The sequence below is a fragment of the Bicyclus anynana genome, chromosome 15 (assembly GCF_947172395.1).
Source record: "Bicyclus anynana chromosome 15, ilBicAnyn1.1, whole genome shotgun sequence".
In the NCBI taxonomy this organism is placed as follows: domain Eukaryota; kingdom Metazoa; phylum Arthropoda; class Insecta; order Lepidoptera; family Nymphalidae; genus Bicyclus; species Bicyclus anynana.
In genome coordinates, this window is record NC_069097.1 from 1,005,956 (window position 1) to 1,078,044 (window position 72,089).

Sequence of the window (72,089 nt, forward strand, 5' to 3'; positions counted from 1 at the left end):
CACAACGAGTATGCGTTTCTAATCTGAACACCTAAAGATAACTCTTCCGTTGTCTGTGTATATAGTCAAAGTGGCAATGAAGAAGGTAATATAATTTCGAAGAATCGATGATCGTAGGGCTCTCAAGGTGTTGTAATAGTGAGACCCAGAAAACGCAGCGTTCGTTACTAGTTGGACTGACGAAATTCCCACCAGTAGGTAGACAAACTTACTCGTAGTAGTAGTAGAACTTTCTGTGCAAACTTCGGCTGGGGAAGTACGCAATACTTTTTTTGTTTCGTGTTCCGGTATGAAGGTTACATTGCCTTGACGGGCACGAGCCAGCTCTATGTAGACCGTGTTGCTTGACTTCTTTGCGAAGTGTTATACTGAAGCAATGTTGTTGTACTGTTGTAAGTACTGTTGTATGTGACGGTATTTCACTTATTATGAAAGTACCAAAACATCTGCCTGGTCCGTCAGTTATAAGTTATAACTATAAATGAAATTTCAGGAACTACAATTCCTAAACGATTTGTGAACATTTTTTTTATACTATTTAAAGCCTGGACTACACTGGACATCACTAATGACAAAGTTCAATAGGTTAAGTAAAACAGTGATAAATTCCAGAGGTCGGAGGACGTAAAAGTCCCGGTCACTTATTGATTATAAATTTACTATCTATTAGCGCGCGACAGGACGCGCTTTAAATAACGTTTCATCTCATTATAGAGCGAAAGCTTGCGAGATCCAGACATACCCTATTTTATAAAGAAAAATTTGAAAGCCGTTGCTCCTACCATAGGTAAGTAGGTACCTACGGCCAATCATGGAGTTTAAACTTGTGGTGGCTTTTGAAGTTAGCAGGTTTCAAGGATCCAGATTTTCTTATAATTACGTGCAGTGATTATGCCACTGCACGTAAATAATTAGACATTGTAGCACTCGTAACTATTATGGATATTTTCTACGGGATATCATCTCTCTAGCCGCCACACCTTTAGATTTGTAACAATCTTTCACTAGTGACCCTTCATTTTAATCTTTAATCTTTTTTTGTTAATCTTTTTTTGAAGGTTTGCCGCGAAGCTAAGTTACTGAGGACTAGGGACATGGTTGCTTATTACCCTAAGAAAAATATATAAAAAAAACGCTTTATTATTGGATGATTAAGAGTCTAGATTTAAAGCCTGCTAAAGCTACCACAATCAAAGCTCCATAAATAGCTGCCATGGTAGCTGGACATGAGCTGTAGCAGGGGCTGAAAAATCTATTAGCTTTCATAGAATGAGGTATATTTGGGTACCGCAGGCTGTATGGTCATGATATTTGTAGAGCTCTATTTATTACTTAAATACTTGAGCTATTCGAATAGATTTCCTTTGATAGAGTTAATAATGAATATTTATGTTACTGCTATATTATAATATACTAGCGGATGCCCGCGACTTCGTCCGCGTGAAACTCGATGTAAACTTTCAACTACCGCTACCCTAAAGGGCTATTTTAGGGTTTTTGGCAAAAAATTAAAGTTTATAATTAACAAATAAAAAATAGGGGTTGATCGTAGAGGGGTGAAAAATTGAAAGTATTATGAGATTTTTTATTGTAAGTCATCAAAAAATAAAAAAAAAATTTACCAAAAAAAATTATAGTTTTTAATTAACAAATAAAATATAAGGGTTAATCGTAGAGGGGTGAAAATTTAGGGTTGTATGTATTTTTGTATGCTGTGTCATAAAAAAATAAAAACAAAAAATTTTGCCTAAAAAATAAAAAAAAAAATTTAGGGGTGGACTACCCTTAACATTTAGGGGGATGAAAAATAGATGTTGGCCGATTCTCCACCCTGGCCGACAATCACGCTAAGGATCACAAAAATCGGTCGAGCCGTTTCGGAGGAGTTCAAGTTCGAACACCGCGACACGAGAATTTTATATATTAGATTTATGTTTGCTAATTCCTTAAGCAAATCTAAATATTCAAGCCGGAATGCCAACTGTATAGTCACAGCTGAATACACTACGGTTTTGGAGAAAACTTTTTAGTCAAACGAACTAACTATGGTTTAAAAACTCAAAAACATTTTTTTAAACTTATCCAGAAAAGTTTTGAAGACAGGAAAATATATTAAAATAAAATTTTAAGTATAAAAAGTAAAATTAAATTAATATCAAATACCTTATAAATCGAGCAGTTAAGTGTAAGTCGCCTTTAAGTTAGCGAATGCCGGTATTGTTCCCACACCTTCAGCGTCAATAAAATTAAGGTGTGTATACATACGTTGAAATATGAGAATATCATAATGAAATAAATAATGAAGCACGAAAAAATAAACAATTTGAATTTGCAAGTTAGCGTAGCGATTCAAATTCATTTCTGTATGTAAAAATTAACTGCTCTCTACTCTCTTTATGTATAACTAATAAAAATACGAAAATACTTATTCATATTTTATATTTTCTTTTAGCTCTTTAGTAGTACTTATGTAGCTTAGAATAAAAAGAAGCTATAAATTTTTCTTAACAACATAAGATCTAAAAAGTTTATTTTTGGTTTTTTCCATGGAATAAGCCAGAGCTTAGCTGCTATCGCATCGAAGCGAACAGCAAAACTGCGGCTTATAGTGAAATGCTCTTGCCTAGAAGGTGCCTATTCACTCTTGATTAGGGGATTATTCACGTACCTAGTAGAGGAAAAAGCGGGAGCTTTTACAGGAACAAATAGACAACTTTCTTCGTAAATTCAAGGGATTATTTACAATTCTAATTACAAGGACCACCGGGTCCACTATAGACATTATAACTGAAGGTAAAATGTACAAACCATTGTAAAATCTCCTTTAGTGAGAGCAAGTTCCGACACAAATTTGTCAAAGCGCTTAAATATTGATCTTCGAGCGATGTTTGTTGCGGGTAAAAGCCGTAACGCGCCAGTGCCAGGCCAGTGTTTAGTGTAAAAAACTCGATTAACTTAACACAATGTTGGCACAGGGAATACCGTACTATAACCGGTCAGAACGTGGCCCTATTTACGATCTATGTCGGTTTTTTCACTTTGTTTCTACCGCCAAGTAGTACTGTTTTTCGATCATCGTTAACAGCCTTTAATGTTAGTATCCTTAGATCTCTCCTAATAGGAGGGAAGATTTGCTATATATTTTGCAGGCGACGGGGGGAGGGGGAGGGGGCATAAGGAGGCACAAGGTCAGCGCAATGAAAAGAAAGAAAGAAAGAAAGAAAATATATTTATTACTACATGTATAAAGTCGCGCTCGGGGTTTTGCTGCCTCCCTCCTGGCTCGCGCGGACCATCGGAATTCGGGAGTGTTACGAACAAATTTGCCAAGCTATGCTGGTTTGAAATAGTATTACACATTTTGTAGGCGTCATTAAGAATAATTAAGGTTTGTAGAATAAATACAACCTCGAACGCGAATGCGACTTGTACAAGTTAACTTGACTACCGGAAACGAGTCAGTAATGAGACTCTTCACAAGTAACTCTATACAAGTACATTAGCCAGTAATTACTGGCGCAACCCAAATACATAACCACAAACAGAACTAACCCACTCAAATGGGAAATAATGCATACATAATTACGAGTATTTTTCCTAGAGATGGGATTTATCGATTATCTATATTCATTAAAATCGAATGATTTTAGTACGGGGATAGATTAGTTTATATTTCTATAAATGAAAAAATGGTTGGAAAAATTTCGGAGCCTATTTGAAACCAAAATAAAATTTAGTCTTTATAATATTTACTATTAATAATAAACGTGTCTCATACAGTGATGGAAAAACATCGTGAGGAAAAATGGATACCTGATTTTTTTTAATACTCTACGTGTGTGAAGTATTGGGCCAGCGTGGTGGACTATTAACCCCCCTCATTCCGAATCGAGAATCGAGCCGAATATAGGTTGTTAATGATGAATAATGATTAATAGTGGTACTGTTTGTGACAGTTTTCACAGTTTTACAAATTAGGTTTGGCTTCGGCCGTGGCTAGTTACCACCCTACCGGCAAAGACGTACCGCAAAGCGATTTAGCGATTCCGGTAGGATGTCGTGTAGAAATGGATAGAGGTGTGGATTTTAATCAACTCCTAACAAGTTAGCCCACTTCCTTTTTAGATTGAATCATCACTTATAATTAGATGCGATTGTAAATAAAGGCTAACTTGTAAAGAATAAAACGCTGGATAATACATTGTCCCCAGACGACAAAGTAATTTCGCTTAAGATGGCAGTTAAATAACCGACCGTATACCGTACTCGTAGTTATCCTAATTCGATTATCCGACTAAACCAACATCCGAGTACAGTAATCGATTCGATCGAGTGTTGAATCGATTTTAATCCTCGCATTTATCCCATCACTTTTCACTCTCATCTCAAATTACAACTTGTCAATACTCATTACAGTAACTTAAGACTAATTTATACAAAATCAACCCGTATTGCTCAATCGCAGGGTTTATTATCCTTTATCACGTTCCACATGAAAATATACATTACATAGATGTTTAATTTACAGGATATTAGCCCTTAGAGTTTGGATAATAGAGGTTATAATTTCTTGAACGTTGTGTTGTAGTAGCAAGTTGTAGATTGTCAATAAAGCCACGGTAGCTATGCGAAGTCAATATCGAGTTGTTTCTTTGCCGAGATTATGAAGTGTGTCTGTCAGTTCGTGACTCATAACTCCTTGACTACTGTTTTAAGACCTCTGGTACTGTGGGTGCTTTCCTGTAGGACGCCAGACCATAAATATTTGTGTAATTTATCTGAGAAAACGTTTGTTAGCAACTATGTATTTGTGTGAATAAGGAGATGGTCCAAAATTGTATGGAACCCAGTATCAGTTATTGTACCCTGGCGGAAGTAAAAGAAAATATATTTTTTAACTATTTTTAATTATACAAATCTACGAATTTACTTTAATTCTTTCGAAACAATATTCATACTCTCCCAAGAAATGCAACACTATTAGGAGTAATAATGGCGGATTGATGACGTTTTCAATGCAGTAGTCGATTTGATTTTTGCTGTCAATTGTCATGTCATAGTAGCTTTAGGGGCGCCATCTTGTTTTAATCGAAAACTTGGGTTTTAATTTTATTTATTTCTTTTTATTAAGTTAGATTTATTCACTTATTTGATGTTAATAAAATCCTCGTATTTTTTAAATTTTAATGATACGGGACCTCATACCAACTATTCTATAGGACCTGCCTCGCTATGTGTTACTTTTCTGTCAAAGTATATGATCAACGATCTAATGCGATTATAAAAACTGTCTCTATAGAATCGATGTTAAATAATTGTTATCGTGTTCGTTGGTTACAGAGCTCCGTAAAAATACCTTTTTGTGTAGTTGAATAGTGTAAAAAACGGTCAAAAACTTCTAGTTTAGTATAAGATAAATACTAAATCTAAGCTCGTTTTCCTCAGAAAATGACAGACAATTTTGTTTGTGACTATGAGTGCGATACAGGTCCTTCTATAATTGGTCTGAGCCTGAAATGGACCTTCTCCTTTTAATATGTGCCATATTTTTTGAATATGACCAATATTCCCACTCCCATACAACTAGTCGCAAAACACCATGATCGGAGTGAGTACGACAATAATCCAACGGGTGGTGATCGAACCACGACCGTTGAGTTATAGATGCTCAATAATAAAAAAAATATTTTTCCATTTAAATTTTCACTAGATGAACTAAAATAAAGCGCACTTGTGGCGTTTGTGAATCTGTCTGAATCTTAGAATCTCAAAACTGCTTTTAATAGACGGAGTGATTCATTAATATGTGTGAGTAGGGTGAGTAGTAGGTACTTGAGTAACTTCAGCTATAGTCTGTCCGGGTTACTACTGCTACGATACTTGGTAATGTAGCGAATCAGCATTACTCTAGTCAGAAGAAACGCACTAGTGTATCAATTAATACAGATTTACCCTCTCTCTGTAAAAATAACGTTTATTGTGAATGTTACCGGAGTAAAAACAATATCACGCTTAGTCCACCAACCCGTGTTGGAGAAACGTGGTGGGTACAAGCTCCATATCCTATCTCCTGGAAAGCCTGGTCCTGGCCGTTTAAAAATCACCTGGTTATATACCTGCCAGCTGGGCCCGTCGAACCTCATTGCAGAAGTATATATTGTGTGTATAGAATGCATACCTATTCCATTTCCTGAAAAAACCGTTGCCATGTAGTCGGCCCTTTAAAAGTAGCCTGAGAATGATGAATACCAAACTAAGTTCCTCAATTTTGTGATCACCACCTTACTCTCTCTCAATTTCTTTCTTTCACTTCTTACTAATACTAATATATAAAGCTGATGAGTTTGTTTGTTTGTTTGATTGAACGTGCTAATCTCGGTAAGTACTGGTCCGATTTGAAAAATTCTTTCAATGTTAGATAGCCCATTTATCACGGAAGGCTATATATTATCCCTGTACTCCTACGGGAACGAGAACCATGCGGGTGAAACCACGTGGCGTCAGCTAATTTCAAATAAGGAATGTTCAAGACGTATACACTTTAAAATCCATTTCGCCAACGTGAAATTAAAGCAGAGGCGTATCGTGATTTAAATCAAAACCGAATGTTCGTTTGTTAGTTCAAATTAAAAGTCGGAGCAGGCGGGGCGGGGCGCCGATAGGGCTAAACAAATATCACCGGGCCCCGAATATAATGTAATAAATATAATTTACAATGTTTATACGAGTGTAATCTACGCTACGATCTCAGACGCCCGCGATCCAGTCGGTCCGTGCTGCACAGAGTATCTACAGGTAGAGGTGCTGCTTTATAACTAAAAATATATCAGTATTAGTTTTCAACTTAATTTGCGTATTTCTTAAGGCCTATTGCAAGATTAACTATCTCTGATCCAGTAGTTACGCCATGTGGCTTGAAATCACGAAGTCCTGGGTTCAATGCCTATTTCCAGCTATAAAATACTGAGCTTTTCTTTCTTCCAAGAAATTTTTAGTGAAATTCCTCAGCCCAGAAGTTGTGAAGTGCCCAGAGGAAGTTACTTCACACTACTACACCCACAGGCCTCGGAGATTACTATAAGCCGTCGATCCCGGCCATTATATATAACATCTAATATTAATCATTCATTAGTAATCACTTCAGGCCCGCCGACTCGCATTGGAGAGATGGTTCATCCCTCTCCTATAAAGCTAGAGACCCGCTGAAGACATTTTGACGAATTTCAGTACGTAAATATGGTTTGGTTAATATAAGTTATTTTTAGTGTTTCCGTCTGTTGGTGTAATTCTGGAAAACTATTTAATCAATTTTTAAAGTGGCTGGTGTATTTCATGCTGGTAGATAAAACACAAGCGCAAAATACAAATTAGAAGTATAACTTATATTTTATTTAATTGATTTTATTGAAAAAAATTATAAAAAAATAAATTTAGATACTCTAGATGTTTAGCGTCTGTGCAAATTATAAAAGAAATAAAATCGTTAGCGTTACATATGACCTGGGCAGTCCCAGTCAGGTTGTTCAAATATATCTTACCTTGTACTTAAAGAAATTAATAATTAAATACGCTAATTTATGGCCGGGGGTTGCAACCAGCCCTGGGACAGGCGCCCAGCTAATACACATACATCAGTAAATATTATCATCGGATTGAGTTTCTCGGAAACTGTTCCTATTAAAGTGTAACATTTCGGTAATAACTTCATCGAGAGATTGTATCGGTTAATATTGGTTGTTTTGTGGTTTACATAAGGAATAACCACTTGATTGTTGTTGTTTATTTCGAATAATATTGGTTTAATTAGAGTTTGGTTATTTTATCTAAAACTTTGGCAGAATACATATTTTTTTGTTTAATTGAGGAATTCTATCGAGGTCAAATAACATGCTATGACCATTTCAATTTCATTTGACATTATCAATGAAAAATGTGGCAAAACGGGAAAAAATATTACCTACTTTTTTAAAGCTTGGCCAAGAGAAGAATGAGAAGTAGACGATTTATTTTTATTTCTATTTACTTCGTTATTTAAATGACAAAACGAAATTTTCTTACTATAATGCCAATGTAACGGGCATGCACCTTCAACTTTTCAGTTGTGGGCATTTTAAGAAATTAAATATCATGTGTCTCAAACGGTGAAATAAAACATCGTGAGGAAACCCATGTACCAGAGAATTTTCTTAATTCTCTACGTGTGTGAAGTCTGCCTATCTCCATTGGGTCAAAGTGGTGGACTATTAACCTAACCCTTCATTCTGAGAGGATATCCGTGCTCTACAGTAAGCCGAATATGATGAATAACAATGTTATTGGGTGTGTGAGGACTAAAAGTCAGTCAATGGTCCTCTAGTTATCGTAGTCACTTAGCCCATTTTGGAATTCCTCGAAGTACTACCTTCAATAATAATAATTAATTAAACGGTAATACTAATTGTAACCCATTAATTACAGTCATAATGATTGTAATCGACTGCAGTACCCTTTTAAGTATTCTGTTTACGTACATTATGAAACTCGGTGACACGAGACGCAGTTTGTACAAATTTCTCGATCGTTATCCAATTATATTGCTTGTAATCGCGGCCATTAAATTGATTTTTTATCCATTCAATTGTAGATCAAGTACGTGAGGAGGTTGTTTTGGTATTTTTAAGGCTTTATTTTTACGCGTATTAAGTTACAAGAATGTAAATTGTAAACATAACTTTTTGGTACAGAGTTCCTTTTTTATAAGTTATTTTAATATGGAAGTGACCAATATTTTGTTTTTAATAATATTTAGTAGATATAGATTTAAAACAATGTACAAAATTTTACCTGTTTTTTGAAAATCTCGGAAAACCATGGATTTTTTCGGGACAATGAGTACCCTATGTGTTCCACAGTGAATCCACAGTAAAATCTATTTTCATTCCAAATTTCAGCCAGTTTAGTAGTAGCGGCGTTAAAGAGTAACAAACATCCAAACAAACTTTCGCGTTTATAATATTAGTAGTAGGATAACTATTAATTAGTAATCTTTTATATTATGACTTTTTTTGCAAAAAATATAAAATTAAGAAAACGCATCCTTTTTTCGCCGGAGTACATAAATTTTAGTAAAAGATATATTTTGTTCAAATATTATTAGGTATGTAACCAATATTTTGTTTTTGAATATTTATTAGAAATAGATTTAAAACAATGTACAAAGTTTTACCAGTTTTCACATAGTTCATCATCACCATCATTACGAACTCAATATCGCCTAACTGATGAGCACGAGACTCTTTTCAAAATGAGAGTGGTTAAAGCCTTATTCTACCACGCTGGCCCAATGCGGATAGACTTTAAACAAGTAGAGAATTCTCAGGTAGGCAAGTTTCCTCACGATGGTTTTCCTTCACTGTTTATTCTTAAAATGCACACAACTTAAAAGTTGGAGGTACAAGCCCCGGACTAGATTCGAATCTAGGCCCTTGAATCGAAGGCAGAGGTCATATCCACTAGGCTATCACATCACTCACATAGTTACCTTTACTGAAATAAACTTAACTTTTTCGACAATATATTATTATCTATTTATATGACATAACTATTAATTGAAAAATAAAAAATGAAGAAACGCATCCTCTTTTCGCCGCAATACATAAATTTTAATAAAAGAAATATTTATTCAAATATCATTAGGTATGTGTCTAACATAAAAAACTTAAAACTACCAAACTACTCGATTCATTTAAAGAAATAACGATAACATTGACCCGGCAAATTGAATCATAAGGTCGAACGGATCAAATGCAAATCAATAGGTCAGATTAATACATCCATCTGGATGAAAATAAAAAACATTTAACAAATTTATTTTTAACAAAGTATATTTGAATAGACTTCTTAGAATGAAGAGGCGTAAGTTTTGGAGTTTACTTCTTAAGAAACAATTTTTATAGAAACCATTTAGCATATAGATAGTTGCCAATCCGTATTGGAGCTGTAGAGGGAACCCTTGCCCTTAGTTGAGCCGTTAAATAGGCTGATTATCATCATCATCATCATATCAGCCTTTTGTAGGGACTTCCGAACATCACGATACTGAGCCGCCTGCATCCAGCGAATCCCTGCGACTCGCTTGGCGGTACGTCTTTGCCGGTAGGGTGTTAAGAAGCCTCCCACCAGCCAGATCTGGACTAAACAAGAAGACCTCAATCGTCCTAGCCGGGGAACAAACTCAGGAAATCCGTCTTGTAAGTTCACCACGCACACCGCTGCGCCACGGAGGCCGTAAAAATTTAATAGATACATTAACATTATATATATTCTTATATCTATCAGGAAAATCATGAAAATTCTTACTGGGAAAATTAAAGTATTAGTAAGTTTATTTTTAAATAATATTTGCCAAAATAATTATGTTAAGATGTAATATGATTAATATTCCCCTTTTTCATCTAATTTATTGGCAAAACTGTAATACTAGTGGGTACGACAATAACAGCGGGTGGGGGTCCGAACCCGTGATCTCTCGGCGTGAGTCCAGTCCCTTTACTGTTGAGCTATTGAGACTTTTGATGTAATAAGAACCCTATAAATAAATGAACAGAATCGGGTGTTTCAGGGTGTACTTACAAGTACACGCCCTATAAGCTTAATTTGCCAATTTTTACATTAACATGCAATTTCACAAGTGCAGGTTCGATTCTCAGGGCGGCAAACGTGTCAGAGGTCAGCGATTAAAAACGTCCGCCGCGACACCCGCGCGGCATCGACGCGTGCGGCCGCATAAGTGGACGGCGTTATGCAGCCGTGCGCTAGTTGCACATTATTGCTATTCATTTACATCACAATCATGAATAACGCCCTCCCAAGCGAGTTATGGTTCCACATACATAGCTATAGAAACAAAATTTTATCTAGCTTAAGTTAACCTATTTATGAGCCGTGATAGCCCAGTGATATGACTTCTGTCTCCGATTACGGAGGGTGTGGGTTCAAATCCAGTCAAGGGCATGCTCCTCCAACTTTTCAGTTGTGCGCATTTTAAGAGATTAAATATCAAGCGTCTCAAACGGTGAAGGAAAAACATCGTGAGAAAACCTGCATACCAGATAATTTTCTTAATTCTCTGCGTGTGTGAAGTCTGCCAATCCGTATTGGGGCCAGCGTAATGGACTATTGGCCTAACCCCTCTCATTCTGAGAGGAGAATCGAGCTCAGCAGTGGCTTACTGCTGAGCTGAGAATATGGGTTGATAATGATAATAATTAACCTATTTATATGCAGGGCCTATGACATTAAGTTCATAAGAAAGGAGCCGAAGGATGCAAGCACAATCTTAAATTGAACTATAAATATGAAACGACCGTATGAAAATATGTTCCCATCCAATCCAAATCCATAAATTATCAGACAGAGAAAATAGACAAATAGGCAGACAGATAGACTGTAAATATGTGACAAAAATAAAAAAAAAATCAAAGTATTTTTTTTTCAATGCAAGCTCCAATGCAAGTTGGCAGATTTATTCATCGTATATTCTTCTGCACTTCTACTCTCTTATTCAAGGATTTTGTTTAGGAGTGTTAGTTCTGGCATGTCTCGTCCCAGGTGTAAAGGCGATATGCTAAGCTCGCGACAAATGCTGCCTGCGCGCGCGACATATATCAGCGTGGAGCTAACATCCTGCGAGGGTTAGGCTTAGTGCACACCGTTGTGTTATTTATACCTAGCAGTTGCCACGCGGTTTCATCCGCGTAGTTCCCGTTCCCGTTATCATACAGGGATAAAATATAGCCTATAACACAAATAACGTGGCTTTGATAAAAAATTCAATTCACAAAATTTACCTAAAACTTTGCAAACTTAAAATAAAAATAAATTCAGTAGTACCCTCTACAAACTTTCCCTCTATGTAATATTACAATAGGAATAGATACGGGTTATTTATTTTGCTATTCTCCGCAAAAATCTATGAATTGCAAAGTTACTTAGCAATCAAATATTGTAGAGTAAAATTCTAATTACACTAGTGAACACAGGCCCTCAGACACAGCAATCCTTCTTAGAGGCTGAAATAAGTGAGGCGGTTTTTTTTTCATGAGTTCTATTTTGATTGGTACATCATCTTAGATAGGTGTACCTAACGGTGATAACTGATAACTCACCAGGGGACGTTGCAGCAAAAAAAATGTTTATGCAAAATCCAAACTACTAGTCTATTTTTGATGTGGTTGTTTCCCTTTACAATACTGTTAGAAATGTCGTGGGCTTATGAAATTTTGCTTTTTAAATTACTCAGTATGTTCGCACCTTAACAGTGTTACTGCGATTCCCAACAGTGACATATCGGTGAGCGGCGCTGATAAATGGTATCAGTGTGTGATAGCGCAGATGAGCGATACTCGCAGATACAATTACTGACTAATTGCTCCACCATTCTTTGTTTTACTCGTGTTTTTAAGACTAGTTGTAACCCGCGGGTTTATTTTGATTGTACATGTTACTGGAAGTAAAATTTAAAATGGTTTTTGGTGTACAAGCAATTTTCAATCGTCAAGTTTGACTATTTGTATTTTGTAGAGACTACCACTGGTTCGGATGGCAGGTTCTGCTAATGGCAGACGTCCACTGATCTGTACGTATCGCATCGAACAGATTTTATCTACCGTAAAATTAAAAATCCAGCGGCTCCTTGCAACCCGCTTGATATCCTCGGTCCACCTGATGGGGACACTGCGCTTTCCGGTGCGGGGTCGCCATTCCAGCACCTTGGGACCCCAACGTTCATCAGCTCTTCGATATAAGTGGCCTGGAATTGGCAATAAGGATTAATTATTTTATGTAAAATAAATAGTTCTACTCCTTGTGTAAAAGTCGGTCCAAGTGAATCCAAGCTTTCTTTTCGTACTATATTTTGTCATTAGCAAAATTAATAGTTTAATAAACAATTAATTTGTAATAAACATTTTTTAACTTTTTTTCTTGGGAATCTCATCGAGGAAGACAAGATTTCATGACGAAAAAATATATAAAAAATACTTTTTATTTGGGTACCATATTTACCTGTGTTAAGTAAAATAACGAAGGTATGGTCAGAAAGTGTAAAATCTACGTCAAAATTTAATTTTGTTAGGTAATATTAGCTCAACTATAACCGATGAGGCGACCTTGATACCGACCCTGGCCAAATTAATATCAATTATTCAAAGAGTATCCAATACCTCATTACTTAACTCTTTTTAATATGTAATGATACATTACGTCTGACAGCGAACAATGAGCGAAATACCCTTCACCCGGTTATGCTAATTCGTTACTCATATATTGAAATGGATTTACTGCTCAAATACGGCGCAGCGAGCGAGCACGGCGTAGGTTAAAGTTGAATTATTGATTGTGAGTTGTTTATTGCCAGGACCAAATAATGCAAGTAGGCATTTATATAATTCACTTCTAATTGTTATTGTAGAAGAAAAATTAACCCCATAATCATCATTATCATCATCATCATAACTGCAAATGGACGTCCACTGCAGGACATAATATTTTATTTTTTATTTTTATTTCTTAGGGATAGTTAACATTTCCATATTATTTCTTAAATCTAAAATAAACGTAAAAATAGTTTAAACATGTAAACAACGATACTATCCACGAATACACATACGAAAATAATGGCGTCACAAAATACTCAAACATAAATCAATCAAAAAAAAACAAACATAAATCTTTATAAAAAAAAATAGAGAGAATTATAACAATAATAATTAAAAATACAACAAATACAAATAAGTAAGTAAGTAAGAAAAAAAATTTTATAATAATTAAGAGATTTAATAATAAGAATTAAGACTATTACTATTCAGGTACAGGGATATTTAATTTTTGAAGAGTGTTTGAGATGGCCTTTTTATATTAAGGTTCGTATAGGCTTTTGTTTAGGTTTAGTAACACCACCATCTTCCCAACTCTGGGATATAATTTGTCCTGAAATTTTCTCATGAAAATTAAAAGCTCAGTAGGTATTTCATACCGAAATAGAATCTAGGACCTTGTCTTTCGAAGCCACATAGGCTAACTACTGGAACAACAAGGAACTGTCTGTTTCAGAACAATCAACTGAGAAATGAGATTTTGACATTTTAATTATTTTATTATTATTTTGTAAATTATTTTAGATTGTAGGTTAAATCTTTTACTTTAAGTTTTTAACCGGACTCTGCAGTGCTGTGAATGCCTGTAAAAGATGGCTGCAGTAGTTCAAGAATTTTGTAACTCACTTATATATAATGTTTTCTGCTGTCATTGTTGGCGTTACAAATAAATAAATAAAAAAAAATGTTTTCTACCTACTGTTGATATTCAGGAAGGGTTGCCAGTAGGCGCCAGATGACATTTGTTACACAGAATCTAAATTTCGTTTATGTCATATACTAACATACATCTAAGTTATTGAATTAGCCTGCTAGAGGTGGTAAAACAAGCACTTATAATAGTATGATTTTAACGCAAGTAATTGCAAAAGGAATATAACCTAGGATCTTAAATTTTATTTAATTGTTTTTGTTATTTTATTCTTTACAAGTTAGCCCTTGACTACATTCTCACCCGATGGTAAGTGACGATGCAATCTGACATAGAAGCTGGCTAACTTGTTAGGAGGAGGATGAAAATCCACATCCCTTTCGGTTTCTACACGACATCGTACCGGGATGCTAAATCGCTTGGCGGTACGTCTTTGGGTAGGGTCTTGGCGGTACGGTAGGGTGGTAACTAGCCACGGCTGAAGCCTTCTACCAGCCAGACCTGGACCAATTAAGAAAACCTCAATCAGCCCTGCCGGGGATCGAAACCAGGACCTCCGTCTTGTAAATCCACCGCGCATACCACTGCGCCACGGAGGCCGTCAAGACAGTATGAAAATCGCTAGATCACTATGTATTTTGTAAACGTATTTCCAATGTATATATATATATATATTATAATATGTATTTCCAATATCGATAGTTTAATACACTAATGCACTTTAATTAAACGTATTAGCATAAAGGAATAAATTTACAATTACGACCAACACTTAGATATTGAATCATCTGAAACCCATAAAGCCTACATGCATATCTCCTAAATAGTCATTTGATTATTTTTAAGAGGGCGGTATAGGCTACTAGAGTCAATGAAAATTATTTTTAACCGACTTCAAAAAAGGAGTATGTTCTCAATTCGACGCGTATGGTTTGTTTTAATGTTTGTTGAACATCCTCATAACTTAGTCTTAGTAGTTAATCAATTTAATTTTTTTTTGTTTGAAATAGTATACTTCCAGATGGGTCCCATTATATAATCATAAAAATTGGATTAGTAAATTTGTATAGTAAATTTGTGTGTTCTCTGCATGTGTGTAACTTCACACATGCAGAGAATTAAGAAAATTCTCTGGCAATTTTCCTTATGATGTTTTTCCTTCACCGTTTGAGATACGTTATATATTTAATTTCTTGAAATGCACAAAACTGAAAAGTTGGAGGTGCATGCCCCGGACCGGATTCGAACCCACACCCTCCGGAAAGGAAGGCAGAGGTCGTATCCACAGGGCTATCACGGCTCATACTGTATACCGATGATATATGACTGTATATAATATAATATAATATAATATATAAGACGATAGTATAGACCATGACCTTCAATAGGATTAAGACTCCTTTCGCTATATAACTCAGCAGCAAGATTCCAAATCATAAACCAAGATAACTCTGTCAGTGTGTAGGCTTGGATTGATGTGCCAAATGAATTTTATTTGATTGCATTCGAAGTGATCTGAGACGAGTAGGTACGCCGAGGTCGCGGGATGTATTCTCGGTCGAGTCAGCGTAAGCTCCATTAATATTAAAGGTCAAATCAAATTGCAATATTTCATGTAAAGTGGTTTGTTAAAATAGGTACGCAAGGATTGTTTTACTTTTTGATTTAGAATTATTATGTCATATATTTGTTTAAACATCGATTCATATTAAATTAGTACTTTAGTTTTGATTTTTTTTAATAAAAAATTGATTGGTACACATTGTCAAACCAAACAGTTCAACAGTTAGTGAAAAATTATCACATAAAAATTACGAACACTTCAAGGACATGCAAGGAATACATCCAACTTGATGTCCAAAATGAAAATTCGTTAATTTAAAGTAGGCATAATTTACAAGACTTTACCATCGGTTCGGTATACAGGTTCAGCTGAGAAGAGCCGGCAATAAATTCAACAGTTGCCCATTTAAAATAATCATTCTTATTAGATAATCATTATCATTTTCTACATTTTGTGGGAAGATGAAATGTTTATGAAACGTCAATAAACTTAAAAGTTGCTCATTTAAAATCATCATTCTTCACAATACTAATTATCATTTCATAAGACTTCTTTGTACTTTTGATGTAAAGATGATATTACGCTGAGCCACCAATAAACTAAAAGGTTGATCTTTTATAATTATCATTCTAGATATTCATCATCATTTCATATTGTAAAGATGAAATTGCACCGTATACTATACCCGTCAGAACAGAATTTAACGGCTGCAACTCAGCTAAAACTACAGCCAATCCATATGAATAAACAATAAAAGAAGGGTTGTCCAACCCAAAATACAGTAATCGGCTTATAACTAACCGAATCAATAAAACTAATTAGAACATACATCATGAATTAGGTTACAGTATAATTTGGCGCCGTGATTGTCCGTCACAGTCAAGGTGATCACAGTCGAGTCACACGCCAAGCTTTATTGTTTGCGGTTGAGTTCATTTGTCACCAGGATCCATACGAATCAGGATCAATTTGAAAATATTTTCAAACTAACATTAAATTTTTTTTAATAATAACCGATTTTTTAAAAAAATATGATCATTGTTCTGATTTAGCCACAGTAAGTCATAAATGCTTTTGAAGTGGGTACAACAATATTCAACATGTGGGGATCGAATCCAAGATTAGTGTTATGTCTGGCACCCTTACTGTGAAGCTATTTAATGCGAAAGTCTGTTTTTAAAATATCTTAGCCGCTTAACCAATTTTCATGAAATTAATTCTGTATTCCACTTATTTATTATAGACGAATTTGATTTGATTAAATTTTATTAATATTGTAGTTATTATAATAATTATTTGCCCCAGGACCGCCTTCAAAACGATCAGCCTATATGTATATCCAGACCTTCTTCGTCTATGAAACTGAAAGTTAGCCCTACCACAAACTAATAGGTTTTGCGAGTTGTCGGGTTTCAAAGTCCTTCAATAAGTTTTATTAGAAATAATAAGATGTTATGTTGATGATTGACAAACAACGAATTCCACACAAAATCGGGCGTGCGCTTTGCCTTAACCCTTAACTATAGTAGTGAAAAATAATCACACTTATATCGTCCTGGGTCCACGGGTCCCATTACTATGTATATCGTTATTTGAATCATGCTCTTTTATCGTTTTGTTAATTTATATTATTTTAATCAGCCGTTATTTAAATCGTGATTTCGAAAAATAATCATATCTAATAGTAAAACACAATGAAAAACCGCCATGGACCCACGACTACAGTTAAGGGTTAATAAAATAAACAAAAAATATATATACCTATATAAAAAACAAAGTAAAATATCATACAGATAGATCGCACCAACTTACCCTCCCGATCACGTAAGCATTACCATACGTCTAACATTATTTTCCAAAAAATTTGAATAAACTCAATATTGTCACCCGAGTTTATTGCCAACACTTTAGGGTTTCCCGTTTCGGCCATCTGTATGTAGATTGTGGGTGATGCGCGTGTGCCATGATTGACAGGACAATATGCCAGATGCTAATGCAGAGGGCGCCCCGCACTGTATACCCATTTCGCAGGTATTTTGTTGTCGGTAGGGTATTTATTTTATTGCTGGTAACTTCTTATTTAAAAGGTATCCTGCGCGACATTTACATAAATTATTAGATGGTGCGAACGACTTGGTTATCAATTTTAAACTCTATTTTTATAATATGTATATAACGGGAGTCACGTGATCAACCATTTACGGTCTTATAGATTTAGACAGTAAATAATTAAATGTCAATTACATGAAAACCTGATACTAATATTATCACAATAATTAACGTAGATTTACTAGCCCGCGAATTTGTCAGTCCTTAGAGCTTCTTCATCCGACCCTGACAAAAATCCGTTAACGCACTTCTACTAACTATAATGGTAAGCGTTCACAGATCTGCATCATACGTATCGGACGCATCGCATCATACTGATTTTTAATTTCACGGTAGGTAAAGTCCGTCCACTGAAATCCGTACGATGCGAATACATGCATAAAAACTTTAAATAGTTTAAAAAACTAAAAAACACGTTGTTGGCACGCACTAAAAATTACTAATATTGAATTTAAGTCACGTGACTATTTTTTTCGTCTTTCTGGCAGCAGACCCTTTTATTTGATATCCATATCATGTGGGTGGATTTCAAATAGCCAGTCCGCCATCTTGGGGAGGCCGCCATATTGGATTTGTTAGCTAGTCATGTATTGTATTACACGACTGCAGGGAGAGACCCTGCAGTCGTTCTTTCATTTCTGAAGATCGTGGTCCTGGTACGATCTCAACCTCCTGCGGGTCCACGTTTTCCACCGGCTTCTGTTGGTGGCCATTACTAGCGTGTAGAAATTCGTCTTTTTATCATCTTTTAGCTGATCAGCCCATCGTTTGGTTAATAACAGTTTAGCCAGGAAATTATTAGTCAACTAACTTGCAATATATTTTTCAACGTACTAAATTTATATAAAAAAAATCATCCAGATTTTTGAGGTCCGTTTCTAATGCAGATTCTTCTACTATATAGTGAAATACGTGCCAAAATTAAATGTGACCAATATTAAAGATTCCCTACAAGTAATCCATGATCTTAAAAAAAATGTGTGCATTTTAAGAAATTAAATATCACGTGTCTCAATCGGTGAAGGAAAACATCGTGAGGAAACCTGCATACCAGAGAATTATCTTCATTCTCTGCGTGTGTGAAGTCTGCCAATCCGCATTGGGCCAGCGTGGTGGACTATTGGCCTAACCCCTCTCATTCTGAGAGGAGACTCGAGCTCAGCAGTGAGCCGAATATGGGTTGATGACGACGAATCCATGATCAGGGTATCAAACCCTAGGCCTCTCTAAGTTGATTCTGGCTCTTTGCCTATTGAGGCTTTTTGAAAAGTTACTGATAAACAGTACGCTATGTATTCCGATCAGAAAGCACAATATATTAAAGCAGATGTACAGGCACCATCCAACCACTTGTGACAGCCATAAATACGAGTACAACATTGTTTTATAGCTACACACAGTGGCATGCACTTCATAGATGCAAAAATACACATGTGCTTACCCTTCTTGAACACTTTGTGCCCGTCTCTGACTACTCTATTGTGTTTGAAAAAAAAATAATTTTGAGTTAACTTTAAAAAAAACAACCTTTACAACATTTACAACATAACCTTTCATTAACATATATGTAATAAACTTAATAAATATAAATTTGTTTTAAATAGACTACGTAAAACTACATCTTTTGAAATAATGAAAATGGTTTATTTTGCAAATGTGGAATCGATATTAAGATATGGTGTAATATCATGGGGTAATTCATGTGAATTAGAAAGAGCCTTCATTGCACAAAAAAAGTGTATTCGTGCGATATTTGGATGTCTCCCTACTGATTCATGTAGGCCTCTATTTAAAAAAATGGAAGAACTCTGCCTTGCCTGTATATATTTCAATTAGCGCTTTTTGTTATATCTAATATGAATCTGTTTATGAAGGCACAGGACCAAAGCAATAGAAACTTAAGACATCCCCAAAAATTAGTCTTGGGCAGATTTCCCAGAACTGCAACATACTTAAAAAGTTGCCATTGTATGGGTATTAAAATATTTAATTCGTTGCCCGAAAACATGAAATTATTGCCCTATAAAAAATTTAAACCCGCACTTAGAAAGTGGCTCATTAATTATGGATTTTATTCAACTAGAGATTTTTTAAATTATAAAAGCAAATAAAAAACTATGTATTGTGACATTTTTAATATTTCAATTTTTTTGTTTGTTTGTATTTATTAATTATGTTTATCCTATGACATTGTAAAGATTATTATTATATTATTAATTATTATTATTTGACATAAGTACTCGTACCTGCACAGATTGTAATTTTTTACTTGTTCTAATTTTTATTTTTTGATTAATCATCTGCTATTGAATTCATTTTTTTTATATTTTGTTAATAGTATTTGTAATATAAACTGTTGTATGCCAGAAATAGCTGAATACATTAGAATGTATGTGTTCTCAGCAAAATAAATGAATAAATGAAATGAATAACAAGAACTTATTCAAATCAACACACTTCGCAGAGACATCTTGTATATTTTCACAAAAATCAGTTCAGTTATTTGGTTTTATCAAACTAACTAAATAAATCCATCATCATTTGATGACTAAAAACTGTGATAAATTTTTAGAGGCTTCTTGGCAGTATTGAACTGGGACCTAAGTGAAAAAACAGTGCTGCATACTTTTTTTTGTATAGGAATTAAGAATGTGGCAAAATGCTGAGTTGGGGCCTTTTTCTAGGTTATGCCACATGTTGCAAGGCGTTCTTCTTTTATTGCTCTAGCTATAAGAATTTAGAATTTAATATTGTAATGTGTGGCACTACCTAAAAATAAAGATATTTCTTTCTTTCTTTTTTTACTCTGAAACATACAAATAAAACAACTAATGCAAATGTTTTTTTGTACCTAATGTGTATATAGTTTTGTACCCATTCCACTTTACACGACGTAATCTTATTTGAATTTAAATAAAGATTACATCGTATAAAGGTAAATAAGGTATTATTTTTATAGGTAGTTGAGTATTGTAAAGGCTGCGTAAGAGTAGTGGAGGGCACTTGGCTACTGTTCGATGATTTAGACTTGCAGCTATTATAGTCGAGTTCTATTTGACGAATTCCAAATGAATATCTTGTGATGATGAATCAATATCTTGTGAAGTATAGTTATTCGATATCTCTGAAATATCATCATCATCATTATCAACCCATATTCGGCTCACTGTTGAGCTCGAGTCTCTTCTTAGAATGAGAGGGGTTAGGCCAATAGTCCACCACGCTGCCCCAATGGGGATTGTCAGACTTCAAATACCAGAGAATTAAGAAAATTCTCTGGTATGCAGGTTTCCTCACGATGTTTTTCCTTCACCGTTTGTGACACGTGATATTTAATTTCTTAAAAGGCACACAACTGAAAAGTTGAAGGTGCATGTATTATTTAAAAAAAAATTATTTTATTTAAAAAAAGGTATTCGATCAGCTTCTATAAGGTCTGCGATAAGTTATCAACCTACTGATGGTAAGCAAAGAGAAAGACATTAAGTAGTAGACAAAATGTTCTGTAATCCAAATCCAAGTTGTACAAGCAATTAATACTCAAACAAGAACGTGAAAATGATCTGCGAAACGTCGGAAATTTAATATACTGGCACTGATATGAGGCACCGAAGATATACAACCATAAGATTACTTTCAGGAAACCAACATAAACCTTCATTAAAATAATATTCTTTTTAGGTCTCAGTTGAAATTACTCACTGCTCATGGGCTTCCCTCTTACAACGGCCATCAAAAAAGCAAATGGGACTAAGTAGAAGGAATTTCTGAAGAAAGTAAGATCAGTGCAGTTAAGTATTGAAGAAAATATAGATAAGATATTCTTTTTCTCTGTGGTTGTAGTAGGGACGTGTAAGCAAAGGCGCATTTTTGTGTGAAGCAGAACGGGTGTCAGCAATTAAGAAATATATTTTTAATTTATATTCTCCATTTTTGTAGAAATTTGTGCAAACTTTAGCCAGAAACTAACAATAGAAGTTTCTGTTCTTGAATATTGTCGATAAAAAATGTCCTGTCAACTCACCTTGGATCAACTGTATACCGATTACAGTGTGCAAAATTTTATTATAATCGGCTGAACTATCAAACCACTAGTTTGATAGTTCAACGAGAACCTACGAGTTGTTGGCTTATTTTCAGACAGATAACTTGATGTGATTTTTTTTAATTGAGAATAGGTTTAGCAAAGCTGAAAGTTCTAGTTTTGTTATATCAATGGGCGGGCGTTGGAAATTTAATATACTGGTATTTGCCTCAAAAGTGGAACTTTACCAATGTTTGCGCAGTAAGCCGAGAAGCAGTGCACTTTATGAGCTAAAGGGGAAGACAAACAGACAAACACGCTGCTACTGGGTGTTTGGTACTAATCGCAGCTCGGTAAATACCTTCGTATTCTAAATTTAGGTTTCTGTTGTATGCTTCTTATTTAATCATTCTTGGAATTTTAATGTGACTTGTATGAATTTTAAGACCTTATTTTATTTGTTTCATTACCAAAAAGGGAAGGTTTGTTGTTCATTTGCTATAAAGGGATCTATTAAACGACCTTTGCTAAATAACTTTTGCTAGACAACAATCGAAACACCTTTCACACATTAGAAATTCACATCACCTTTTAAACCTTGAGCTCACTATCTTGGTGGAGCACGGATTTATATTTATCTAGATACCACAAGTTATCCGCTCACCCGAAATATTTGAGCCAAGTGTATTTGCAGTATTTAAATGGCGTCTTTGCGTCTGATATTCTTCAACTCTTAATGCATGAAATATTTGCTATTTATTCTAGCTAAAAACGAAAACAGCTTCAATTTTACTCTAAAAGAGTAAATAAAACCAAGAAATATCCCAACAGTAACACGCCAAGTTTAGGTAGTTCAAAGTTGGGGCCAGTTAGATTTTAATATTATTTTATTTATGACTAATTTCACAAACTAAATAACCTAATTTCAATAGTTTTACTTACGTCATTTATCTTTAGCTATGTGCTAGGAGTGATAATAGTCCAATGGGAGAGTATCAAACAGAAGCACTCGCAAGTTGAAATATTATGAATTTCACAACTATGAAGCACTTCCTCAAATAGCGGACGAACGAGCGGCGTCTAGTTGAATATAGGTCTGAGCCGTAGAGCCTATAGCATCGTCTCAATGAGTCACTTGATTAATTTACTTTTGTTCGAACTAATCTCATTCAGACGCAATTAGGGCGTGGGCGGGCTTATGAAACGTGATCCCGAACGTAAGATGAGTCATTGCGCGGATCTGCGCTGAGATTAGTATCAAACGAGGGTTTCCCTACTTTCTTCTGCTTATAGGACAGTGGTAGAGTTATAGAAGCATCTATAATAGCCTATTATAATAGCCTACAAAGTTAAAATTCAATTTCTCAGTCCAAGACGAAAATTTTCGATGTGATGACCTACGGAATGAGACTTAGTCGCAAATTGTGGGTCTCATAATTAGGCTCAGAGTCATTAAATGGGCGACGGAGCAAGTTATGCACAGAGTGTCTCTGCGTGAATGAATCAGGAATGAGGATATTTGTAGAAGAACTAAGGTCATCTACATTTTATAGCTCAGCGAGTCACAAGCTTAATTGTCAATGAGCGGGTCACGTAGTTGAAAAGCCAAAGGATGTTGGGGGTTCTAAGGCGTTAGGATGACGGCAAAATACAATGTTTGTCTTTATATTTCTGTCTGTTTTTATGTAGATCTGTGGTCACCCTATCATAACACCTAATGCTGATAAATTATAAATATTTTTCAACCGCCCATCAGCCATTAACAAGTGATATCTAATAGCAATTGTCATAATATTTGTGCAATCAATTACAATAGTACTTTTAAGTAGGGCTTCATTCATGCGGCATTGGAACAACTGCCTCAATAGCATAACAGTTGATTTTTAACAGTATATTAAATTTAAATTTATAATAAATAAAAAAATATATAAGAAATACACACCATAATAGTTACCTAGTTCGGAATAAAAATTTGTTCATCTGACCTTAAGTTCTTGGTCAGATGAACAATTTTTTAGCATAATAGTTGATTTTTAACAGTATATTAAATTTATAATAAATAAAAATATATATAAGAAATACACACCATAATAGTTACCTAGTTCGAAATAAAAATTTGTTCATCTGACCAAGAACCTTAAGTTCTTGGTCAGACGAACAATTTTTTTTTCTATTTGAAAGGCTCTTTTCTGAAAAATTTCAGGATAAAGTCTAAGTTACTAAATCGTGACAAGTAAACAAAGAGCCGCCAGCATCCAGTGATACCATCAGTATGATTTGGGCAAAATAATCTAGATAACATTTAATATGATGATAAGTGACTGATTGAGCTAGTAATCCTAATATTTGACGGCCTCCGTGGCACAGTGATGTGCGCGGTGGATTTACAAGACGGAGGTCCTTGGTTCGATCCACAGGTGAGCCTATTGAGATTTTCTTAATTGGTCCAGGTCTGGCTGGTGGGAGGCTTTGGCCGTGGCTAGTTACTACCCTACCGACAAAGACGTACCGCCCAGCGATTTAGCGTTCCGGTACGATGTCGTGTAGAAGCCGAAAGGCGTGTGGATTTTCATCCTCTTCCTTACAAGTTCGCCCGCTTCCATCTTAGATTGCATCATCACTTACCATCAGGTGAGATTGTATTATTGATTGTCAAGGGCTAACTTATAAAAAAAATCCTATTTATTATTTTATAATTACTATAAATTCTAGTATCGTTTAACGTATTATTTTACGATTTTTACATCAGTTCACACATTTCGTAGTGTCTTAAAACTAAACGTGGGACTGAAGGAGGAGGCCCAGTCTGCATTGTTATCACGCGTCGCTCAAGGCTCTGATCATTGAATTAGTGAATGTGTGACTCATTTGAACCAAAGGTTAAGTTCACATGCATTTGATACAATATCATTTATGTGGAGCCGATGCTTATTGTTTTGGGTACGGAATTAGATATAAACATTTTAGGCGCCTAGTATTATATGTATTTACAACTAGCAGACGCCCCGCGGTTTCACTTGCATAAACCTCTATCCTAAGAAAATACGGGGATAAAATAAAACCTAGTATCATCATCATTAACAGACGATGGACGTCCACTGCTGGACATCTCTTTCATGGACCTCCATGATCTCGAACCGCCAGCATTCAGCGCCTCCCTGCAACCCGCTTGATGTCTTCGGTCCATCTAGTGGAGAGTCGATCACCACTGCGGTTTCCGTATAATGAAATTTAACCTATGAAACTCACATATAACGTGGCTTTCGATTGTTAACATTTTTTAAAATAGATTGAGTAGATCCAGAAATTACCCCCTACAACCAGTAGACGCCCCGCGGTTTCAGCCGTGTGGTCTTCGTTCCCCTCGGAATACAGGGAATAACCTAGCCTTTGACACACACAACTAACTTTGCTTTCCATTGATCAAAAAGTTCCATAATCGGTTTAGTGGATCACGCAGATTATCCTCTTCAACCTCACAAATTTTACCTTTTTATAATATTAGTATAAATAGTTTAAAGAAGGTTCGGTAATACCTCAATTAACTAAATTACGATAGTGCTTTATTAGACTAGAACTAGCATGCGTGCTACTGATTATGAAACTAAAATTTAAAGAAAGCATACAGGTGATCATGATGAAGAAAGACTTTTAGCCAAGGATACCGAAAAGCTATTGGCTTTCTTGCACGATGCTGGATAAAAACCACAAACGTACTTCTATGCCAATACATCGTACATTTTTTAACTATAAAGACGAGTACTTGGCTGCAATCATACCTAATCAAACGATGATGCTGCCTACGGTGGAAAACGCTTACCTAGAAGATAAATTCTTCGAATTAGACTCTCTCTGATCTGAGACTTAAATATCAAATTAAAAAAAAACTTTCCATAGAAATTGAATAATATTTTGTCCAGTCTTTATTCAAACAACACTCTGATCTCGCAAACATAGGATGTTAATATTCTAGAACACATTAAGCTTTCGGTACTTACCGTTTGGAGAATATTTGTTGATCCATTAACGTGCTCCCATATCGACTGGTATGTAAACGAAACTCGATATACATGAACTCTTTATAGGTGAAGAGGTGACGGCTAGATTTATCATCGCTAAGTAAAATATTAAGCTTCTAAAGGATCATCGTACCCTTGCATAATTATTTTTTTTTTAAACTATTTTTGATTATACAAATCTACGAATTGACTTTAATTGTTTCGAAATATTATTCATTCTCTCCCAAGAAATGCAACACTAATATGGGTAATAATGGCGGATTGATGACGATTTCAATGCAGTAGTCGATTTGACGTTTGCTGTCAATTGTCATGTCATAGTTGCTCTATGGGCGCCATCTTGATATAAACCAAAAACCTGGGTTTTAATTTTATTTATTTCTGTTTATTTAGTTAGATTTATTCACTTATTTAGATTTTAATAAAATCCTTGTATTTTTTTTTAATTTTAATACTGGGTACAAGAGTGGAAATGACCATCAAAGGTTGTCACTTAAAAAGAAGTTTAATAAGTTGAACTGAAACGCTCATTACTACCAGTAAGCACCATAGCTGTGTTTCAGTATACGTTGTTAAGGCTTAGTTAAGTGGAAGTAACGGAGACATAGAAGCGTTGTAGATACCTGAAAGTTGTGTCATAAGTTTTTTACGCCAATATTGCAAGCATATCTATTAAAACAATACGATAATTACCGAAAAAAGCATTGCGGTTATTTTTAATAAGCAGTCAATGATTGCGGAAATTATTACGCGCGAGCGTTGTTAAAGCATTTTATTGTTGCACGTCTACTAGTAGGGGAAGTACGTACAAAATGACATATAGTTTTGGTTTTGGGTCATAACTCTTTAATGGTAAATCACAGCGCATTCATATTTGCACACCAGTAATCTTAGGTTTCATATCTTTGATTTATAATAGATACTTAAAAGATAAACAAAGTAGAAAAAATAATAATTTTAAATTTAACAGAGATCAACGAAATCCATTTTGTCCATATGCTATGGACAAAATGGCATACCACATACGGACTAAATGACATACACGGCAAAAGTTTTAAAATTATAAGCAAAGCTCGCAAATGAACCGCTTGGTTCGTTTAGAAACGTCCGCGCAAGAAGCGTGGGCCCAATGCGAACATTTTAAACACCGCAACCAGTCTTCTCCAGGTTTTGATCGTGAATAAAGATCGTTGCAATATATGCATGCGCAATCTTCTTCGTCATCTTGAGTGTAATTTGGACAATTTTCTTCTTCGCTGTCTTCATGGAATATGGTTTTGGTAACCTTTCGTTTTATCTTCTCTGAAGGAGCTTTAGGCTCATTTTTAGCCTTAATTTCGTTCATATTTGGAGTGGAAGTCAAAACTAAAGATGTTTGGTGTTTCTTTGGCTTACGTTTGCCTTGGCCACTTACGTAAAGTCCTTTTGGGACAGGAGATAAAACTTCAATAGGCACTGCTAAAGTATGAGATGAGGGATGTAATTCATTACCAATAGATGGGCAATTTTCATTTGCAGCAGGTATAATAAGGTCTTGACCAGTGTTTGCTGTTAAATTATCAGTTGTTTCAGTAGAGTCGGTTGTTTGAACGGTTGTGTCGTTATTGTCAGGTGTAACGGCGCGGATTATATGTTGCGTTCCAGGAAGTGACATTAAATTGTCTAGCTGTTGTGTGGAGGGTCCTGCTATGGGAACTGGAATAGGACCTATTTGCTGATGAAATTGCATATTGGTGGTGTCTGCCAGTGCAGGTATGTTTGTAGTCTCTGCTGGTTCATACATATAATCGGGAAATATTTCAGGATTTAGAGGCCAAATTCCAGTGCTCTTAAATCCGTTACAACCATTTTGCACTGTAGCTGCCTTACCATAAGCTTCTTTGAACAGACCAGCAATTTGAAATTGTGTAACAACACGCCCTGGGTGTTGTTTAAGCCATTTGGATGTTTCTTGGTTGAAATATGTCTTCAAAGGCGCGAAAAATGAGACATCCCAAGGCTGGAGACGATGAGTGCAATGTGGAGGTAGACACAAAATAATAATGCCGTTTTGTTTCGCATATTCTAAAGTTTCAAGCCCTTTGTGGCTTACATGCCCGTCGACAATCAATATAACTTTATCGTCAATAGATGACTTAACAAAGTTTTGAAAGTGTTTGAGCCATTTCAGAAATAAATCAGTTGTCATCCATCCTCATGGTTGAGCTACACCTAAAGTGCCAGGAGGTGCTTCATCGACCAACTCCTTTTTCATATTTTTCCTAGAAAATATCATCATCGGCGGAACAAAGGTACCAATAGCATTAACACAACAAACAACAGTGGTGTTAGTTCCACGTTCTGCGCTAGTTATTACGCCAACTTGCTTCCTACCAGTAGAAGCCAAAATCTTGTGGGGTTTTTGTACAGTAGACAGGCTTGATTCGTCAGTATTATAAATTCTGTGTGGCCCAATTTTCTCAGATTCCAGCAGAAGTCCGTAAATCTCAAAAAACTTTTTGACTTGAGGTCGATTAAAGGCCTGAGCACGAGCAGCTGAAGTAGCTTCTGGTTTGCGTAAAGAAATATCTTTATTTCGTCTTAAAAACCCTTCTAACCATTCTTGTCCAGCTTTTCGTTTTTGCGGGTTAAATTTGTGAGCAAACCCGTTTTTTTCAGCTAGCTCAAAAGCTAATTCTTGAACAGACGTTCGCGTCAGCCCAAATAAACGAGACTCTAGTAATTTCAAATGCTCAACCATTTTTTTTTCCAATTCAGGTGTAAAAGTAGCTTTCCAAAATCCTAGACCTTTTGCAGACGACTCTAAAGTTTTGTTACTATTCGATGCATGTCTTCTTAGTGTTGCTTGAGGGACTCCAAATGTCTTCGAAGCCAAAAGCCAGCCCATTCTATTACTGCGAACTGCTTCTATAGCTTTGCGCATTGATTCCTCACTCCAGGATTGACGATCAGTCGTACGCTTATAATTACGAGGCATTTTGGTATCAGCTGTTAATATCTGTAAAGAAATTAACAGCTAGTTAACGAGAAACAGGTGTTGGGTACCTATAGTTGAGTTCATATGGACAAAACGACATATCTATGTCATTTTGTCCGTTACATATGTATGTCATTTTGTCCTTAAAGCGTTATAAAAAATCAAAATTCAACAATAAATGCTAATTGATTATTATTTATAAAAAAAACCACTTGAAGGCAACAACAAGTACTTAAGGGATGTAACATATGTAAACACAAGATAATATTATGAAAAATATAATATAAATACACAAAACTCGCTGCAGTTAAAAAAAAACTCGTAACTTACCAATGTTTGTCGTCAGCCATGACACCCAAACGACAGACTGGCGCGAGTTCACGTTTTGACAGGTTAGTAATACCGGATAGAGTCATGTGATGTACTTATCTATGGCGGGCTAGAAGCGGCAGAATTTGAAATAAGATGCCTGTGTCATTTTGTCCGTATATGTCATTTTGTACGTATTTCCCCTACTATTAATACTAGCGTGTCTAACGTTCTTTAACAACCATGAGTGTTCCTCTTAACCAGGTAAATCACTTACCTATAGTATGCGCGTTATCATCTGAGTCGTCCGGTCATAAAAGTCAAAAAAGATAGGAATGTGCAGCGCGCCTACCTGCGCACCCTAATTATCGATAAACGGCTACCTGCGCACGTGCTAATGATGAGTCAATAATGATTTGGACGATTCTGATTGGTCGGTTTCTAATGTAATTGCATTGCGTATTTTTTTTGCTATAAATGTGTTTACTCCAATTAAATAAATACATTCATGTGTTACTCGTTGCGCACTATGGATACTTTATTTTCTAACGTTGATCTGAAGAAATTACATGGCGATATTAGCCCTCAAGCTCGAACACTGATTCACAACGTATTCCTGTTTCTCAATGAATTGAAAAGTGATCCGAATAAAGTGGCTTCTCTAAATTTCAACAAACCACGTGAAATGGCCGCATTTGTTTGTGGTGTGAGCAGAGCGACAGTGGACCGAATCAAGACGGAAGTATCACAATCAGGCAGTACCTGTATACCAAGAACAAATTTTAAGAAACCACAAACCGTCATTAATATTGACGATTTTGATAAAAGTGTGTTGAAGCGAACTGTAGCTTCATTTTATGAGAATGGAGAGTATCCATCCGTGGCGAAAATTTTAGAAAAATTCCGTGAACAATTACCCGATTTTAAATGCGGCAACACTTGATGAAGATTAATTTTATTTAGTTAATAATTATATAATATGAAATATGTATTATATTAAATCAAATATTGTTAATTTTTTTAATTTTGTGAACAAGATACGATAATAAACTTTACTTATCGATAATATGTCTTTCATTGTTACACCCTTCACTAGACGGCTCCATAAGACCCATAAGTGCAAGCGAGATAGATATAGAGAAATGATTTATGGCCCTAAGACTCAGTTGTTAACGCGCGTACTATAGTCTGTAAAATAATCATAATATCTTAAAATAACAAATACTGTACCTTACCTTCTTTTAGGAGTAGTAAAAACTACCTCTATATTAGAAGGCTCCGCTCTTCCAAAGCTAGCACAGAAATAACAGATTCTAAATGAACATTGAAAAATTATTTAATAATAGGTTGGTTTGCATGTGTGTGTGTGTATAAGTTTTAATAAAGATTCTAATTCTTCATAATTTAGTGACCCTACCCATGAAAATTGTATTGCTGTGCCCTACCCTACCCATGAAGTATAATTGTATGTGTCGCTAGCTCTTGGACTATTCAAGTGAAATTCGGGCTAATTGGTTTGGTCTGCGGTAATTAGAACGTGGGTTTGAGGCTTTTACGGCTGAATCGAATCCTATACCCACGACCACCGCCCATATTGGACTGCGGTATGGGATTGAAATGGCAAACGCTAATCGAGCTAAATACTCCATTTCCATGCTCTATTCTCTTATTAGTGTAGGAGGTAGTGAAAATGTCTATACATATACAGTTATATGTAGTTTCAAGTAATTTTACAAGTTCAATGAACTTTCATCATTATCAGCTTATTTTAATGGTTCACTACAGAGTGTCGAACATCTCTCCTTAAAGGAGGATAGTATATGGAGCTTAGACTCAAAATGCCTTTCCAGTGCGTTTGTAGGTTTAATGAACTTTAGTAGTGGAAAAATTTAAAGGCATCGCCGAGTTGACGAGATAGTGCTCGCATGCGTATTGCTTTCCTGTCACGTTTTTGCAAAACCCAGTAAAGATTTGATGTAAATTATTTTAAGCCGGATTTACACGATTTAAATTTAATATATCTAAACTAATATTATAAAGAGGTAAAGTTTGTGGTATTGTAGGGGATAAATCTCTGTATCTGCAGTATCGATTTTGAAAATTTTTTCACCATTAGAAAGATAATATATAAGAGTGTATGATATATTGTATCCCTGTATTCCCACGGGAACGGGAAATACGCAGGTGATACAGCGCGGTGTCGGCTAGAATTTGAAATACCTATAACAAAATAACACAAATGTAGTATGATTAAGTTAAGAAAACATAGAAAAGTAGAATTTTATTTACTGCGAAAATGCGAAGCCACAAGGATTTATCACTGAACCCATGAGTGAAAAGTCCATGTGGCTTCGCATCATGAAGATTCGAGCTATAAAATGTTTTAGATTTTCTTTCAAGAAATTCTCTCTAAAAATTCATAGTTGAGAAATTGATGATCAAGAAATAAATGGTTACACCCTCGTGCCTCAAACAGCATGTTAAGCCGTCGCTCCCGTTCATATCGTTAATGTCTGAGAGTGAACTATACAGAATCAAACATTAACATCCAACGGCAGACAACCCACTATGAAGGAGAGTATGGTGGGCATAAGATTTTCCCCCCTTTATTTTAAGGATTAAGGCCCGTTAAAAAAGCTCATGTAATATATTAATACCTATAAGTTTAATGCCATTTAAACGTACAAAATAAAATCCATAAAAAATAAATTTATAATTCATTGTAAATTTTTGGTGGTAATATGTATATCCGGCTTAAAAATTCAGTAGTAAATAAAAGAAATAGAGCCGGCGCGTGCGGCGTAGCTGCGTGTTAAATATATGTAAACTAGTGACCGTAGGAACAATATTATGTCGTTGATTTAAGCTCTGATATTGTCGGAGTCATCGCACTAAGCGTTTAATATTTTTATTATAATTCGAGAAATGCTTTGTTGGCGTTGATCGCACATTAGCATTCAGCGCGGCGCCGGTTGCAGTAATGGTTATTTCGCACTATAGCTGTATGTGTTAACTTGTATTTTTTAACGAAAAAAATATTTTTAGCAGACTCAAAGGTGGATTACAAAAATAGGAAAATTAATGTCGAACAAACGTTATGATTCACAACATTTGCCAGAACAACTTAATTAACAAATCAAACTGTAACCAAAATAAGACCCTAGAATAGCAGAGAATGACCTTGAGTTGAGTCACGCACTTGTGAACGTTGTGTGTAGGCTTAAGGGCGCCCTTGACAGTTAACACACTCCTCATTTCCACTGTAGTCACTCTCCCCGCTTATCTCAAGTAACCCATAAATAATTATCCGACAAGAAATGTGAACGGATCGAACGCTACGAGTATACTGAAGCCGACCGCATGACGAGCGCCCTATAGGTATCGCAAGATGTTCCCGCCGTTAAAATAGGCTAATAATGATAAAAATATATAATAATAAGCTTGTAAACTAAGTAACTACAACAAGCACAATAGTAACTTGTAACTATTGTAACATACTTGAAATAAACGAATTAACTTACATGATTATAACATTTGAATACATAATGCGGGTGGAATTATAAATATCCTTATTCGTCCACCAGAGGACAGGCCAATGCGTCGCCCTGTCACACATACATCATCACAATCTTGATGAACTTACCACATCACTGCCTTATACAGCCGCAAATTAATTATTTTGATAAATGATCTAACTGAGTCGTTGTATAATCTTTACCTAATCATTTGATTTGGGTCCTTATATCTCTACATAAAGAAACAAAATGCCTGATTATAACTAAAATTAGTAAATATAGATTTTGTTTTTGAAAATGAAACTACTTTTATATTATACCTAACGGACTCGGTCAAGCTTCGCTTTAACTACTTCGCCCCATTAGCTAGTACCCAAACAATAAGTTGTCGGCGACAAACAGAAATTTTAGTCGCTTAAAATAAGATTAATATTGTATATATAACATTTGAAAATAGTCTACTACTACTAATTGTGTCTTAAATAACACCTAAACACTATTGTAGTGCCTGATACCCAGACCACTTAGGCGAGCCAAAAAAAAAAGTAATCTAAGTATCAGAACCCCACTATCATATTTGGCACAACCTTGAAAAAGGATCCATTGGCATTGTGCTGCATGTACCATACAAATATTGGACATACATATTAGACTTGGTCGCTTACTATGGGCCTCATAAAAAGGCTCAGAGTCACACAGCGGGCGATGGAACGAGCTATGCTCGGAGTATCTCTGTGTGATCGAATCAGAAATGAGGAGATCCGCAGAAGAGCCAAAGTCACCGATATAGCTCAACGAGGCGGGCCACATGGTTCGAAGAGCTGATGGACGTTGGGGTCTCAAGGTGCTGGAATGGCGACCCCGCACTATAAAGCGCAGTGTTGGTAGACCCCCCCCCGCCCCCCCAAGTGGACTGACGACATCAAGCGAGTCGCAGGGATTTGCTGGATGCAGGCGGCTCAGTATCATGATGCTTGGAAGTCCCTACAAAAGGTCTATCCTGTTCTGCAGTGAACGTCTAGTGGTTGATATGATGATAATGATTATTTAAAAGATATGGCAAAAATGGCCATATCGTTTAAATATTAGGAGTGGATACGACAATAATTCAACGGGGCGTTAATCGAACCGGCACCTCTCAGTGATGAGTCCGGCATTACAATTGAGCTATTGATGTATTAAAAATGACTTCTCAGTTATTCGTATTCATTTAAACAGGACTAACTCATTACCATAACTTATACAACGTCTTTCCCATAAAAAGCGCTCGATTTAATTTAAATTAGTCCACGGTACTTCCAATAAAAAGTCGAATGACATGTCATACACGAATTTGTCATGTAACGTTTAGGGACTATTCACATTTAAGTTTTATTTTTATGAATGATTCATGAACATTATTATAACATGCATGATCATTGATCTCGTCGTGTCACTTGTTTTAAAAGTTTAGTATCACAGTAATAATTTAAACGGGAAAGTTTGTGTGTAAAATTGATGTTTTTAACTTAATAGCGTCGCAGAATAATCGAATATATAATTCAACATAGGCTTTTTATGTCGGAAAAATTCATGGTACCCGTGGGATTTGTGATAAACAGAATTTCACGTGGAAGGAGTTTTGTAAAATCTGGTAAATGGAAATAAGTTGAGTTTCTCACTGGTTCTTTTCGGTAGAATCTGCCGAGATACCGTACTTGAGATAAAATGATTTTTGAATTTTGAATTTAACGGGGCGGGATCGGGTAGAATGTGTACATACTTAGTTTTTGCGAGTAACACCGCGGGGCGCAGCTAGAAATTTAATAAAAGACGATGGCTGATGACGTCAATAAAAATATAATAATAGTAAGTGATTCGGTGATCTTACAAATCACCCTAATATGAATCAGCCCTGGTGCTCCAAAACACCTAACCTCATTTATGAAGAGGCTGCATACAATGCAACAAAAGTGCTCCACTTTGCCAAAACTTACTTACTATTAAATTTAAGCAAAATAAATCTTATCACTATGATTATAAGAGTGAGCTCAACTGTAACTAAAAGTATATGTGTAGCTTATATAAAAATATCTATTAATGCTGCTGAAGTAAGCAACTTAGTACTCTAAGCTATTGTAATATGTATTAAAAGGCTGTATGGATTAATTTGTATTACGTATGGGCCACTGCCAAAGGAAGATAATAATGGTGTAGTAACCTTAATTGCCCATGAGGTATAAAATGACAATAATTAATAAATAAAACCCAATGCCATTTGATTTCAGATTTTGATTGTTGGTTGATTTTTTTTATTATAATTTGGTATAACTTTTGATAGTGGTAGTTATTCTATAAAACAATCACCTTAAATTCTCTAATACTTGCAATATAGCAAAGGGTTCAAGTTTCAAATCCAAATCTCAATTGAATATCATGTACTAAGTAATACGTTTTAAGAGACCAAATTCTACACCAAGAGGTTATAGTTTAATCTCGACTGCTGGAATACACACTGCAAACATAGTCTAACGCTACTGTTATAAATGCTCATTTAAGCACGAAAGCATGCTACTATTGAGCAGTTGCTACTTATTAGCATGTGTATCGCAAATTGCTAATAATGAGCATACTTATTTCGAGCTTACTCAAGAATCAACAGTCGTGCGATTTATGAGCATGCTACTTGCTGCGCGGGTGGAAGGGGGCGTACTTTTAGCGCGTCTGAACAGGTTTGCTTATTGAATATGCTAGTCGATCAGTCATTGCTATTCTGTATTCTCTTCTCCTTCATCTCTACCTGTCTAACACGATACTATAGACAGAGAGCGATTTATACAAATTAGCATGTGTAATTGGAATGCTTGCTTTGAGCATGCCTATTCAGGAGCATACTTAAAAATAGCATGCTTATTGGTAACAAATGTAAACTGATAATAAGCATGCTCGTATGGAACATACTTAATAGCACGTTTTTAGCATGCTATTTTAGAGCATGTGTAACAGTACCTTAACGACTGAATAGAGTGAGGATTCTAATTGGTAGCAGCTTGGTGGGTAAGAACTTCGAATCCCACTCCTGAAGATAGAAATACCCTGTAGTGGGCCATTCAAAATGAGCTGATGGTGATGCCACGCCATAAACTGTCATGTAACATTAATGCCTCATCAATATATTCTGACATCCGTCCGACCAGGACAAGTCAGGCGCATGGTAATGAGGCGTTTGACAAGGGTCGAGTGCGCTGTGCACGGTAGCAGGACACGCCCACTTTTGAGAGATAACATTAGAAAAAATTTACCTACCCACCAAATTTGAATAAAAGATTACAAGAAATTACCTATGTTTTCTTACTTGAATAATACTTCTCAAAATGGCCAAAGACCTATTATTTTCCCCTCTCTTTTTGCTAGGGAGTGGGTACGACTATTATAGTCTGGCGGATGGGGATTTAGTCGTCTGGGCCTTTAACCTCATAACTCAATTAAAAATTAGGCTTAAAAATAATATGATTTTTGGCCTACAAATAAATCATTATTTTGGATCAAAATTCACTGCATGACTAAAAGTATAAATAAATTTTTCTTATAAAAGTATTTCATAGTTGCAACAGAATTTTTTAAGGCTTTTTAATGGGACCGCAGTTAAGTCACCGGAGTTCCTCTACGCTCACCTTTGAAGGTAGAGGAGAGTTATAATTCTTGTTTATGGGTTGAAACAAGACCAATAGAAACGTAAAATCTTTGATTTTTTAATGTTGGTTCTATACAGGGACAGCTAGACACTGACTCCACCGCTCTCAACACACCACAGGGGAAACCGTTGACGCAGACTACCTCAGATGGCTACGTCATCTAAATAAGTCGCGTGCGCTCCCCACTACAAAAGAAAAAAAACAATATAATTATAAAAATTAAGGACATTGTCAGCAAATAAAAAAGCATTCAATCAACTCAAAACTCAAAACTTTAACTGTTAATAAAAATCCAAAGTTATCCTTACTTATCGGCCGCCATATTAAATACTTAATCCGATTTAAATTCATATCGATGGCGAGCAAGGCGCGTGCGCGGTAGGTTGCGGTTTGGGAGTCGGCACGCGTGCGCTACTGTGACCACCATTTGCGTTACACAAGGGACAGTCTCAGTTATAGTTCGACTTTAGTGGGACTCTTTGTGGCTTATTGAGAGATATGGTCATTATCATCAGCAGCCTATTTTATTATTATTGTAAGAAGACTAAACCTCTATTATAGCAGAGGCGATTTGGAAGTAAGAACGACCACACTGCTCCAATGCAGATTGGCCATTTGGTGATATCTAATGTTTGATGATGATGATTATCATGGGATCTATTAATAATGATCGCGACCGCCTAACACCGTGTGTTTCACCAACTTTCAACTACAAAATAAGCTCAATATTTCAAATTTCAATTCAATTATTATTATTGGTAAATAATACATTCGTAGCATGCATTTAAAAAAAATACACTGCTGAATTGCTTGCCTACTTTTTTCAATAGAATATGCATTGTAAACCGGTAGTGGATTTATTATTAATGATTCAAGCAATTTTGTTTATTTTTCTTTCGCCGAAACGCCGAAGAATCCAAGTAGTTATAAACTGTAGCAAAACTACTGAAGTCCCAAACGTTCAATTGAAACATGAACATGGAGCGTCGAAGTTCACAAAGAACTTCTACAATTGTTGTCTTGTTGAAACAGTAAATTGTCGTAAAACGTTGTCAAGTATTATCCATTCTATAAAGCCAAGCATTATGGTCACCCTATTAGCGCGCATTCCGAATATTGGAGCTCACTTTATTCGGTATCACGTACGACGCGTGCGCTCCGGAGCTGCGTATTTGTTGTTTCATATATTTTGACGTTCATGTACTACACCTATGTGTTAATCCGCTATGAGGTAATACTGTATATTTTTATACTGTGTATGATAATGCTTGTCCTAATGATGTTTTATACTAGAAATAGGGCATTAGCGCATCAAAACTGAGGCAAAAAATTTGCATAATTATCTTAATTTCATTTAGACGCTTATTTATATAACGAAAGTTATTACCTAAATATCTACAACGTCGAGTTGTGTAAAAACTATATAATACATAAAATATATATTGTAAGTAAACACAAAACATGTGCATGTGTGCGCTCAGGGGAGTAGCTAAATTCGGATTGCTGTTTTCGATGATTTTGTGGGCACGTAACATATCTTTAGTATAAAATATCGTTGGCTTGGCGAGTTACATCTCAATTATTTCGACAACCTCTCTTCTACCATCATGAAAGTAATATTTTTTTGCATTTCAACAGAAACTTGCCTTTTTATTTTATTTTATATTTAATTACAATTTTCAAAATTTAACATTTTCTTTTATTCTACACAAGTTAACGCTTGACTATTCTCTCCCCTGATGGATAGTGATGATGCAATCTAAGATGGAAGCGGGCTAACGGGAGTAGAACGAAAGTCTACACCTCTATCTAAAAATCTATAATCTATACTAATATTATAAAGCTGAAGAGTTTGTTTGTTTGTTTGATTGAACGCACTTATCTCAGGAACTACTGGTCCGATTTGAAAAATTCTTTCAGTGTTAGATAGCCCATTTATCGAGGAAGGCTATAGGCTATATGTTGTCTCCATTTTCCTACGGGAACGGGCACCACGCGGTTGAAACCGCGCAGCGTCAGATAGTTATAATAAATAATATGTAGAGAGGTCAATTCTCTACATGTAATATATTTCCAAAATAACTATCAGGGGGCGATTAGTGATCGATACTGATGCCAAAAATGCAATCAGTAAAATTTTTGTTTGTTTGTGTTGAAGATTGTTTTAGTATATAAGCCAGATTGTCTAGTATATAAGTTTGATTGTTACGTAATAAAGATATTTCCTTAAAGAAAAGTATATAATAAGTATAGTATATACCAATTTGTTAGCTTTTGTATAACTAAAATAGTTTACCTTAGACATAAGCGACAAATAAACATATTATATAACAGGCTTTTATTACCCAATAGAATAAGTTTAAATATTTGTTAGCTGTTAACTATGCAGCGACCTTGTAGGGACTGGTATATAGCTATCTTTGTCTAGCGTACCTCTCTTTCATTCATATATATATCCATCCCACTCTAACATATAAGTTTGTCTCGTTTGTACATTGTATTTTAGTTGAAATAAACAATAAAGATTGCGCACGCTTTACAGCTAATAAAACTCGGCTACACCGAGCATTTGCACGCATTTCTCTCTCGAAGCGACAAGCGAACGCAACTCTACTATTCAAGAACAACGTGTTTTATTTCTACGTACTCCCTGTGGTTTGGACCATCCAAAATCCACCACAGTTTGTCTGTCTGTATGTTCGATAAAGAAACCAAAACTATTCGACGGATTTTAACGAAACTTGGTACAAATTGTTCTTCATACTCCTAGGCAGGTTATAGTATACTTTTCATAACGCTACGATCAATAGGAGCAGAGCAGTGAAAGATACTCAATTTTAACAGCGATACTACTGTAAGGACTAGATTAAAGAGCTGCAAGGGCGGACGGAGTCACGGCCATCCGCTAGTCAAACATAAACGCATGAATACTTTACAGTAGGTATAATTAATGACACTATAATTATTATAATTACAAAGTGATGTAAATGGTAACCAGATTGACTGTTTGAGACTATGCCAGCTGTCACCAGACCTAATCTACTTGTGATGCAGGCTTAATGGTGCATAAATATGTTAATTCTGGAATTACAATATAGTCTAGTTTCCTGGAGGTCTATTGGAATAACAAGCGTTTGGAATGTGTGGTATATTGCAGTCGTAAACATGTCCTTAGCTTTAAGAATGGTTAGAGGGTTGTCCTACACTTTAACCATTCTTAAAGAAGTAAGACATGATTATGTGACATTTTCCGTTATGTTCACTATCATTATTGACTGGTAATTGATTTTTTAAATCTTACTTGACTATGATCATATCTGATTTTGTCATCAATATCTATTTGACACTTAAAATAAGTTCTGAAACACTAGAGCTCGTCCAGTAAGCACTTTATTTAGCTAGATTTGATGCCAATTATTAACATTGTTTTTTGGACTGAACGGTTTTTGTATTCCTAGTTTGAGTAAGTACAAAACACTTACCTACTAATACAACACTTTTTGTTAGTTTAAATACATTTGAAGAATTTATCTTTAACAAAATTTAACATCACTCAGTTTGACAGCTAACCAATCATACTCCGTAAAATAGTAAAACAAAGACAAATATAAAAAAAAAACATACAAACAGCCGAACATAGAACATTCTCCTTTTTGGCATTGGGTTAAAAGACTCTATAACCAATGTAATTTTACCTTCACCAACTTCATTAGTACTCAAAAATGTATCACGTATGCACGGGTACTATCATTTTGGCAAGCTGTCTGTGTCAAGGTGAACGAAACAATGTAAAATCATTCCTAAAATACTAAATCTGCCACATCACTTAGCAATGATGTCACACGTTTGAAAACATTCTTAAAATTCAAATTTCGTATCCAAGTGTGGATTAAGGGAGGAGCTGAAGCGGATTCGAGATTACTATTAAAAAAATAGAAACATTTAATTTCTATTTTTTTTTTGGAATTTTCCAAGTGATTTTCTGTCTGAATTGCCGAAAAAGACAAAAGATTTGTCTTACCGACAGTTACCAAATTTCACCAGGTTGGTAACTGACTTTCATCGAGAGGGTGCATGTACTTGATGATGATATGACTTTTTAAATATAGGTATGCAAAATTGTATATAACATCTTCTTGTTGTAAGTCATTTACTTACAACAAGAAGATGTTATATACGTAAACGTAAAAAAATAAACTGGAAATTATATGAAATTAAAACAGCGCTATTTTTTTCGATAGATTTAAACTATACTTTGATATTTTCAAATAAATTGAAACGCCCAATTCCTTTGTATTGAAACCCATAGTGATAGACAGACTGACGGTCGACAAATCAATCGAGCACGCGCCGATCCAATGACAGGATGGCACTCGGAATGTCGATCGCGGCAAACGTACGCGGAATATGCTTTGGCGATGATCCATGTAGCACGGGCAGCAGTTGGTCTGTATCGCCGTTACCTATGCGGTGATATTGACGTCTGCTGTTCTAGATGATTGCACAGTAGACAGCGCGAAATAAGCGCTGGCGATGATCCATGTAGCGTAGGCAGCGGATGGTCTATACCACTGTTAGCTATGCGATGATGTAGACGTCTGCTGCGTCAGATTATTGCGCAGTAATAAAAACAGTAAATAAGCGCTGGCAATGATCCATGTAGCACAGGCAGCAGTTGGTCTGTATCACTGTTACCTATGCGGTGATATAGACGTCTGCAGCTGCTCTAGATGATTGCGCAGTAGACAGCGCGGAATAAGCGTTGGCGATGATCCATGTATCGTAGGCAGCAGTCGGTCTATAGCACCGTTAACACTTCTACGTCAATCGTGCAATCAACTGGCGCAGCCGACGTCTGTCTGCTGCGCCAGTTGATTGCGCAGTACATGGATCATCGCCAGCCCTTATTCCGAGCTGTCGATGATCCATATAGCGTAGGCAGCAGATGGTCTGTATGACCGTTAGCTATACGGTAATGTAGTACTCCAAATGATTGCGCAGCAGTCTACGTCGGTTTGTAAGAACAGACGACTATATCACTTATTCGGTGATATAGACGTCTTTTGCTCCAGATGATTGTGCAGTAGACTGCGTGGAATAATGCTCTTTAAAAGCTGCTCTGCGTATTTTAAACTGATGTAAGGAGTTTCATGTGCCTGATGTAAAAAACCTCATTGGCCTGTAATATTCTAAATACCGTACCTATTAGACTAAGGTAGCAAAATAAGATTAAGATTAATATTTAATGTTACTTTAATCTAATATGGCAAATAGATTGCCTAAACATGGTAATATGTTGTTTATGTTATTTTTGTATGTCGTCTTATGTTTTTATTCTTTAGGTAATTAGTTCAGGTTCATTGAACGTTAAGTATACTAAAATTCCACATATTTGCTAATCGATGTTCTATATTGAATATTTCGGTTGTTCGCAGAGGTTATTGATCTACCAGTAATTTGACCTGGGTTGGTAATTTATTATAATATGTCTTAAGCATACAGATTCGTCAGCGTAAGATGAGTGGTCGCTAATGATGAGAATGTTTGCTCTCCAAATACTGGTGTTTGGTCATTAATAATAATGAGACAAGGATAAGGCAAGGGCGGTAAGCTTTGCATATCTGTATCATATTGTACTGCCTCGTTGGTTCAATGGTTGGTCTTTGTAGTTTTCGATCCTGGGTTCGAGTCCTGGGCCAAGCTGTCAAATACTTTTTTATATTACAATAAAATAAAAATTGCAAAATATACATAGACGATTCAAATGGAACATTTCACCTTGGAGTTATGGATACTGCGGTAACATTATTAGAAGACTGTTACGTTACAGTCAGTGAGATTATTATAAAAAATAAAATATTAAAATAAAACTATATTGGTTCCTTGTTGATTATGGAACCCTAAAATGCACTTACCCTCAAAATATTTAATATTTTTACTTCTAGAGCACAACAATCACAAATAAATTCTCAAAACTGTAGTGTACTTTATGTATTCGTATATAAGAAAAACAGTTGACATAATAATCGTAACACAGTCAGCAAATCACGATAATCAATTACCACAAGTGCTGCCTGTTTTTGCTCATGTGCAAATAGTTGGCAAGAGAATCTTTTACAAAGGCGCTATTTAAGGGCAGCGCAGGGCGCGAGCGACTCGTGCCGATCGGCAGACAGCGCCGTATCGGCAGATCGCGGCAGATAAGCGAGCGACATTCTCACGCTCGAATTGTTTGATTGCTGGATAAGCTGAGCTGTAATGGCTTGCAGTTAGATTCCTCTCTATTCTACTACGAGTATTTCAGTGTTACTAGGCTTCGCGCGGATGTTTCTAAGCCACGTTGATTTATCTATACTAATGTTATAAAGAGGTAAAGTTTGTGTGTTTGTGAGGTAGTTATCTCTGTATCTACTGAACCGATTTTTAAATATTATTTGAAAAATAAAGCTCCGTTATTTGTGAGTGTCATAGACTATAATATTTTATCCCCGTGTTCCCTTAATTAAAATCGCAGGCTGTCTGCTACTGTTATAAATTGAAAAGTTTAGATAATTTTGAACAGATAGGACTTACAACTCTCTCCCTAAAAAAAATTTTTTTACCGCCTTTTCTTACGTAGCAAAACTTTCTGAGCAGAAAATTCCGCAGTCAAGAAAACTGTGAAAATCAATAATTTACTAGTGTTTCTAGTCAATAGAGACCAAATTTTTATGAAAGAGGCAATAAGCTTCCTTAATAGCTTTGTACGATAAATTTTTAATGACGACAAATTATTTTATATAAATCGAACAATTAAAACCACGTAAAAATATGAAGTAATTTACGAAAAAAAATATTTCTTTTTGCACCAGCACAAATACTTACAGATTGAAGCTTTTTGGATGTTCTAAACGTGTATTGTTTATGCATGTTTAGACCATCAAAAAAGCTACAAAGCAAACACATAGGTATTAAATAACAAAAACATGAGATATTATGTTTGTTTTGTTAAAAACTATAAGTTTAATAAATTATTACAATAGTGAATTGCATCGCATATTAACCCATGAATACAATGTAATGAAAATTGAAAGACATTACGACAGACAAACAAGATGTTTATCGCGCGAACCAAATTGCAATCGATCCCAAACAAAGGCTTAAACTAATTACAAAATGGGCGCTCCAGAGAGAGCACGACGAATCGACATAGCGTTCGATCGATAACACAAAATCAATAAAATCTATTGACTCGATTGTAAAAATGGCCGTCGTTTGATGTGGCCGGTGTCGGAAATCGAGCAACAAGTTTACAAGAAGTCATAAGTTTTTAACTGCAGGCACAAAAGAGGAGTGTAATAAGTTTGCTTGTATGTATCAGTGTCTCTGGGTATCGGTGTATATCTCCAAATCTAACAAAACTTCCAAGCGGCTAGATCGGTTTGGACGCAGTTTCGATAGAAAATTGATTTGAGAGAGATGCTTTTTAGTTTTGTACGATAAAGATTGGATATATATAATGATTTATTTATTTTGCTATCATCCGCGAAAATTCAGCGAACCCATGCGACAACGTCACCCAGGTCCGACAAAATACTCTCTACGTACGTTTCACCCCGAAACCGGAGCATCCTCAGGAGATGTTGACTCTACAACGTGCAATTGCAAAGTAACGCCTGCTTCTATCCAATATTTAAAAGATTGGATAATTCGATACAAAAATATAATGGTTGTTGTTTTGTTGTTCCAAAAATCTTCCGCGAAAGAGATCTATAAAAATTTTTTTTTTAAATGGTTGAATTATGCCTTATTAATTATGTACAGTTTAAAATCCTCTGTCAAGTGTATGAAAATATTTTATTTTAATTTTTTTTTTTCATTTTCATTTAAGTACATTTGGACAGTTTCCTCTGCATGATTTATAATATAAAAACCACTTACTAAAAAGTCCTGGACTTGTTATTAAAACTTACCGAATTTCATAAGTTTTGAATTCAAAGTAAGTCGATAAATTCAGATTACAAATTTACTCCGTGACTTTTTTGCTAGACTTATAAAATAATAAAAAACAACTTTATTTAAATTGCTATCATTTTTTTTAAGACCCACTGGTCCAGTACTTTGGCAGAAGGAATGTAAATTGTATAAACGTCTCTTGAGAGAGAAATTCTCCGTAGCTTTAAGGTGTCGGCACGCTTTGATGTCCTAATAATGCGACTAAATTAAGTCAAAAGCGCTAAGTGTGTGTCGAATTGAGTTATCAAAGTATTTCTTTGCGGTGATGACGGGTCGATGGGTTGCGAGATTTTATACAGAATGATTTGAAAAACAAATAGGAAAAGAATTTTGTTACATCCCTATGGTTATTTCTGAATAATTATTATTGCTTTTATTTTGCTATATTGTATTGGATAAAATGATTTCCACGTGTAAAATTGTTTTCGCCAAAACTGATTTATTTAAGGTTTAATAAACATCCTGGGCAGGAGAGTTAGTATGGAAGGGCTAGATTTTTCACACCGGTGTTGCTACTGCCTGTATTATGGAAAGTATAGCCGATACAAAGTACCTACCGCTATTTATCGGTTGCTATAGTAGTGCAAGTAAATCAATCAATCTAGGAAATTGGAAGTTCTTACAAAATGCCTATATCTGCCTGTAGTCTTTCACCAGCTAATAAGGGTTATGCTTATGATTATGGTGATAATAATTATGTAAGGAATCAACCCTTAATCTTAATCAAAATGAGAATAAATTCTAATCTTCTGCCATTTGTAACACAAAATCTTTTAAAAATTTTAGCTTAGGTACTTAATTGCCGTTTCAACGTATATTTGTATGAAAAATATTTTTAGCTCAATAAATATTTTATTTTATTTAGATATATATTTAACGGTAATCGCATGCTATCACCAAACTTGCCACGTTAAATCATTTGGCACATTACATCAATTTTTAAGATTTTTTTAAAATGTGTTTAATGTGTTATGATAAACACACCAATCAATTATAACATCCCTTAATCACTGATAAAATTAACCACTAATTATTCATTTGTAAGTCAAGCTGTCAAATTAAACCAAACAGCTGCAAATGGCTGTGACAGCTAAGCGCTACGGGGGGACACGCCTCTTGAGTTTAATATTTTTGCTACTGGTTTATTTAGTGGCTTATAACGGCTAGCCTACAGCTATGGGCTGATGGTACAACTGTTAACGTCTAGGCGGGGTTTAATTAGCCATTACTTAGATACCTATTACGTTGAGGTAACTCGGAAAAAGCGTGTTGAATTAACACTCAGTTAGTACTGTTTAATGGGTATACAGCGCACTTAAAGCTGTATATACAGCGATATAACCATTATAAGGATTTATTATAACTGCCTCTTTGATTCAGTGATTAGGCCTATGTGGCCACGAATTTTATATTTTAGAAAAGGTTGGGCTGTGTTTGTCCTGGGTCCATTTGGAACTCATGTTATTTTAATTTTATGATTTTGATTTTAAAAATATCACCAATACCTTTTAAAATGACTTGACGTGACGTCAAAAATGCTTGTAAACTAAGCCTAAATTGATATAAATACATTTTGATTTTGAATCATACGTTTTAATGGAAAAGTTCTACATAACCAATACAGAGAATGACTAGAGTGGAGTTTTAGTTAACTGTCAAGGACGTCTTTAACCCTAGACACATCGTTCACATTCTGGTTCTGGGGTCTTAGTTTGGTAACAGTATGATTTCTTATTTTTTTAATCCACTTCTGAATCCGCTATAAATAGATAATTTATTGTATTTCATAATACTTTATAAGTTATTCCTTAAAATAAAACAAACTTTAAAAGATTTCTAATGTCAGCACCAATATTAATCGTTCAAAAAATATTGAGGCCTCAGTTGAATCAACAGCTATTAGAACAAGGCACAATATTTTGAAACGGAATTGGAAAGTTGCATGATAAATTCCGTTAATTTGTTAACTGTGGATTTTGTATTGCCATCGTAATGAGAATTAATTACTTAATTGATGCTAAAGTTTATCGTCTGTGGTCACGTTCGGAACTTGTACAGATAACGATCTCTGTCTTTACACGAAATCAACTTGTAGAAAGGTATTGCGTTTATTTATTTAGCTAAGCTACGCCCATAGCTTAACATTTAAACGTTATTCATATTAATACAAATAATAAAATTGCTAATTAATATGTGTACATAGATATTAACTACAGTAAATAGTTTTATTTATAAATATGTTTAAAAACTAGCTCATTAATATTTATAATTATAAATATTAATAATAAATGGTTTCATTTGTTTAGCTTGAAACTATTTATGGCCACTATCCGGACCCAATCAGATATCTAGGCCAAGGTGTTTCTGAAAATGAGGCAATATCAATTACTGTGTAATAAAGTAAACTGTGATCGACAAGTTTACAATTTAAAAAAGTTTTTGTTTTTCAGTGTATACCGGAAATGATTTGCAAGCACGATGGATATAAATCTGGCAAAACTCCTAGACGTCGAGGCGTATGACCACAGAACAAAGAAAGAAAGAAAAATGCGTTTATTTTATTCCATTATGCTTCGCATCACAATATCTCCATCACACCCAGGACAACACCCGACCATGTGTGACATAACCCAGCACAGCAAAGAGCACAATTATTATGCTGCGCAGAAGTGTATGAACTGTAGAATGACTGTATGAAGTGGGAGCTGATATACCGATCAACGTATTGCAACTTCAGATCGAACTATAAGTATGGCGAGGAGTTTATACTCCGAACTACGTAAAAGAGGTTGTCGCATTATTAGTATATTATAGCACAAGCGATATATCTGATGTGAGTTTTTGAAGAGTTCTCTGGAGCCCTCCAGGATTAGCCTTTAAGCTATTGAAGTAATAAATTTCTTAGGGCATTCCATCTAGGGATGCACAACAAAATGAGCACAAACGAGCACAAAATTAAAAAAAGATCAAAGTTAAATTATCATTAATTGATAATATTCTTGTAGTTCACATAAGTATAGAGAACCATAGTGTGAAAATTGCTTAGGGCATCAGGTTACTTTAATCCGGCACTGCTCTGGATACCATTCTGGTTCCAGCATCAGGTTGAAGTTATCAATGAATTGTCATTATAGTGGCACGCGTGAAGCATTCAATTCAGGCCTAGGCTTTAATTTTTTTGAAAAAAAAAACTGATACTCTCACTCATCATCATCATTATCAACCCATATTTAGTTCACCTCTCCACTCTCCACTCTTCACCTCACAGTCTCCTCTCAGAATTAGAGGGGTTAGGCCAATTAGTCCACCACGCTGGCCCAATGCGGATTGGCAGACTTCACACGCAGAGAATTAAGAAAATTCTCTGCTATGCAGGTTTCCTTACGATGTTTTTCCTTCACCGTTTGAGACACTTGATATTTAATTTCTTAATCAATTGAAAAGTTCATGGTGCATACCCCGGACCGGATTCAAACCCACACTCTCCGGAATCGGAGGCAGAGATCCTGTCCACTGGGCTATCACAGCTCTACTCCAATTTAAAACCCTTACACTGCTGGACCGATATTAATCAAACATAGCTAAGAACCACTGCGAGAAAACTGACAATCTGTCCATATGTTTGAGAGTTACGATGCCACAGATAGACAAACACACATACAGACATCGGCGTCAAGTTTATAAAACCTCTTTTCGCGTCGGGGTCAAAAAGACTTTGGTTTTCTGTGTACCGATTTCTGCGGGCACGCTAGGCTCCAATTGAACTCTGACATCGCACAGGAGGACTCCCAGTACGGACGGTGCGTGTCTCACAATAATTATTTATTGGTCTGTGCTATCTGACAGCGGTTAGCAGATTACGTCAACCGTTTTGCTGCTTCGGAATTTATTACCCTGGTTAATGCTAGCGTACTCAGTGAACGTAGCTTACTGTACTTACGGCCAGTTAATGCAAATACTAAATTAACTTGGTTACTATTTGTTGTGCTAAACCGCCATCATCTAGTAACGTGCACAAGGCTTTTAACTAGGGTAAGCACTATACAAAATAGAAAAGAGAGGTGCTAAGTTTTCATCTCGAAGATTAATAATGGATGGAAAGTTATTGGTCTAAGAATTGGTAAGACATAAAATAAATTCGCTGACTCAACTATCCACACTCTGTCGCTTACTATGGGCCTTATTAGGAAGATGAAAATCACTCAGTGGGCGATGAAGCGAACTTGCTTGGAGTTTCTCTGCATGAACGAATCAGGAATGAGGAGATCCATGAGTCGCGAAGCTGAAGTGGCTATGGGCGGGGACATAGTTCGAAGAGCCGATGGACGTTGGGTTCCTAAGGTGCTGGAATAAACCCCCCCCCCCAATGGACTGACGATATCAAGTGAGTTTCAGGGATTTACTAGATGCAGGCCGGCTCAGGATCATGAGTTTTGGATGTCCCTACAAAACGCCTATTATAGTGCAGTGGACATAGGCCATTTCAGCATTGGCTAATATGATGATGATGATAATTAATCTATACTTATAGGTAAAAATATATAAACGAGTCTATAAATGACTAATTGATCGGATACAGAAAAATTACATCTCTGTTCGAATGACTCAGTAGAAGTGTAATAAAAGATTACTAGGAATTTCCGTTTTAATACCTAACGAATGCAGTCAATTCGTGAGAACTATGCCACCTTTCCTAATAAACCCCTAATGAGGCTTCGATTAAAGAGGGGTCATAGGTCGGAACCAAACGCTTTGTCGGCTTAAGTATATTGTCAAAGAACTCACTTTCGAGATTAATTCGAAGATACGGCTTTCGATACTGTTGCATTAACTGTCAGTGGACTGAGCAATCGTACTCGTGTCAATTGGTATGTGGTGTGTCTTAATTGTCAGTCCGCCATATCGCAATTGTACAGCATGGTGGGTATATTTTTATATTCAAATTAGCTTTTACGTTCGATTTGCTTTGGTCATGTGTAAAAAGTAACAAACAAACAAACTCATATACTAAATAAATTTGTAGGGCAATAATTGAAGCCTCAATCGCTTTCCAAGAGTTGGTCTCCTCACTCTTGACTATTCTGCTAACATGGTCTTTCCGACTAATTAGAGCAGCAGGAATATTCGTCATACTCAAAAGACATGGCAAATATTTAAAAAAAAAATAAAGAGATAAGCAACCACTTCATCCTAAGTAGAAAACATTCGTTTATAAAAGAACAGCACCAAATAAAGGACACTTGCTAGGATAAAAACATAAAAACGTGATCCCTTGCTCGTATAAACTAAATTGAAAAAATATATGTATTTATTTCAAGTAGGCTAAGTTTACAAGCACTTTTGAAACGTTAAGTTTGAATATTTATAAAGTCACTACCACCGGTTCAGAAGGCAGGTTCTGCTGAGAAGAGCCGGCAAGAAATTCAAAAGTTACTCTTTTGAAAAAGAAATCATACATTAGATACTACTTACTGGAGAATAGACATTAAACCGCATTTCAGGAATTTAATATATTCCGACAACCTTATCCATCCATCCAATATTCTTGGAAAATAAATATGGCGTTGCTGCTTCATAGCAGGAGTAAGCATGGAGATGGAACTTCCTTAGACTCAACTACAGAGAGCACGGCTATGCTACTAACATTAGAAACGCGGAAGTTTGTATTGATGTTTGTATGGATGTTTGTATGGATGTTTGTTACTGTTTAACGCCGCAACTTCTGAACCGATTTGGCTGAAATTTGGAATGGATATAGATTTTATTCTTCTTTCATGCCGGAAAATCTATGGTTCCCGAGGGATTTGTAAAAAACTAAATTTCACGACACAAAGTCGCGGGCGTCCGCTAGTTTTTAAATATTACTTCAAATATCGATTCAATATACTCTTGATTTATAAGTATTAGAGTAATTGCGCCAATAGACGGCGGCGCGAGCACTGGCTTGTATCAATCTAAATAATGATCAATGATCTATGATCGATGGGCCTATGAAAAATGCCAAATATTCCATACATCACCCGTGCTTTCAATATTGACAGGCGGATGGAGTTTACACCATAGAACTCCAATAAAAATAGACAGACCATCGAAAACAATATTTTTGAATAATAATTGTCATCCTGCCTATTATTAATTGGACTAAAGACGAAAATATGGGAAAAAAGCAGACCAGTTCCGTCAGAAATCGAAAACTACATAATAAAGTAAAAGATTAATCTATATAAGCTTGTGCCCATGAAACACTTACATATACGATACCCACACACACAGTTCAATCAATTCAAAAATTGCACTGTTTCGTGATAAATTATTATACTTCTAAGACTGTAGGTAATCGGGAAATGCCTTGAGAATTTTGATTTTCGTGAGTGTCGAAATATACATAATAATTTTTTTCACATTAATTGTGAAAAAATACACTCTTCAACATGGTGATGATGATGGCAGAAGGATGCTCCAGTTTCGATGTGAAACTTGCTTTTTTTTTTCAAATATCTATGTCGCTTGTCTGCAGATATTATTCGGTCAAAATTAAGTATAAATAAATTCTAGTAATTTTTGATTTCATTAAACAAAAAACAAACATAAAACAATGAACAATGGTTATTTTGATGAAACATTGTAACAGTTTAAAATGTAATGAAACAGTCAAAGCATTCGCTCTTAGTTGGACGAGATTACTTTGTCAAATAAACCATATCCAAGCGGCCTCTCACTCACGAATGTGTATTGAGCGAGCCACCCCATTAACCCACTCGCAAGCCCGTATGGTTCATTAGATCGGTATCTCTGACCCATCAGACATCTGCATAGGTCGGGTTATCAGCTGTAATAAATGGCTTTATTTGCTAATACTGGAGATAACTTTAAATTGTGTACCAATTCCTTGCGACGGCCCTTAATAAACAAGTTCGATAGTGTTTTGTTTATTGCACTTATTAAACGACACTTATGCTTTATCTTGTTTATTTCTTTAACACCCAATAGATACTAGAGCTTGTGTGTTGTGTGCAGATAATTTTATTTTATAGCTGTGTATAGTGTTTTACCAATTAAATGTTTTATAGGTCGCGTCGTTTAATGTTACTTTTCTTAAGTAGGTAATAACATACATTTAGTATAATTACATGTTATATACAGTTAAAAACACTTTAGTTTATGGTAATAGTAGTTTAGTGCGAGTACGAGTATAACGCACAATGAAAAAGTTTTTATGATAAATTATTATTCCTATGCAATATTTTGGGGACAGGTCTAATATTAACAAAACTCTACAAAATCTCACACAAAAGTTAACAACTCAAAAAATATAGGTATATTATAGTTTTGGGTTATGCTCGTTTAAGTTATTAAATTACCTACCAAACCATGCATTAAGCAAAAATACCCTTACGAGTATACACAACTAGCATTGCCCCGCGGTTACACTTTTCCTATGGGTAAATAATGGGGATAATATTATATTTATAGCATAAGTTACTGTAATCAGATCATTTAGCATTGTTGATTAGTGTTTGTACCATTTATATTAACTCGATTGATGTTTCACGTGATTGACATGTTGGGCTTAACGAATCTATTTTGTTATTGGGGCGAAAGCGCGCCGTGGTACCTCGTTATGTAGATTTAAGGTTACGGCGATGTAGTATTTATATCGATGAAAATATGGCATGTTTGTTAAGAGCCGTGATAGCCCAGTGGATATGGCCTCTGCTTTCGATACGGACTAAGGGCGTAGGTTCGAATTCGGTCCAGGGCATGCACCTTTAACTTTTCAGTTATGTGCATTTTAATAAATTCACGTATCTCAAACGGTGAAGGAGAAGCATCGCAAAGAAAATTGCATATCTGAGATTTTTTAATTCTGTTTAGTGTGTGAAGTCTGTCAATTAGCATTTGGCCAGCGCAGCGTGCTGGACTAACCTAACCCCTATCACTCTGAGAGGAGACTCGAGCTCAACGGTGAGCCGAGTTGAATGATGATGTTTAAGCTTTTAACGTGTAGAAAGTATTAGACGAGAGTATGCATAGTATTAAATCTACATATTTAGTTAATAAAGTAATTGTTAGTTGCTAATAATGTAGCTTTCTATTGCTGAAAGAATTTTGTAATTGGTCCAGTAGTTTCGGAGTCTATTCATAATGAACACACAAATAAAAAATTGAATTTTACCTCTTAATAATAATTAATTCGTAGGACAAATAAATAATTGAGAGTTTTAGCAATATAGATATAGGTTCGATTTTTATCGGAATCTTTTTTTTTAATTTCCTAAACCGAATACGGGACGTTGCTAAAACGACACCGATTCTCATGAGACATCTCAATGACAAGCAATAGCTTCCCTGACTTGTGACAGATTATCTGATATTTACGACTCATTATGCGCTTTTATTATTCAAATCAGCATGGGGTGAGCTTACCAAATTAGAATACTACCAACAGTGTTTATACAGAGTGTTCAAAAATTAAATACTTTAATAAAAATTAAAAAATAATAATTTAGTTTTCGAGTTTTTTGGTTAATTGTTAATTACAATTCACATTTTTCTATAATATAAATTTAATTAAAAATAAATAGTTTTAATATATACAAGATCCCTTAGATCTTTCCATAATTTCCTATTTTGGGCTGTACGCATCCAGACCGTGTCAAACGTTTGTAAGAAGACGTCTCTTCATCTCCTTTTCTGACGTGCTTTTATTTCCGTTTTGTACTTCGAAGATCGTTATCCTTTTTATTACAGCCGTCAGTTTTATTTTTGTTGTTTTGTTTTTGATACAATAATTCTATAGAAATATTTTAAAGACCAAATCTTTTAATTTACAATCGCTTCTATACCCTAGAACAATTATGGCTTTAATTTAATATAATATAATATAATATTGTAATGCTGTAAGTTTAGTTAGATCATATAATTGTACGAAGAGTTAGTTCAAGTTAAATCAAGTTTTGAAGCATCCTGTAAGTATTTAAAATCCAATCGCTTTAAAGTAGGATTTGCCACGAAACAATAACAAATGTTCTGAGAAACAAAATGTTTTGACTCGGTGCGACCACAATTACTTTTTTGTGGCCATTTTGTGACAAACAGGGGCCCTTTGTTCCGGTGATAATGATGCCATAGAAAGGGTGACTTTTGCTCCTCTGTTTCTGTTTATCCTTTTTTTTTGGACAAATATAACACGATTCTGTTTTGTTTGGATTTTGACAATACGGTTAACTTATGTTTTTATAGACCGAGTGCTTTGTACACTTATGTTTTGAATATGTGGTAAAGGGTTGAAAAACAATTTTATAGTAGTAGTAGTATAGTATATGTAACTTACCAACATATTATGTACATCATCATCATAATCATGTCAACTGCAGGACATAGGCCTTTCGTAGGGACTTCCAAACATCACGATGCTGAGCTGCCTGCATCCAGCGAATCCACCTGCATCCAGGATAATTAATGTACGCTAGCAACATATTAGTTTTACGCCGGCCACAGTCGGTCAAACAGGTACGAGTATACAGCGCTGCGTGCATTAATCTTAGGGATGTGGGAAGTGAAAAATTAACGAAACCACACCAATAACCCTATTTTGGTATACTTAGCGCAGTAAGCTTCGCAAGAGAAACTTGGATTTATGTCAGTTTTTTACAGTGGTCTTTAAAATATCACTTAGCAGAAGCGGGCTTACTTAGAAGAGGTTTATTCTACCAATACTCCTTCAAATTCCTACGCAGTATCATACAGGATCAATCGCTTGACGATCTCGTATCATCATAATCACTATCATATCAGCCGATGGACGTCCACTGCAGGACATAGGCCTTTTGTAGTTACTTCCAAATCTTAAGCCGCTTGCATCCAGCAAACCTTGCGACTCACTAAAAAAACATTTAACCTTCAATATTGACCTGAACTGGAAATTGAAACTATTGCCATTTTATTGAAATCCATAGTATTAGCAATAGCATTAGAGAGGTCGTGAAACTGTTAAGATTATGTTTAAAAATGAAAAAGGCACATGAAAGTTGATGTACCGTTTAGCGCGACCGCAGCGTTTATTTGTGTAACCAGTCTGCGGTGAGACAACGATATTACATACAAATGAATTATTTTACTACCCTCCAGGTCGACAAGTCTTGATGTTTATGTTCTATTATTTGCACCTAGCGACTCGCTAGAAATGGACATAAATTAAGCTAAGACCTCAGATTTCATTGGAGTAAATGCCGCTGGTTTCTGTCTCTGCCACTTCAAAGACACCGGAGGGTTTGGGCGAGCGCAGAAGCATCGAAGCATCGCCTGATGAGACCCGAAGGCTGAAAAAAGATAGAGAACAGAACGACTCTCTAAGGGCGTCTCCTATGAGACTCAGACCTCTGCTTAGAGGGCCGTTCAGGAAGGAATAACCGTGGCCTGAGTGAATCAGTCCCCAAGTTCGTTAGTTTGATAAACCACGTCCGGGTGACCTTAGATATCGGGGACCTCGTCCCCGCCGGCGAAGACGCTGTGTAGCTTGTGTTTGTTTTGCCTGGGAAGCATTGTCGGTTGTAATGTCATCGTCTGGATCGTAAAAGACGTTTTTAGCACACCTCTGCTTGAAGTTAGTGTTAAGGTTAGTTAGTTGCAGGCGTACGTACAGAGTTTTCATTCGGATCTGGGTGACGTCGCCGCATGGATTTAGATTGCAGAGACAATAAAATAAATCAATGATAATTCTCTAAATTATAAGTATCAAACCATTTCGATCCGCTTGCGGGTCTAATCTCATTGCGGGTTTGTCGCTAGCGAGGCAGGAAGCGTAAAAATGTAATCTATTTTAAACATTTGTCGTGGCGCTCGCCGCCCGCCTGCGGTTAGCTGCAGCCTACCCTCGGATCACGTTACAATTATGCTTAAGAAAGCTGCTTATGTCATAGGTATGAAAATATCTCTGTTCCTTTATTTACAAACAACTTTTTTATGAGCAAGTTGCAATATTTATAAAAAAAATAATTATTGGTTAAGTAAGGATATTTTTATTTGTTCCACATCTGACCAGATTATCGTCATAATCTGGTCAGATTTGGAACAGTAACGTTAACAATCATTGCATGGCGTACCGACTGATCAATTTTCTACCACGTGTCTATTGACATAGAAAAATTATTGCCAGCAAAAATAGTTCGATCCCATCAGTGCAATGCACTGATATTTTCAAGATTCTATAGTAAGGTATCTCAAAATCAATATGTCTACTAAAAAGCAAGTTATTGTTGAATTACCCTCGCTACTTAACTATTCAAGTACTTCTTACATTATATAATGATTAGGTATAATAATTAGAAAAAAAATCAACGTCAAATTAATTAAAAAATCAACTACATAGTTTAAATTAAATCCATCACCATCATAATTTGCAGCCGATGGACGTCTACTGCAGTAAGGGTCTGTTGTAAGGTCTTCTAAACAACACGGTCTTTAGCTGACCTCGGCCTAATGACATCAAGCGGGTAACAGGGAGCTGCTGGAACTTTCGTAAACAGAACGAAATTATATTTTTAATTTTAGGTAAAAAATATTTAGGTATAGATCTTACATAGCTATTTCATCGTGTTTACTAGTAGTAGGAGCGTAGACTGTCAAACTTTCAGTTTTCCTTAAAAGTACATTCTATGCAAAAAATAGGTAATCTCAAAGCACTAAAGACGCCAACCAAGCGGTAGTTCTTTTTTCTTATTTATTTTTTTATTCTTTACAAGTTAGGCCTTGACTACAATCTCACCTGGTGGTAAGTGATGATGCAGTCTAAGGTGGAAGCAGGCTAACTTGTTAGGAGGAGGATAAAATCCACACACCTTTCGGTTTCTACACGAAATCGTACCGGAACGCTAAATCGCTTGGCGGTACGTCTTTGGCGGTAGGGTGGTAACTAGCCACGGCCGAAACCTCCCACCAGCCAGACCTGGACCAATTAAGAAAATCTCAATCGGCCGGAGATTGAACCCAGGACCTCCGTTTTGTAAATCCACCGCGCATACCACTGTGCCACGGAGGCCGTGTTTAGTAGTTCGATTGACATGACCACACGCATTAGTCTTCAAAGAATCAAAAGACAATCCCGAGCGTGTTATTCACCCATTATTCTCACGGTGACCAGCGCTTTTAGGACTTTACAGTGAATTTCCTCATCCCACATAGAAAAAAACAACAATTCTAACATGACCTCCAACTGTCTCTACAAATCTGTAAACACATAAAACAATAGGAACTGCGTGTCTGTTTGTATTATATAATAAACATAAAAGTTGGTTTGATCAAATGTTAATATGTTAGTTATTTAATTACCGGCTAATACAAAAGACAGCGATTTGGATGAAATTTCGCACATATGTAAATAAACTTATATGTAAGTACACCAGGTAAAAGTTATTCTACATCTTAATACATGTAATAATGCACACATGTTTGTTTGTCCACGTTTATTTTGGAAACTAAAAAAAAACTTATTTTATTTTAAAACTAAAATTTTCAGTTATAGTAATTTATTTATGTAAATCGTGTTTTAATTACTGTTTGAACTTATATGACATCGATCCATTCGACAAAAACAGAGGGTCTGAAAAATCAAACGAAGTCACAGACATCTACAAAGTGAAATTAAATTTAAAAAGAATTTGTGGAGAGCAGACCAAGTAACACTGGTCATGTGTGCGCTAACAAAAGTTATATATGTCATTAATATGGTTAACACCACGGGTTTAGTTCCCGTGTGAAGCTGCGAGTCGATTGTTGTAGAGAAACTCCACTTAGAGTTAGAGTGTTATGATAAAATTATCAAGAGCACATCCATACATTGTTGTTTTGTAATGTTTACAACCGTTTTGATTCAATGATATTTTTAGAAGAATTTTTTGGATTGTTGTTAGATTTTTTATGTTATCTTCGTTGTTGAGGGTGGTTTGCCTGACGTCGTGCTCTTCAAGTTTATTGTTGTAATTAAATGACATAGCCCTTGATTGCATTCTCCTGATGTCGTCTAAGATGTTAGCGGGTTTCTTTGAAATAGATGCAAATTTATTTTACCAATACCTCTGTTAAGTAAATAAATAAATAAGTTCTTTATTACACTGTATTACCCGTGAATAGAGTGGTAATTAGTGAATTACCACTCTACCCGTAACCCGACTAGATCAGATCTACGTCAATATAGAAAATATAAAATTCTAAACTCAGGATGAGCTGGAACTTTAATTATAGAATTGGACGCTAAGCTAATCTCAGTATTTAAGCTACCAGGAAGCCACTAGATTAATTTTAGATCTAAAGAATAAAAAAAAATATACCTAATGACGGTAAATCTTTTGTATAAAGTTGATCAAAAACAAAAACTAATGAGTTTTGCAAGCTAATCCCGACGGAAGCTGCCAAGAGCACATTAATCAAAAAAGACCTAAACCTAACCATCAATTATCTAAATTTGGGTTTATCTTAATAACTTGTAAAAAAACAAAGTCCTTTAACCTATATCCTGATCTTGACATCATCCAATCAGACCTAAATTGCCAAAACGATTGAAACCCAAGGCACGATTTCAGAGCCATTTTGGTCTAATTACAAAAAATACGAGGAATAAAAAGGTGTGGATCGACGCAGACAAACGACAAGACAAGAAATATTGTATATATGCTATTAATACTTCCATGAACTATAAATTAATGGCTCTATTAAACTTATGGTTTATTTGTTTATTTATGTTAATCTGATATAACTATTACAATACTTTGGAATGTTCATACTTAAATTACTGATATATTCTCAATTGTCTTTTACACATTACACTCAGCAATTTGAAAAATTGTTTTTACTTCATTAAGAAATATACTTTTTAAAATGCAATATTTTTAATGTGTTCTCAAACCGCATTAGTTTCAGAAAACAATTACTCACTTAAAAAACACTCACAAAACAATTAATCACTTAAACAATTTTTTTAATAGAAAAAAAAATAAAGTTACTTCTCTTAGTTTTTTTAAAGTTAACTTAGTAACCTAGATAATGAAGCTTTTATTAATCTTAATGGGTCTAATAAAATAATTTTAAAAAATACTATAAAAAGCATTTACATACAGTTTACAAAATAATTACTTTTTTTATAACATATTGCTAATACTAAAAAAATATTCTCCATGTCGACAGTCTGCTCTATTCTGAGCTACAAAGTGCATGATGTTTTTTGTCTGCCGCGGTTTCGTTGGGCGAAAAAAAAAAATCAATTATGCTCGCCTCGTGCCATTACAAAGTGTCGTTTTTTTGGTTTCAACTTAATGAAAAATTAAGTTATACCCGTGATTGATGTATTGATGTAGCCCTTACTTAGTAATATTTTTGTGGATCCTTCGCGAACGTTCTAAAAGTTAATCCTTAATCTTGCAGAATATATTATTATACAGTTTTACATGGCTCTGATTCCGGAGGGTGAAAGTTCGAATCCGGTCCGGACCTCCAACTTTTCAGTTATGAGCATTTTAAGAAATTAAATATCACGTGTCTCAAACGGTGAAGGAAAAACATCGTGAGGAAACTGCATACTTGAGAATTTTCTTAATTCTTCTGCGTGTGTGAAGTCTGCCATTCCGCATTGAGCCAGCGTGGTGGACTATTGGCCTAACCCGTCTCTTTCTGAGGGGAGACTCGAGCTCAGCAGTGAGCTGAACATGAGTTGATAATGATGATGATGATGACATGGTTTACCATTATCAGACGTCCTGCGTTGTTCCCGTAGAAATAACGAAAATTTTATTGTTTATTTTTACACGCTGATAATGTCGCTTTGTTATGAGCACAGATTTTTAAAACCTCGTTATATAGGTTTATGGGTGAAAACGTAACAAGTAAACTAACTCATATTTCACTTATACTCGTAATATAGTTAGGATAACAAAATCAGCCGTTAGTAGCTGTGTAATTTACTTAATCAACGTTTATTTTACAATGTACGGAATTCTAGATAAACTCGTGCATAAAATATAATAAAAATAATATTGTTATTGATTGAGTTGTTCACCGTTTTGATCTTCAAATTAAAATGCCCCATTACTTAGTAATAGCTTAGGATTTTGATCATATCTATTTAGCATTGTTTTTTGTACTATTACAATTACTTGATATTATTAATATCTGATAGCCTACCTGGTGGGTTCTTTTAGTAATGCAAGTAGTATTATTATATTTTGAGCCGCTTGAGCCGCCAGCATCCAGCAGCTCCCTATAACCTGCTTAATGTTGTCATCGGTCCATCTGTTGGAGGGTCGACTTACACTGCGCTTTCCGATGCGGATCGCTTTTCTAGTACCTTCGGAAGGGTGTTTTAGGACGTGTTATTTGCATGCCTGTAGGTGTTGCTTCGTTATAGGCGAGCAACACGTACAGGCGTTCAGGCATGCATATTTTTCACTAACCATCATGGCCCATTTGCTTGTTCCATTAGCTATTAAGTTATAAAGTAGGTATATTAGTAGCAGTTCCTAGTAGCTGTGTAGTATTAGTTCTACTAGATTTGAATCAATCTTGTCCGGGGTCATTAGTTGTAAGCTTCTTTAGACGTTTATGTATATAATATAATTATAACTCGAAATACGAAATATCGCAAACGCACGGGAATTAAACTCATGTCTCTTTGGGTGTCGTGTCCAGACCATGGTCGAAACTACCGATGAAACTTTTAGAGTTATTTTCCAGCGTGGAATAAATATTACAACGCTGTTTAACCAAAATATTATATTAAACTTATAAATTAAGTTAAGTAAACATAAAACCTATAAAATTTGTAATAAATTCACGAGAAGCAATATCCAAAAGATCAAGGAGCCCAAATAAAGATGGAGGCCAGATCAGCAATTGCGCAGAATTTACGATTTCATTTAAACATGCTTCCTACTGTCTAATTATTATGATGGAGCACGTTTTTTATAAACTATCGATAGATTATATTTTTATGTCTTGTTAAATAGCTTATATATTTAACTTAAAGTTATTTTAAATAAATCTGTAACGTGACGGGTAGCAGCCATTGTACCATTATTGTGTGGTAGAGGAAACACCTCAAGCAGGTCCCAGGACTTGGGACTTTGAGAGTAGGTTTAAGGGATCCCTTTAGGATACATCAACCTCACCATTCACCTGTCTTTCCTGACATGTTCTCCATGCCCACACTAGACATTATCATTAATTACAACGCAAAACGTTATTGCACTAACGCGATGCGAAAATGGAGCACAGACCCACAACACGGGTCCAAAGCAGTTTGGCGTGCAAATCTTCACTAAACCACGGACAAAAGCTAGTTAATGTAAGATACGAGAATATTATCTTCATCTAAAAATCTTTGCTAAAATTAGTAGGTATTGAAAATATTTAAAATTAAAAAGAACGACGGAAACCGCTAATAAAACGAGTCACATAACACACCTATTAACGAAGACATTACCAAAAAAAAAAAACTAGACGCCATGTTAGCCATTCATACTCCAATCTAAATTCGAAATTCGAAATCGTATCGCGTCCTGACGTTTCCTCTACGTGCCGTTTCCGCTCTGTGCGAGCGCACTACGAATCCCTAATCGCGCTCTTTTATAATTTTTTTTTCTGGAGGATACATTTTTTTGTCTATGGTCTCCAACTATATTATGTGTATCCTGTGGTGGTGATTGATGGGGGGAGATAGGCTGGCACCATCAATGGGCGCAGACTTGATAAATTAGTGCGTTATATTCGAAACGCGTCGGCCATTTTTGGTTCGTCCGCATTGATTTTAAATGCGATATTTACTTAACTTTAAGGTAAAATAACGAATTATTAAAATGTTCAATTGAAACTATGTTTTTTAATTTTTTACAAAAAAAATATCTATCACTAATGCGAGTACATAATTTATTGGTAACATACTTCAAGAGGGACATGCAAAAAAGCGCTCCTGAAGTTTTTGAAAATACGATTAAATGTTTTACTCTTCTCTTTAATAGTTAGTCGTTACTTGAACGTATTCAGAAATGTTCCTTATTTTTTTGTGATTTAAGTAATATTATAAAAGTGAATTTCAGTTTGTTTGTCACGCTTTCACGCCTAAACCCCTAAACCGATTTTAATAACGAGTCAGCCAGTAACGAAGCCTATATTTTATCCCTGTATCTGGTTTAAGATCTTTATTTTCTCAAAAGAATTACATAAAATTCGCTTATATGAGAAATACAATTAACTCACTAAGGTAATTCACGTGTGTACATACTAATTAGACTTAAATCCTACATACAATAAATCAAAATAAATAATTGCTAAAAAAAAAAAAAAAGAATGCGGGTAGATTTTAAATTACATGTTTGTAACCGGCTTCTTACGTAGTATACTTGACTAGTTTTAATAAAACAAAGATTATAGCTTACTGGATGCGGCATGTGTTACAATGACATGTTATTCAATAAATAAAATTTTAATTTCTTTTTGTAAATAAACATAGATTTAGCTTCTTTGATATCAGATGGTAATTTATTGTAGATCTGTGCTCCTTCAAATATAATATTTTTGTTACCATAGCTAGTACGAGGTTTGTGACTTAGTAAAAGGTGATTTGCTCGGCGAAATGCTCGTTTTTGTACTTGAATTTTTTTTGTAAAAGTGATTTTTGAGTGTAGATCTTTATTTAGTATTTTTCGAATCAGAATTGAAGTGCTATATATGTATGTTTGCTTTATGTTAAGTAATTTTGTTTCTTTGTATATTTTATTGGTAGGTGTTAGAAAGTCGTAATGAAATAAAACCTTAATAATTTTATTTTGTGCTCTCTGAATGATGTTTAGGTTGGTTTTTGTCGCTGTTCCCCATAATTCGATTAGATAATCAATATGCGGCTTAACGAGAGAGTTATATATTGTGTATCTTACATTTTTTGGTAAACAATGAACAATACCACGTAGACATCCCATTAATGATGCAAGTTTTTTGCGAAGCTTATCTATATGATTTCTCTATGTCAGTTGGTTGTCAAGAATTAAACCCAGATATTTTTGACTGTTTGATTTGACTATAATGTCTTTATTAATAGTAAGTGGTTCAAAAGTACCAATTTTCTTATTTTTTGGAATAAATAAAATGTAATTTGTTTTAGCTGTGTTAATAGTAAGCAGGTTACATTGAAACCATACGTTAAGATTATTTAAATCACTTTGAGCTTCTCGCATTACAGAATCAACAGATCTACCAAAGTAGGTTAGAACAGTATCATCAGCGTATAAAGAAATATCCCCTTTTAGACCAATTTCATGTATATTGTTAATATAAATTAAGAAAAGTAAAGGCCCTAGAATAGAACCTTGCGGTACGCCACAATTTATGGATGTATTCCTACAAAAACGGGAACTACGTGAGTGATAACCTGGGGATCACTTTGAAATATAATATGCATAAAAGTGACCGAAGTTTCACTTACTATTTGTAGCTTTACGGGTCGATAAGTTACTTTTTTAGTCATCGTAAATAGTAAGTACAATTATATGAGATGATCGGTAAAAAAGGCGAAGTTTCATAATAATTGATTCACATATCCCTCGAAAACCATGGATTTTCTTAAAATGAAAGATAGCCTATGTGTTAATACAGAGTAAAATCTATTCCCATTCCAAATTTTAGCCAAATCGGTTTAGTAGTTGCGGCTTTAAAGAGTAACAAACATCCAAACAAACATCCATACAAACTTGATGGTGTGAGAAAAACTTGATTAACTAGTAAGCGATAAAAAGTAACAATCAAATTAATTTTCGAACGTTAGCCAGTTAGATTTAATCCCAAAGTTACCTGTTAAGGATTAATATATTCAGTGTGCCACCTCTATCGCTCGTCTAGTCTATACCTCTTTAATATGTATCGCGCCGTGATTGACCGTTGAGTGATGACTTCATTGCTCCACTCGACGGTTTCATATGTTAATCATATTAGTACAGTATTTTTTAGCTTTACTATTTTTGGCTACAGTATATAACAAATTCAAATTCGTTAATTTCAACGAATTTTTCGTTAACCAGAAGGTATGTGGAATTGGTAGTTTTGTTTTCTGTTTGTGTAAGTGCCGTAGGCTCCTTAATGGAACCTCAGCGACGTCACCAGGAGGTTTGGGGGAGTGCAGAAGCATCGCCTGATAGCAGTTGGTCATACAGTGGATTTTAACAAAGGGGATCTGTGTTCTATTTCCAGCCCTGGTCAGTTGATAAGTATTTTCAAAATTGGCTCAAATTTGCTCAAACGATAGGCAATAATTACCCTCCGGCAAAGACGTGCCAGGCCATTTAGCGTCACGGTTGCGTAGAAGCCGTCAGAGGTCTGGGTAACACACTTCTAATTCTTTCAAGGAAGCTTACAAATATATTCTTAGACTAAATCGTCACTTAACATCTGGTGAGATCCCAGTAGTGTGCTGACTTTTCATTGAATGAATTAAATAGACAAAGGCTAAGGTTTTATATTTGCCACGTTTTTCGGACATGGATTCCAATTTATAAACACGACATGGCTATTCAAGAATCTCTCGTCTTATAACTCTTCTCAACCTGCTTTCTGTAACGGTGCTAGAGTTTCTATCAGTAGTCAAACTTTTCAAAGTGTTTGTAAACCAAGCCTACATTTACCAACAAATGTATTTTTTTTAAATCTTACTTATTCCAATAATCACATCGGTCCAACATCCCTATAAGACGAGATTCAAAAAGACCTTCTAGACGTTCCTTTGTCTTAAATTCTAGTAATTGGGCTCTAATAATCTTCTCTATTCTGGCAAAGTATCTGTGTTATCATTCTGCGTTGATGCTGCTATGGTTCTATTATGGAGATTACAGCTAATACTCATAAAAAACAGAGTACTATCGGTTTGAAGTGAATGACTGAAACATTAACATCTGATAGTGATCCTTGCAAGAGTAAGCAATAGATAATTAATTATTCGTGAATCTGCCCTGTGTAAAAATAGGCTGATAACTATGGTAAGCCTTCACTAATTTACATTTGCTGCTTAAGACGAAAAACCAAAAAGTAGCTCAAACGGCTACATAAACTGCACTACATACCATATAAGCTCGTAGACTCGGGCGTAATAAAATCTAATTCTAATGTCCCTACTTGCTCTGCAGAGCACGTCGCGCCCGCTGACGACAGCGCGCACGTTAAATACTGAACAATATAATGATCTATATACGAGTTGTACACGAGCTGGCGATTGTGTATTGAATATTAAAATTTTGTGTTCGTTCTCAAAGATAAAATATTTTATGTAGAAATGTTAAAAATATAAAAAGAAGCTATAACTAATATTGAAACAAAATCTACGAGATTTAAATGTGGCACTCTTTATACTTAGATTAACATTTTAGATTCTATTAAGTAAACACTTGTGACAAGAGGTCTCACCCTTCCTTTACTTCTTTTATTACAATACTAACCGACGCCCCGCGGTCTTACCCGTGTAGTTCCTGTTCTTGTGAGATAACGGGGATAAAAATAGTCTATGGCACACAAATAACCTGAGTTTTTAGCGATGAAAGAATTGCTAAAATCGATTCAGAATCCAAAAATTACCATCGACAATACTTTAAACTTTACCACTTTACAATATTAGTACAGATTCAAAACTTAACGAAGAATATTTTTTTGTCCAACTTAAGTATTTGGAATGCTTATAACATAGCCGTTTTTTCTACTTTTCAACACTTTCGTAGACTAGTATTTCAGTAGAAATCAGTAACGTGAAAATTGACGAATAAAGCTTTCGACTATTTATTAGTAGGTAAACAAATAAAACTTTAGAACTATTTCAAACTTTTTTAGTTTCAAGAACTAATTCAAAAAGAGGACAAAATATACACTGTATCAAAATGGCACATCTATTAAATTAATCTATGCCAATAGATTCTGAATCTTATTCAAAACTGGCATCAAGTTGTAAAGATAGCATCTTTGTAAACGGGATTTCCGGTGTCCGCCCTTAGGGACTATAAATATGTCGCTAATTTCTCGGGAACTCTTGGATCATGCCATATATTGTCGGTGGAATGCGTTTTTTTCTCCCATCCATTCAATTGTTCGTGGCACTTGCGCTGCTTGCTAATGAGCCTGCATCTAGTTCTGACGAGTTCGAAACGTCACAGTCTTGCATTTTACGTGACTATAAAGAAACTATAATTTAAATAATATCTATTGAATATCTATTGAGGTAGAGCCGTGATAGCCCAGTAGATAGACAGTTCTGCCTCCGATTCCGGAGGGTTTGTGTTCTAATCCGGTCTGGGGCATTCACCTCCAACTTTTCAGTTGTGTGCATTTTAAGAAATTAAACATTACGTGTCTCAAACGGTGAAGGAAAAACATCGTGAGGAAACCTGTCAGAAAAGTTACTTGATTCGCTGCGTGTGTAAAGTCTGCCAATCCGCATTGGGCCAGCGTGGTAGACTAAACTTAACTCCTCGCATTCTGAGACTTAGCTCGAACTCGAGCTCAGCAGTGCCCAATATGGGTGATAATGATGAACAGGCGTTAGTTTGTGAAAGTTCATTATTAATCGTGTAATCTCTGCGCAATGCAGTACTGTAGAGTCAACGTGTGAGGATGCTCCGGTTTTTGGAAAGAAACGAACGTAGATTATTATTTTCTAACGGGCCTTGGTGAGGCGAGTGGATTCGTTGGTTCTTCGTGGTGAAGAGCGAAGAATAATGTGAATATTAACGATATGAAATAGTGCAAATAAACAGGATACATTCAGTATTTTTAATGAAATACGTAGAAAGCCAAAAAGTAAATTATTCATCATAAAGTATATCTTTCTAATGATGGGTTAGCTCTTGCCTGCGATCTCACATAATAATAAGTGACGATGCAGCCTAAGTAAGCAGGCTTACTTGAAAGAAGTGTAGTTTTTGCCAGAAATATTTCTGAAGGTAGCATTAACGTAATAAATAAATTGTTTTTTGTCGCGTTTCAGTAGACATCTTTAAAACACACATGCATTTATAAAGCAAAATGTAATCAAAAAACTGCTGCTGTTTCATGAATTATTGGTATATAACAAAGCGGCAAGACGTTTATTTTATAAAAAAAAAATACACGACTAATATAAATGTTTAAATATGTAAAATGGTAGTTTATTTCTTAAAAACTTAAAAATGAATACGACACTACCACTACAAGTAGTTTTGTATACACGCGATCAAAAAAATCTTATCTGACTTTCATAGAGTTCGCATATTTTTCCAGGAAGGTTAGAATAATTTTAACGCTCTTTATCCTTTTTTCCTTAGAACATTAGTTTTACGCAGTACAATTATATATACTCGTAAATCATGACGCTATATAATTTAACTTCTAAATATAGTTCACAAGCTAAGCGTTAGTTAATTAAATACAATAAAACTAACTCGCCCGCCATGTTTAATTACGTAATACTAATCCCATGATACAATTGGATTAAGATCGATACAAATGCGCGCTCACGCCTCAATGGCGCCCACGCGCGCGCCGATGATCCATAATACAATAATAGATTATGCATCGATAGATGGGACACGATTTATGTACGTTGTATACCTACAGACTTTATTTCTCTGTGAGTCTGTTTTAAAGTGGCCACAAACGCAGTTAGCTGTAAGAACTTTTAACTACATTGTAATGCAACTAATGTTTAACAATTTTCTACAAAGTATTGGGTTAAATAGTGTCATACATGCTTAAGAAGATTGCACCTAGCTTTTTAATTGACATATTTTTTTTTTTTAATATGTCAATTAAAATGCACCTAGCTTTTTAATATCACAATTAAATTATTAAATTATGACTATTACAAATATATATTAAATCTCACTTTCGTAATAATAGTCGTAATTTTTTTTTTCCAGGCCCCGAACCGAAAGAGTTTTGTTTTAATGTCAAGAGAAGTAAAGAACTGCCAGTTTCCGAGGCTGCTGCTCCAAAGCTTTGCTTTTTTGCTTTGGACTGCCCGCTGCTCGAGTCAACATCTCCTGAGGATGCTCCGGTTTCGTACGTAGAGAGTATTTTGTCATGGCATTGTTGTGGCATGGGTTCGTTGGCTTTTCGCGGATGATAGCAAAATAAATAGATTATAAATAAATTTAAAAATAAAAGTTAAATGGCCTAGGCAACCTTGATGTCATTTTCATGTAAAAGTTAGTTACTACCCGTATTTGACTGAATTAAGGGAATAATATTTTATGCAATGCCTCAGGTACGATTTTATTTTTATTTTTAATAATGTTATTTTCAATACCCGTAACAAACAAACTCACTTTTGCAGGGGCACATAAACGGGTTGGATTCAAACGTGTTTTAAATAAAGAACCCTCTACGTTTCTCAGTCTTTGCCACAATATAGTACACTCATTGTTTAAACTATGACTCCATGACACGTTTCCCAGAATAGAGCGCGCGATCCAAATCAAATGCGCATACGCCGCGAGGGCTAGTGATGGCAGACGGATCTAAGATTGGCGATGGTTTCAATAGGTTTCTTCCGATGGCATCTATGAGTATAAATAGTCTTTTAAGTAGCAGAGATAAGCAGAGATGAGTGTTGCTATCAAGGACAAGAATAAAAATTATAATTCAATTGAAAGTTCCAGAGATAAGTGCGCTTTGTGCCCTATATCTATCTAATGGTTAATCTCAATTAGCAACTATAGCCAAAATTAGGTCAGGATAAAATTTACGTAAAAAGCCTTTGCACACGGGAACGGAAACTGTGCGGGGCGTCAGCTATTATGTTTATAGGTTGGTTAAATATACTTTCAAAATAGTATTCTGTGTGCAAAAATAAATTAAAATAGTAAAGTCAGTTCATATCTCGTTTCAAAGCTCATCCCTAGACAATACACGACGTTCGACGTCTGACGCTGAACGTGTAGCTCATGTATAAATTAACCCGATGAGATAGGCTTTTAGCGTTAGGCAATCGTAACGCCACCATAAGTTTTGTACAGGATATGTGATTTCAACTTTTATCTGTAGTAGTTTCAGCTGAATACATCAGCCAGCTGGTTAGTATTTTTTAAATTCTTATTGGCGGTTGTATAATTATAATTACTTTTACTAATTGAATTATTCGTACAGTAAAACCTGCCGAGCTTAAAAGTAAAGCCTGCCGTCTTGACAATTCTTAACGTATTTAGTTGTCCAATTAAAAAAAAAAGATTCCGACGAATTGATAACTTCCTTCTTTTTTGAAGTCGGTTAAAAAGATAAAAGAAAGTAATCTTTGTAGGTATATAGCGATTAAATAAGTGATTATTTCACATCACACCAAGAGTTTTACAGGCGTCTCGAATAGTTACGACTGTGGCATAACATGGAACATTAGAAGAGCAATCAAAATTCAAATTATGGAATGAGCAATAACTGGTAGGTTTACGAATTTATGGTTACATGTTAGGAGCTTCTTCGGTAGTTGAAACGTATAAATTCATCATTTATATTTCTATGAGCCTCTCAACCATTGGGAACATAAACGGTAAGACATCATACGTGTCTAACGAAGTTATTTTCTATTTGAAACTAATTATAGCTATCTACTCATAGTTATTTTCTAAAAGCTAGGTAGGTTTTGCGATTCTATCGTATTAGATTTCACTGAAAACTTAAAAATGATAAATAAAGAAGAATAAATTAATCATGTAAGGGATACAAGTGGCTTTTATTTTTATTCCACTTTAAAAATAATATTGTGAAACTGAAATGAGATTTTGTGGCAAAGTTTTGTGGCAAATAGGTAGACCGAACAGTTGTTTTATAACATTAGAGAATTTGAACTAAATTATTTAAAAAAATAAAATTAAACATTTATTTTTAAATCGAAATAAGACCTCTATTTTTGTTTCTTATATTTTTTAGATTCCTAACTTGTAACTTGGAGTGTGTTTATTTTTTAGATTCCTAACTTGTAACTTCGAGTCTATAATTATCTATAACCTATAATTGTCTATAATTTTCTCTTTATATAGTATCTTGTTAAACAAAGAGAGAAAGTGACAAATTCAAAACTCACACTGTCGAGCATAAAAAGACCGCTACAGACTATTAAGAGTGCAAGTATTTTAAAAAAATAATGTTCTACACTGTAAAAAAGATACTTAAAAGTAACAGTAAAATACAAAAACAACTAGCCAGTATATTAGTTAGGAACGTCAAGCGAGTTTGAAATATTTCCTCAAAGGCGAGTTTCACTCAATCTAGTCTGGTTAGTTTGTAACTGTGTTAAAATTTAATTACCGCCTGTAACTTTAAGCTGAACGTCCACAGAGAATTTAATTTTGTGTCAGAATGTTTCATCGTTGCAAAAAACACGTATGACAATGATGTTAAAGGTGTGTGAAGAGCAAAAGTAATTGGTATAATTTTTTTTTGACGAAAAACATAAGTAGATTATAGACAGCACAACCTCTCATAGAAGAGAAATCCAAACTTATGATTCAATCAATTATTTAAGATGGTGGCATAAATGCCGGGTGTGAATAAGTAGACATTTTTTAAACACTCTTCATTCCTTCTAATGACAATTGAATAATTAAGTTGTTCCACCGAAATTCAGGTCAAGTGTTTTGAAATTCCATGTCGAAGAGAGTGGTTCTGTGCCTGAAAAAAAATATGACGCCATAGATTTGTGGATTGCACAACAGCAATTTGTAGGGCCCTTTCATATCTCTTATATTAGGTGATACAATACACAATCTATATAGACTATGACTGTTTTACCACACATAATATAAGCAGCTGTGCCTACTTGTTTCGTCAATAATAACGTAAAGAAACCTATCAATAGAAAGGATATAGGTACGATGTTATTTTTCTCTTATTAGAGTAATGCACAATAATTTCATTTTTCTGTTTTTAGTCTGTCCTAGGCAGCATAGCATAGTGACCATAAATGAAACAATATTTGCAATTTTGTTCACATAATTCAGTTATTTTGATTTTAACACAAAAGCACCTACTAAATCGATTTTCCTGCAAATTAAATGTGATCAATCTGTAAGTTTCACAATTCAATAATAGTAATAAAATAATTTTCAAAATTGAGAACCTCCGCCTTTTTTTGAAGTCGGTTAAATAACGAGTACGCTTTTGACCCCACGACTGAAGTAAAACTTCTTCAGCTCTCCCTCTCAACGTCCGTTTGCCTTATTACATTTTTCGTAACGCATTCACCAGCTAGCCAAGTCAAGCGCATAGAATAAGTATAACTTTTGTTATACAATGGCACGGAGTCGGTGGACGCTCAGCTTTGCTCTGTCGTTAAATATCTTTAACACTTCGAAGACAAGTGCTAAAGTTGTTGCAAAAATGAGCATATTTTATGCCGCTAATGAGGCTGTTAGTGGTCGCAGAAATAATTAGTGAAAGTTAAGTGCTAATGCGTCGCGAGTGTGGCAGGCGACGCCACGAGACGCGACGACCTGCGGATTATTGTATACTAGCAGACCACCCGCGGTTTCACCCGTTTCAGTATTTAATAGCCGTACACATAACATGCGACCAAACAGCAAATCTCTTGAATAGAAATTGACAAAAGTCACCAAAAGGCACTATTGGAAATATCGCATCGCTTTCGGTGCATTAGGACAAAATAGATGGGAGTATTCTGCCACTATCGGTCAACATTTTGTCTATTTCGCTTCACGAGCTTTGTATAGGTAATCAAAGCCTCAATAGCTCAACAGCGGTCGGACTCATCGTCGAGGGGTGGTGGTTTATGGTATGGTGGCTCGATGATGTGGTTTTTTCACGATCCTCAGTAATAAGTAATACGACACAAGGAGGAAGGAGGAAGAGGAGGAGCAGGAGGACGAGGAAGGAGGAGCGGGATGCAAGGAGTACAGGACTTGAACCCTCATGATCTAAAGGCACACTAACCACTGGACCACCGGAGCCGACGTCTTCTTTGGAGTAGAACGCAAGCCTATCTAACGTAAAATAACTAAGGCAATTGACTCAGTTTGCTTAATTCGTTGTATAAATCAGTAATTCTTCTGCCGAGTGCACCGATGTACGGTAAAAGTCGTGACCGGTGCGGTATCGTGACCGGCGGAGGTCGGAGACGCTTCCATACGATTAAATTAAGAATCGTTAATACGCTAAGAGACAGCTGTATGAAGAACACTTTATCAAAACATTATGATTTTCATTATCTTATTAAGCTAATAATTGATAATTAGACAGGATCAAAGCAGAGATTCCAGATTCAATTACTGGCCCTTGGACTAGTTTCGTTTACTCAGCTAGAAACGTCATATAATTTCTTTGAACAGGAAATCAGGATAGTGGTTATGCTTACATGATGACATGGTCATGATGGATGACATTATTTTTTTAATTTAAAACATTGTAGAAATATAAAAGAAAAACTCAATTTTACAAATAAAGTCTTAACGAAAATATATGATTATTGCTAAATTAGTCGTCAAAATTATTCAGCCAACCAACCCACATTAAAGCAGTAGTAGGTAGGCCTAATTCAGGCTCCAAATTCTGTTCTCTTTTTCGAAACAAGGAGTTTGTGTGTTAAAGTGGTTTTAAGGTTAAATTATGGAGTTCTA

The 72,089-nt window shown here is 35.3% G+C and overlaps 1 protein-coding gene across 1 annotated transcript; it reads right to left on the reverse strand.

The window, feature by feature from the left end:
- Nucleotides 1–28,196: 28,196 nt before the first annotated feature.
- On the reverse strand, nucleotides 28,197–28,979 carry LOC112043401 (uncharacterized). Its single transcript, XM_024078801.1, has one exon. It carries the CDS (start codon nucleotides 28,977–28,979, stop codon nucleotides 28,197–28,199), a length of 783 nt encoding a protein of 260 aa, XP_023934569.1.
- Nucleotides 28,980–72,089: the final 43,110 nt, after the last annotated feature.

Bases quoted from the DNA above. Each gene is read 5' to 3' on its own strand.
- LOC112043401 (XM_024078801.1), bottom strand. From the start codon at position 28,979: ATGCCTCGTAATTATAAGCGTACGACTGATCGTCAATCCTGGAGTGAG.